Genomic DNA, 72,089 nt, shown 5'->3' on the forward strand with positions numbered 1-72,089 from the left:
CAAGACTAGGACTACTGTACATCAACTAGGAGAGGCTTTCTGGGGTTTTTGGTTTTCCCCAGCTTTATCTACAGAAGCTACAGATTAAATCTGGCTCCTTCTATATGCAAAGCTGAGAGTCTAGCATTAACCTGCGAGCCTTCCTCTTGGAAATGTGTGAGAAATGTCTTTTGTTACAAAGCTAGGGAAAAATGCACATACCTCATTGAGATTTAGAGTTCCCTATTGTCAGCTGATTTTAAAAAGCAACTAATATAGTTTTTGCATTGATTGAATTTTATATTACACCAATGTTTTTGGAATGTTATGTTCCTGGAACAGCAGATTTTTCAATAACAACAACAACAATAATAATAGTATCCCAAAACAACTGGAGCATCACTTGAACACCATAGACATTGACAAATTTGCCATCAGTCAATTTCAGAAGATGGATTTACTTGGAACAGCTTCCATCCTGAGACGATATCCGTAACACTGTCAAACATCCAGATTTGCCTATGCCAGGTCTTTGGTAAGGACTCGATAGATAGACAAAAATGCCAAACTCATCTGAACATCTGGCTGACTGTGCGATGATTAATAACAACAACAACATCCAATCATTTCAGAAAACATGTAAAATCTCCAGTACTTCTGTTGGCTGGGTGTCTATTGTGAAACATGGACCTGACCTTGAGAAACTGATATTCTTGGTTTACTGCTTTTTCAGTGAATAATTCTAAGATCTAGACAATGTTTTTCTACCATGTCCTCAGGGACTGAAATTCAATGAAGCCTAGATGAAGAAAAAAACTGTTTCTTTTCTTTTATTTATAAAAAATGAAATATAAGGATTACAGTTTCAGAAGTAAGCTGTAAAAACTCATGAATTCTGATTACACTTACAAAAGCCTCTTCAGATTTCTTGATGAACATGTTACAGTGTCTAAGTAGGAACATAGATGATAGAGCATTTCCATGTATCCAGCTCCCTTTCCATTATAAGCTTTGGTGGATAAAACTAGTTAGGCAAGAACTCAATAAATTTAGAACTACAATATATTTTTCAGTTGTTTGGTTAACCAAAGGAAAAATCAATCTCCTGGCTTTTAAATCAATGTAGGACAATTACTGCTATAAAAGTAAATGCCACATAGTACAGTGCGTACTGCAGATATTATTAAGACTATATTTTTGTAGAAGAAATATTGGGGAAAAGAATTAGATTCTGAACTTCTGCATGACTTGGCACAGGAAACAATCCATCATACTGTTTTGCAGTGTGGTATTTGGCACTTATTCCCATAGTGTACATTGGATCCATTGAGGTGATCCCACTGAAATCAATGAGAGTTACATTAATTTCATTTGTTCTGGCCTGGGTATGGCTAGTTTGAACTCAGTCCAATATTGTTAAGGTTATAGTCTAAAATAAGAGCACTTGTCCAACTTTTATTCACTATTATGACTTTTTAGATGTACATTAATGTACATATTAATTGATTCATCCAGACAATTTAAAACATTCTTATTTCACTTAGTTTTTGGCACCTACAAACTGTCCGATTGATATTGATTCTAATATATACTCATGAAGAAATAGGTAGTCAGACTGGTAAGTTCTGGGAGCTTTAGATTTCAACTCTCATCAGCCCTGGCTTGCATGGCAAATTGTATTGGATGAATAGCATTTTGGGCTCACAGTCCAAAATTTCTGACTGCAAACTCAGGTAGCAAAGTGATTTGATATTTAATTGTTTAAGGTAATCTACACTGAGAAATATTTGTTATATTTATAAACCAACTCACCGTAGCATGCTGTTGAATAAAGTCAAACACAGTACAAAGAACAGTACACAGTACAATACATTTTTTAGAAAAGGAAGAGAAAAAGAAGTTTATATAGCAAATCTTAAACTACAAGCCTTACCAAATCTGGCACACAACTGCTTTTCATGATAAAATCAATACAAAGTTGGCCCTTCTAGGTGAATTTTGTGGAAATCTACTATAAGGATTTTTCAGTCATTAATATAGCTTGACTTTTATTTTGCTCTGTCCTTCATTCTCTATTTAGATTGTTGTTTTTATTATTGTTTATTATTGTTGTATATATTATTGTTATACTATTTAAATTGTTTTGTGTTTTATATTTTAGAAGCCACCCTACATCCTTTGGGTTGGGAGCAACTAAAAATATTATAAACAATTATTTTCTTTGTCTTCCTTTAGTTCCTATGAATTTTCTAAATATTAACACAATAATTTTAAAGCAGTTTTACATCAAAACCTATTACAGTTTATGTGGAAATCATGGTATTTAATAAGAATGAGTAAATATATATAGGATTGTGCTTGCTATTAGTTCCCAATAGAGTAGACAAATAGTAGGGTATGGCGGTGGCAGGGGCGTTGTGTGTAATTTCATTATCATTGCAGCTAAATGTAGGCTATATATGCAAATGCTTGTGAATTCTCCATTTCCAAAACTATACAAAATTCCTGTTATAATCTTAGACTAAGTTGGCTTTGCCAAGGCAGAACAGCCCTAAGGATGATCTTTTTTGGTGTTTTAGCCAGTGGCATAGTTTTTAATATTTTAATTTCTGACAGGAGAGTATCTGATAAGCAATGAATATTTTTATTTGTAAATACATGTCATCAGAATCGTGGCATTGTCAGCTTGCATTTATTTTCTATAGAAACTTCCTCTAGCGGTTTGCTATAATGGATCATTATTTCTTGGCCAGTATCAGATTTAAATGCAGTCCAAGTGCCATTCTTCAGTCACAGCTTTAAAGGATTAAAAACAATTTCACTGGCATTTGTCATCGTGCCTGATACAGAAGCTCATGTCATTATTATCTCCCAAACTGACATCCAGTTTCATCTTTGAGGTGAGAGAATAAACTGTTGACTAAATGGATTAGCTATAATGCAATTATACATTATAATAATGTGTTTTATTCAGCAAGTTTTCTTTGAGTGCATGTACTAAGATATAAGTAAAAAGGGCTTAGAAAAAAAGATACTTTTAAAAATTGCTTTGTTGGGAATTTTACATTCATCTTGTTTTGCACAGAGATAAACCTGTTTAGTAAAGGGAAACTTGACCAAAATAAAGTCATAGTGTCATGAGCCATTAAAAACAGTTTTCTGCTTCAAAAAGCTTCAGGTAAATATAAATACAGATGGAACCCAATCCACCAAGAACTGCAAACTTCTCCCCCGTCCTTGCAACGTGCTTTTAAAGAACTGCTGCTTAAACTACTTGAGAACTACATGCAAAAAGATGAACAAGTTTATTACTGTAATATTTATGGATAAAAAGTGGATTAATCAAAGATGAACTCATGTGCCGCCAGCTGGTGCCTCATTTTCCATCATTACTTCAACTAACACCATTGCCAAGTTAAGCAGGTGTAACAAGAAATATAACATAGACCATGGTTTAAATGTCAATTTGCATGGACCGACTGAATAATGTTTCTCAAACTGAGGAATCCCAGAAATTAATTTGCTTTATACCTTGAAGTTTCTAGTCCCCCTGATTTGCTTCAGGTAGTTGGCATAGCCTTCAGAGCAAATTAGGGAGGAATCTGTGCACATGTAGTGTGTGTGTGTGTGTGTGTGTGTAAATACATACATACATACATACATGCATATGCATATGCATATATAGGAACAATGTTGTGGTTTGTAGGGGGGGCTTCAAAAATTTTAGCAAGGGGTTCTCTGCCTGGTTGCTGGATGGGTGTGGCCTAGTCAGCCTTTTGCATCACAGCGGGGGGTGGGGTGGGGTGTTTTGCCCTCCCCAGACTCCAGAGATATTCCTTGAGTCTCCGAGAGGGGGAAAATGGCCTCCGCAGCCTCTACAGCAGTGGTGGGTTCCTCCCGGTTCGGTCCGGTTCGGCCGAGCTGGTAGCGGTGACGATACGACGTCACCGAACCAGTTCTCCCCCCCACCCTCCCCCATCATTCTTACCTTTTATTTGGTCCCACCCCCAATCTATTGCTGCCTCCTGAGTCCCAGCTGATGACTAGAGGGAAAAAAACTGTTTAAACTCTTGCTGCAGGGCTTCAAAAGGCCATCCTACAGCTGATCAGTGTTAAAAGCAAACAAATGAGTCGGGTTATAAGTGCGAGGACTGATCGTAAGTGCGAGGACTGGTCGTAAGTGTGAGGACCTTCCAGAAATGACTGACCAGCTAGCCACGCCCACCTAGTCACATGACCTCCAAGCCACACCCACAAAATAAGCCACATCCACAGAATCGGTAGTAAAAAAATTTAGAACCCAGCCCTGCTCCAGAGGCCCTCTGGAACCCTATTGAATGTCCGGTAGAGCAAGTTTTAGCCCTCCCTGAGCATCCGTGCACGCCCTGCACTTACCTGCATCCAAAACAGGCCTCATGGGGACTCCTGGGTGGTGCGGGGTGGGCAGGGCCAGCCAGGAGTGGGATTTGGGGTTCTCTGAACTGCACAGAATCTTAGATAGAGGTTCTCCTGAACCCCTGCGAACCTCCAGCAGCCCACCCCTGGTGGTTTGTTTCATTTAGATTCATGCTCATAGGGCAAACAAGGCTGGGGAATAACAGTATTTTCTTTATATGTGTGAAATTGAAAAAAAGGGGGGAGGTTTATAACAACCCAATTTCTATTAATTTGATTTTTGTACTGAAAAATACTGCAATCAAAGGATGAGTGTTGGACAAACTCAGGCTTTTTGATTAGTTCACAAAGGCATGGCACAGTGTCTTGTGTGCGAAAAATATTCTCCACAAATATTGATATTTTTGAAGCTTTCTACATAAGGAAGTTCCTAGGAAAGGTGAAAGCTGTAATTCTGTAACTGACAGTACAAGATTATAATCAAATTATATAGACCTTTGAGAGAAATAATATATAGGTTCATGGTGCCCTTTTCTAGTCTAGTCTGCAAGGAATGGGAATTTTAAAGAAACATAAAATCTGCAAGATCTAGATAGTAATAGTTTTGCTTGCTTGCTTTGAAAACCCTAAAAGTATCCATCCCTTTCCTCGACCTGTTTCTGTTTTTATGACATTGTCTTCAATTCATTAGAACAAAAGAAATTTCTCATTGTTTTTCATTCATCATTGGTCCCTAGCCAATGCATCTATCCTTCTAAAATCCTTTAGGTTTTTTCATTTTGCAGATCTTTGAAACTGAATACTATGAGAGCTTCATTTGAGTCTTATAGATATGTAGAGAATCTGAGTGAATAAATAACACCAAAGTTATCAAAAATGTGATGTGACACTGTGAACAAGGAATTTTTCTACTAATTAAGGAGTAACTAGGGCAGTTGTGGGGGGCGGGGTTTGCATGTTATAGGGTGAGCTGGATTGACCGTTCCTCATATTACACAATGTTTGCTTCCCTCATCACTGTGAAATTCTTACCAGAAAGATTCTAGAGATACATCACGCTCCCCTGGAAAGAAATTTGGGTGCAGGAGGAAGAGGAGGAGGAGGAGGAGGAGAAAGGGAAGGAGGAGGAGGAGGAGGAGGAGGAGGAGGAGGAGGAGGAGGAGGAGGAGAAGAAGAAGAAGAAGAAGAAGAAGAAGAAGAAGAAGAAGAAGAAGAAGAAGAAGAAGAAGAAGAAGAACTGATGCCTAAAAATCTGAAAACACTATTTTTTAAAGCTCTAGGGCTCCACCCATTCTCATTCAGAAATATAGTCTTGCAATAGTGACAATAGTGAAACTCTCCAGTATGGACTTGCTGTCTAAAGTATAGCAAAGAGCAGCATAAAATCATCCAGATAATCACAAAGATCTTCAAAACAACACCCAGTGATCTTCAGGGCTTTCTCATATTGGCTGAAGTAAAAATGTGATATAAAACATTCATGCAAGTCCACAGCAGAATGACATTCACTTGGACAATGCCCTGAGTCATTCTGTGAGGAGATGGGTGATTTCTAAATGTGACAAACAAACAAATTTTCATTGTTTTGTAATGGCAAAGTCAATGTCCATCCCTAAGTAAAATGATGTGGCAATAACTGAAAGGAGCAGTTTATGGTAAAGATTCTCAGATTTTATTAAGCTGAAGGAGGAACTGGAATCTATTCAGCAACAGAACTGGTAAAAAGTGATAACTGGTCCTAGGCTGTTCCATTGTAGTTTGACAGTTAAAGATCGCATAACCAGTTAACTTTTCACATTTCAAACGTACACGTGCTGGATGACTTTGTTTATGAAATAAACAAATAATTCAACCTGAATGTTGTTTGTTCATTCTATATATATCAGTAGGATTCACGTAAAACTTCATAACATTCAGTACGAAAATTGAAAAGGAGTGAATACCTTTTCACAGAAATGCATATATCATTTTCATAGTAATTGCTATGAAAAAAAGGGGGAGGGGGAGAATGGAGGGAAAATAAACTGTTTAAAAATTGGAGATTCTCTTTTTACAAAAATAACCATATCTGGCCTTCTGGAATCTTGCAGTTTTCTTAGCTCTATTCTATGTGCGCCATTTTCAACAAACAATTGTCCATATCAGAATACAGGATAAGAATGTCCTGACTCTCAAACATCTAAGTTTGTGCAACTTCTGTACTACTGCTGAACCTATTGATAGGAAATTGGTTATAATCCAGTTATGAAAACAATTGGACAGTTTCCTTTAAAAAAGGCTGTTACAAGCAGTTATAAATCTCTGTATTGGGTCAGAACCTGATTTTGTCATCTGTGCATTTCTCCAATTTATACCAGTCTAATTTAGATATAATGAGGCAACTCTGGTTAATTTACTAATAATGGAAACAAAAGTGTCTGATTTTCTTCTCTTGGCCCTGGTGATGGAAAGAGATGTGTGGAAATATCTCAGTGTGGAGGTTGCAAAGGATCACTGATATAAAACTGATTTGTAATTTATAATCAGAAAAGAAACACACACTCACACAAAACAGTTTTGCATATATCTGCATTACATTTTCTTCATGTAACTAATTATAGTAATAGTTAATATTTAAACACATGAATTTATTTAATTGCAATTCTGTGCAAATGTTTATGGTAGATATCAAAGCTCTTCAAATTTTAATTCAAACAAGCAAGCTTTTGGTTGAGTTTTCATAGATTCATAGATGCATAAGAGCTTCATGCATCAACTATCATTAGGGACACTTTGACTACCAAAATACTTTACATTATACACCTGGCAGTAATATATGGCCAAAGTGGCTCACAGGTCACACCATACATTTGGGTGCTTACCAGAATTGTTTATTTAAAAAATGTTTCCAAGAATAGCAATAGCACTTAGACTTATATACCGCTTCACAGCACTTTTACAGTCCTCTCTAAGCGGTTTACAGAGTCAGCCTATTGCCTCCAATAATCTGGGTCCTCATTTTACCCCCCTCAGAAGGATGGAAGGCTGAGTCAACTGTGAGCCTGGTGAGATTCAATCTGCCAAATTGCAATCAACCGGCAGTCAGCAGAAGTAACCTGCAGTACTGCATTCTAACCACTGCGCCACTGCGGCTCTTATGGACATAAAACACAAATGATAGGTTGTGGTAGCCCATGTTTTGTTTAAAAGTATGATCACTTGGCTAGAAATAATGATCAACTACAACTGAGGGTGAATAGGGAACATCCAGTATTACTAGAGGAGGTTGCACAGATCTTCTAACTGGCTTCATTTTCAACAAATTAGCTTTTCAAGTAGTTACTGCTTCTGGTTAGCCATTTTGTTAAACAACAAGTCTCTCCCTCCCATTGATGCAAGTTTCTAAGAATGACCATGATGTGCTTCCCAAATTCCAAACACGGCAACTGAACAGAAGACTCGAGACCTCTGCTTAATGATCTGCACTCCGCATTTAACAATGAGCAATGAGGACTAAGGGGATCAATGCTGCTAGGAAATGCAGTCATGCAACATCACACTTTATGACCTCACTACTTAGTGATGGAAATTCCAGTCCCAATTATTTTAAGACTACCTATAATCACTTTCATCAAGATTGCCATATCCTCCCAGTGCTTCATAATAGAGATCAGGAAACAACTTTCCTAGATATGTTCATAATCAATTGAGGGAAAGGGGGAGAATGGAATATCTGTTTAATTTAAAGTAGTGAAAATCCCAAAAGGAAGCAACAAAATTACTACGCCCTGAATGTTAGTCTCAGTAAAACAGTACACTTAACTTGATGGACTATTAGGCCAAGATAGTCTCTAATCACTACTAGCCATTGTTTTTACTTCCTCAGATCAGAGGAACAGATCTGGAGAGTAATTTCCTTGACAGATCTGGAGAGTAATTTTCCATGCTACAGATGCTCTTTATCCAGAAGTCCAGACTTACTATTAGTGCGAAGGTTCTAGAACCTGTTTGAAGGTTGATAGAAAAAGAGCTGTTCTCAATAAGCTTATTCTCTCCCCACCCCCAACCTGGTTTTCTTCTCTTTCTGGGGGTGATTCTTGCATTGTCCTTCCTCAAGAGTTTTCTGTGTCCTATCCAGGAATTCTTTATCTACCCTGATAAGCTGAAGGGTAAACAATTTTGTCTCTAGCCCCTTTATCTTCTCTTCCAAGAGGGCAATCAGTCTGCACTTACAGAACTGGGAGCAGTAACTTAAATAAAATTGTTTCCATATGGAATCATGGTTTTAAGAGTTGGGGCTTTTGCTCAGTGGGGGAATCTGTGATTATATGACAGTAATCCATCTCAATGAGGACCAAATGGGTAGTTTATTCTTCGGAAGTATTGTTTGTGTTTTTGATATGTATTTACTATAAGTAAATATTAAGTAATTCAATTCAGCTGACAGGCATATTAAGACACACATCTTTGTTGCTCTATTCAAAGTCCAAATCCTGGCATGAACAAAATATATCAACGTGGTAAGGCAGATTCATTCTGAAATTAAATCTGTTAAGCCTTGTTTTCAAGGAAGCATTTAAACAAAGGGCCGCTATGATAGGGAACTCCCAGCCAAGATTGTGCTATTTGTATCAAAATAAAGCAAAGGTTTCTCTAATTTTATACCTCAGGTTTTTTTTTTCCCATTATATTCTCCAGGTTTTCTGGAGGAGTACAGCTACCAAAATTTCCAGTCTTGGGGAAATCTAACCAGTTCCTAGCTTAAACTTATTTCAGAAGGTGTGGTATTGATCAGAATAATTTGGACCTGTCTGACAGAAGATACACAATACATACAGTACCTATCAAGGTCAACTCACTTTCTGTTTAGAATAGAACAGAACAGAACAGAACAGAACAGAACAGAACAGAACAGAATAGAATAGAATAGAATTCTTTATTGGCCAAGTGTGATTGGATACACAAGGAATTTGTCTTGGTGCATACGAGACTGACTTGGTGCATATACATATGGTGTATACATACAAGAAAAGATATATTCGTCAAGAATCATAAGGTACAACACTTAATGATAGTCATAGGGAAACAGTCAATATAAATCTTAAGAATACCAGCAACAAGCTTACAGTCATACAGTCATAAGTGGGAGGAGATGGGTGATAGGAACGATGAGAAGATTAATAGTAGTGCAGACTTAGTGAATAGTTTGATAGTGTTGAGGGAATTATTTGTTTAGGAGAGTGATGGCGTTTGGGAAAAAGCTGTTCTTGTGTCTAGTTGTTCTGATGTGCAGTGCTCTATAGCAGGGGTCCCCAACCTTTTGGACCTCAGGGACCATTAAATTCATAATTTTAAATCCCGTGGACGACTAATATGATCTGCCTAATGACTGGCTGGGCAGGCATGGATAAGTGGTCATGTGACTGGGTAGGCGTGGCCAACTTGATGTCACTCATGTTGAGGGGCACCTCGCCGGCCTCTACTCACCCCTCCCCTCCTAACCACTGCTCGCTTGCTCACCCAGGCTCCTTAGGGCCCCAACAGGAAGCAGTTGTTGGAGCTAAGTAGCCACCACAAGAAAGAGTTGGCAAAACAGCTGGCTCAGTTCAAATTGGATCTGACCGAGAAGGAGGCTCAGCTCCTTCACTGAGGACTACGAGCATAGGCTTTCCAAGCAGAGGGAAGACCTGCGGGAGTGCAAGGCCAGGTACCAGCACCTGGAGTCTCAGCGGGCTGAGAGGATCAGCCAGTTCCAGGCCATGATGCAGTCCCACTGGAACAAGACCCTCCGGCTCTTTGCCACCAGTGGTGCTTCCCTCCAGCCTTTGCCCAAAGCCCCACACCAGGAGGCTGAAGCAGACCCCGAGTCAAAATTTCTGCCCCCCTCCGACCGGCACAAAAAGACCCCGAAGGGGGAGACTTTCTGCAGTAATACAAGCATTAATTGCAGGGGCTGTAGTTTGAGGACCCTTGATTTAGTGCAATATAAAAAATGCAAATAATTTTTCTGCAGACCATCAAAATTTTCTCATGGACCACCAGTGGTCCATGGACCACCAGTTGGTGACCACTGTTCTATAGGGTCATTTTGAGGGTAGGAGTTGAAACAGTTTATGTCCAGGATGCGAGGGGTCTGTAAATATTTTCACAGCCCTCTTTTTGACTCAGTTGATCAAAATAATTTGGACCTGTCTGACAGAAGATACAGAATACATACCTGTCAAGGTCAACTCACTTTCTGTTTAAAAACCAGTTGTAAATATGGGTGGGGATCTGGTCAGCTCAGTCTGGTAAAAAAGTGTTACAAGAGATATACCTAAGGAAAAAAAAATTTTTTTGTCCCTGCTTTGCCTGGAAATGGAATGGGACAACTCACCGCAGCCAAGTTGCCACGTCCAACTCACTATGGCTAATTCACTGTGGGACAACTTGACATGGCCAACTCACAATGGGACAACTCGCTGTGGGACGATTCAACAATTCAATTTAAGTATTTAAAATAATTTTAAAAAATATTTTAATTTTTGTCATTCACATTTCCTTTTGTCATTCCTTTGTCATCCTTTCTTTAATGATTCTATTCCACTATTTCTTCTATATTGGTGTAATCTTCTTCCAGGGTGTCGAGCTGCATACGCTGCTCAACACAAAAGCTGCTAATAAATGCCCGACGGCATGCGGCAAACCTGATGGCAATGGCACGGGGGGAGACATTGATAACAGCAACAGATTTCGGCGACACAGATTTTGGAAACAAATATTATTGACCAACTCAGACCATACCTTATCTATATCTTTACCCTCTTATTCTGAAGCAAACTGAATGATGTGGAAGTAGAGGGATAATTCATATACAAATATGTTGGGACACAACTAATGATTTGATCTATCACAGGAGAGAGAAACCAACTTCTTGAGAAGGAAGAACCTGACATCGCTATACGTTGACAACTCTACCCTGAACAATATACAGGAAAATCAAACTGAATTGCAAAGCCTGATGGCAGTTATATATTAGGCAAAGGGATATAAAAGGGATGTTTTTTCCTTTGAAAAATAACAAGTTGTGTACCTCCATTAGGCGTAGAACTGAAGGCATTACAGAGATAGCTTTGAGAGAGCTTCTATGGTAATTACCCTGACACAACCTGTAGTGAAATTCATTTGTGCTCTTCAGTGTGTGCCACTGCATTTTCTCATCTTACTAACATTTACTAAAGCTGGCTCTCCATACGCTTTGTTTAGCTTTGAAATAGAAGTAGCAGGGATTTCTCTTTGGATCAACCGATTCTCAGTTTGACAGAACAGCGGGAGAAAACGATTGCAGACTGTTGTAGTTCAGGCTTTTGAGAGTCATGATCCCAGAACATAGACAGGCCTTTTCCTTCTCTCCCTTTCTTTTTAATCAAATGGAACAAGGTGTATTTGTGCTGTGGGAAAAAAAAAGCCAATTGAATCCCAGAAAGCCTGTTCTGTTTGTACATAAGGAGATATCCTCCTTCTCTGGGAAATGATCAGTAAAACAGAGAACAAACAATTGTTTTCTTTGACGATAAAGAAACAATATGTGATAAAGAACTAAAGATGTTTGTCTTAGTCTAGTATGTGAATTCAAGAAGGTTTTGGTTGACCATCATCATAACAGCTCAGAGAAGAGCAACAAAGATGATTAGGCTAAAACATATGAAAAATGGTTGCAGGAATTGGGTTTGTCTAGTATAATGAAAAGAAGGACAATGGGTGACATGATAGCAATATTCCAATATTTGAAGGCCACCACAAAGAAAAGGGGGTCAACCTATTCTCCAAAGCACCTGAAAGCAGGACAAGAAGCAACAGAGGAAACTAATCAAAGAGAGAACCAACCTAGAACTAAGGAGAAATTTCCTATCAGAAAGAACAATTAATCAGTGGAACGACTTGCCTCCAGAAGTTGTAGGTGCTCCAACACTGGAAGTTTTTAAGAAGAGATTGGACAACTATCTGAAATGGTATAGTTTCCTGCTTGAGCAGGGAGTTTGGCTAGAAGACCTTCCAACTCTGTTATTCTGTTATCATGTTGCCCTGCTAAGACATTATGGCATATTACTATGTATGAGATAAATCATATATTTCATTATTCAATCTTAACATTCTGATAGTTCAAGATACATAGAGATCTCCCTGCTTTTATTCCCCCATCAAAATTTTTGTGAACTACTTTGCAGATGAGGCTCCTGAGTATTGAATGGTCACATGGTGACTTCCCATCTCAGTCCAACCTTAATTATGCCATACACTAATTGACTACTGAGCTTTCATTATTATTCTGGTTAGAGCAGAAGACTGGCAAATTCTGAGATTAGGCCTATGTTTGACCATTGACCTAGTTCAGTCAATATCCAATAATCTTTGCTATTTCACAAACTCATTGGAACAATCAAATAGTGCTGAGGTCATTACAATGAGTGTGCAAAACTATTTTGTCCACCATATTTATAAAAATGTGAGACTATTTTTCTTTCAACTAGATTTGGGATTTTCTCAGGATAGGAAATAAAATATTAAGGAATATTTAACATTTTCAATCCTACCTGTTAACATATCATCAGTTACAGGTCCTTTGCTACATAGATTAGAAAATTATTTTTGAGAAAGAGAATAAATGTTAAATTAAATGCAAGGTCATTGGGCCACATGAATAACATATTTTCTAGCCTGTTTTACCAATATTTGGCTGTTGGACAGAAAATCAACAGAAGGAGGATTCTTCAGTGATGCATTATTGATATGATCTTGGATTAAATGTGGCAAATTTTAATTTACTAGATATTTAACTCTATAGCTATATTTTGATGGAAAGGTTTGGTGTTTACTTGAATGAAGGAAAGGATGTTAACAGGTTGCCTTGAGACTTCCAGAGGCTTTCAAATACTTTTATATTTATATTTTGATATTGTATGTAGGAAGGCAGCTGATTTTTTTTAGAAGAGAAAGAACTCTTAAAAACTGAGAGCACAATATATGGGGTGTGAGAAAAATAATAGGATTTCTATAAGTGAAGCAATTCAAAGTCAAACAAACCTTCAGATATATAATTAGGAAAATTCAGATGTGATATCTTGACATAAAGCTAATGCTTTATATTAAACTTTTGGATGCATTTGAATGAAACTAATCCCATATCTAGATAAGAAATATTCTAATTTAAAAGAAATAAATAAGGAAAAAACCAATGCATTCAGGTAAACTGCAAATAAGAAAATATTTATTTTCCAATATCTAAGGGGCTGCTACAAAGAAGAGGGGGTTAACCTATTCTCCAAAACACCTGAAGGCAGAACAAGAAGCAATGGATGGAAACCAATTAAGGAGATAATCAACCTAGAACTGATGAGAAATTTCCTGACAGTTTGAACAATTAATCAGTCAAATGACTTGCCTCCAGAAGTTGTGGGTGCTCCACTGGAGGTTTTTAAAAAGAGATTGGACAACCATTTGTCTGAAATGGTACAAGATTTCTGCTTGAACAGTGAGTTGGGTTAGAAGACCTCCAAGGTCCCTTCCAATTCTGTTATTCTATTATTTATTTGGATTGTTTGCCTAGATAAAAATCAAAAACTACATAAATGATCTAATAACAACCACAAAAGATAACAACAAAAGCATTAAAACCCTAAAAACATAATTGTGGGATTATGACAATCATTTTACAAACTGTTAAACCATTTACAGGATCCATAGTGTCATTGGATCTCCAGGCATAATGGCAAAGTCATATCTACAGGGACTTCCAGAAGGCCAATAGGATCAGAGCCAGTCTAACCTCAGGAGGAATACCTACAACTGATACTCAGATCTGAAGCTGAGTTTCCCTAATCCTAGATCAACTTTTTCATTAATACCACATTGGTTTTCCTAAAGAAAGAGCAGAGTTTTGTTCTTTTGTATGTTTTGGCAGATGTGGGATCTGTCTGTTTTGTACTACTCTCGGCACTGAATTGTGTATGACAATTGTCATTCATGTCTAGTTATTTCATAGAAGTCCTGCCTTATCTCGTGGAGCTTACAGAATCTGTTCCAGGTGGGCCATTTCATCTAAGATTTGGAATTTGGCCCAATTCAGCTCATACCACTAATGGCTGGTTTTGCATGTTCAGCTGAGTGATTGACAGCACCCTATTCAGGAAGCATGGCCTTAATTTTAGTCTTCTTCTGATAAGTTAATAAGCCCTTTTATCCATATGAAAAATAATTTCCAAGCCTGTCTCAGAAAATAACCTTATAAGCACCAAATAAATGTCAAAAAGCAATGAATGGGGCTGGCAGTGGCTTCAGATGATAGGTGCTAGAGAATGAAGTACTAAAAAACTGTAGACAGAATAGACTGAAGAGAGAAAGAAAAAACTGATCCAAAACCACCCATTGAGGTTTTATGGCTCAGGATGGACTTGAAGGACATTATTGAAGGGTAGTTGTCCAGCTTGTGCAAATTTATTTAAACCATATATCCATGATGGCGAACCTATGGTATGCATGCCACATGTAGCACGTGGAGCCATATCTGTGGGTACATGAGCGTTGCCCTAGCTCAGCTCCAGCATGCATGCACGTGCCGGCCACCTGATTTTTGGGCCTTCCGGGCCCACCGGAAGTCAGGAAATGGGCTGTTTCTGGCCTCCGGAGGGCCTCCGGGGTGGTGGAGAAGGCAGTTTTCACCTTTCCCAGGCTCCTAGAAAGCCTCTGGAGCCTGGGGAGGGCAAAAAAACAGGCCTACCGTGCCCACTGTGCCATCACATGCCAAAAGCGAGGGGAGCACGGGGGGGGGGTCATGCGCGCATGCGCAGGGAGGGTGGGGCACATAGAATTATGGGTGTGGGCACGCACGCACGCAACCCCCCTGCATGACCCTCACTTTTGACATGCGACGGCAAAAAGGTTAGCCATCACTGCCATATATGCTTATATTTTTAATGGAGGCAAATATTGCACATGAAACTGCATTATGCTGAAACAAACCATTGGTGCATCTAGTTCAGTATTGCTTCCGATAACTGTCAACGGATAAATCTCCATATAAGTCTTTGCTAGCTCTGTTACATAATTGTTCAATTGGATGCACCGGTTGCTGATTGAATCCGGAACCTTGTACATGAAAGAAAATATTTTATATATGAGTGATGGGCTTTCTCAAATGCATGTTGATTTTGATTCCTACAAATGACTCTACAGACATATCTCATATCTTGATAGTTGCTTAACTGCTATAGCTGTTCTGCAGACGACTTGAGCAGAGCATTCTGGGAACTTTCTGCTCTATGAGCTGTATTCTAAAAGGCAGTTTTCTAAGGACAAGCAAATGATTTATGTCGCTGTATGACATTTTGTATCTAATTCTTGAAAACTCTGTGATTATAGAAGGAGAAAGTGACAGTTAAGTAGGAGGTGGGTGGGATTTATTTTCATATTATGTACTTTACGGCACATTTGGTTCACAATAAATCCCACTAAACTGACCAGAATAGAGACATACAGGTGATGAACTACCAATGGAGCTAGATGAAACAGATTATGTAGACTGAGTAGTTTTAAAAACTGTTGCTCATCCCTCACATCTAGCCCTGAACATTTAATGAGATCAAAAGAAGTCTATTCAACAGAATAGTTTTTGCTAATTCTTTCTTTTTCCTTCCATCTCTAATATTCACAAATATTCATTAATGCCCCATAAATATATTGGATATAAAAATAGAGGATATAGGATAGCAGATATCTTAATGTTGCAACAAAGCTACCACCTGTTACTAGCAATTAATATTCCATGTAATTTATTCTACAACTGAGTTTGTGCAAGTAAAATGTCAATACAATCTTACACTGTCATATAGCACTATAGTACTAACACTTAGACTTATATACCACTTCACAGTGCTTTACAGTCCTCTCTCAGCGGTTTACAGAGTCATCATATTGCCCCCAACATTTTGGATCCTCATTTTACCCACCTTGGAAGGATGGAAGGCTGAGTCAACTTTGAGCCTGGTGAGATGTGAACTGCCAAATTGCAGTCAGCTGGCAGTCAGCAGAAATAGCCTGCAGTACTGCATTCTAACCACTGCGCCACCGTGGCTCATATAATCATCAATTCCCCCATTGAGCAAAAGCCCCAACTCTTAAAACCATGATTCCATAGGGAAATGATTTTATTCAAGGTACTGCTGCCAGTTCTCACACAGGTATGAGTAGAACCAAGCTGAATTCATCACCACCATGGTCTGGTCCTGCTAACTTTAATTCCACTCCGTGAAAACAGAAAGTACAGCAGAAAATGCTGCAGTATGGGCTTTCACCATGATTGCTAAAGGGAATGGGATATGTCTGACCTAGAGATATGCTGAACAGAGCTATTGAGATAACAATCTTTTAGGACCACAAGGATATAGTCTCTGTTGTGTAATAGATGGGAGTTGGTTGTCTGATTCTCTAGGTAGTCAGATATCTTGAATTGCTTCTTCCTTCAGAGTACTGGGCTTTTAATATCTTTCCTTCACTAATCCTTGAAGGCAGATATAAAAACACAAAGACTTAGCCCATATGGAGCTATGTTTAGAAACACTGCCCATGTTCTACTCTACCATCTTCTTTATAGGGATAATAACAGAATTTTGATATTCCCCGATATAAAAACTCTCATTTGCTACAGATGAATTCTGTGAAAGTTATCCACCTGCAAATACAACTCTAATATTTCACAGTAGCAGAAAAATTGTGTCTGGCAGCATGTTGAACATGACAGATACAAGGAAGAGCACAAAATATAGTAAGGTGGGACTTATGGGAATTTATATTATTTTCTGCAATATTGTATTGGCCTGTGATTGTAATAAAGTGACTGATCATATAACTGATAACCAGGTTTATATCTTAAGCATTCTGATATTTTTATATCTTATAAATTCAGTATTTTATAACATTTTTATTACAAGTTTTAATTACAATAATAAAAGTTAATTCCCATTAACAGAAAAGAAAAATAGAAAGAGAGAATAAAACATACAAGAACGCAAATTGGAAAAAAAAGAGAAAAGAGCCCCCCCCCCAAGAAAACAACTTTCTAGACTCTTGATCAGTGTAAACAATTTTACGATCTCTTCCTGTCTTTACTACCACTTCATAATGGCAAATATTAAAAAAAAAACCTCTTCATTCCATAACTCAACTCTTAATTATGGGCAAGTCCAATAAGCAACATCTTTTCCAACCTAGGATCAGTAGAAAGTCTAAATAGAGCAAAAATAACTTATTAAGAGATTTAAAACTCACAATTCCATATCTTGACTCAGAACCACCAACAAAACCAGTACACGGTGTCTTTTCAATTTAGATGTCAGCAAGTCTAGAAAGAAACCCCTCAGAACACAATCTATCCCATTTTATCCCTGATCAAATAATCCAACTTCATGTTCCTTCTTTTTACAAAAAAACCCACCAACCTTGCTCTTAATCCATTCAAATAATCTTTATCACTTGTCTCAAATTTCTTCAAAACTTTAACAAACCTCTTTTGTAATTTCAACCCTGAACTACATATATTCTCCTTTATTGGTACCTCTTCTGTAAGTCCAACAGGAAGAATTATTCTAATAATTGAATAATAATAATAATAATAATAATAATAATAATAAAAATAAAAATTATAATAAATAATAATAATAATTTTTATTATTAATAATAATAAAAATTGAATAATTATTAATACTTGAATCTTGAATTGGCACATTTATTTCCTTCTTAACTTTTAGAGCCTCATCTGTTTTTTATGTATATTCAGTGATGAATTCTTGTTATTCTCCATAATCATGTCAGACAGGTTTTGTTCTAAATTGTTTTCTGTAACAACACCTTCTGTAACAACACCTATGTAACAGGTTCTTCTGGGAAAAGAATATTCATAAAAACACACAACATAACTGATATTGTTGATTCAAAGTCCCATTGCCATTCCTCCACAATATCTCTGAATGCTATTATATGTTATTTATCTTGTTATGTCTCCAATATCAAAAATATTTTTTCTTTCCCTGAAAATGCACTTATTCTTAAAAATTAGTTTCAGAATCTTAATATTCAAAATCAAATTTTCTGAGCCCTTAATCGGTTTAAAACTTTCTATAGCCAAATCCTTGTCTTACTTTTTGCTCTTTGAGTTCTTAAAACTGGTAAAGGCACAGTTTTATTTTCTTATATTAAGAACTGAAGGCATTCACCTGGTATTTTTCTTTTGCGGTGTTTAACTTTTTAAAGCAGTTTATAGGCAATTTCTGAAGGTGCTAGCAAAAGAAGTGTGAACTGAGTGTCCATTAAAGGCTGTAACAATGGCTGGAGCAAAAAGGGCAAATTGCCTCATCTCCCAAGTATCTCACCCTCTGGAGATCGTTTCTCCTCATAAGGAACAACCTCTTCACCTTGTGGCATGTCACTACCCTGCACTGCAGTGTTATCCCTTGACAATCAGTTTTATTTTCACAACTTTGTCCTGAATTATGGATCCCCACCCTCAATATATTTGTTCAACAAACTGTTTTCTACTCAGTAAAATACAATGGTAGGTTGCTACCGGTTTGTCCCAGTTCAAATGAACTGGTAGCAACGGTGGCGCAAGGCTCCGCCTACCCACCTGGACGCTTCTGTGCACCCACGAGCAAACTAGTAGCGACGGGTTTTGAAGCCCGCTCCTGGTAAAATAGCATATTTTATCTCAAAAACCTTTCATTATTTTAAAAAAAAATATTGAAATGGAAGATTTTCCCCATGAAACATCACAATGAGTAACCAATCTTTCTGACTGTTGTCTGCTTTAATATTGTCGTGTATGTGTGCATGTGTGTGTGTGCTTGTGTGTGCAACAATAACATAACAGAATGTATTGTTGGAAGAAATGTCCATCTGGGTTCAGTTCCAAGTGGGGAAAAAGACACTGGAAACATGGTGGCTGCTTGGAAAGATGATTTTTAATGGTGGAGGTGGACAGAATCACATGGCTTGATGATGTTGGGTGAAAAAAAAAAGGAAGAGATGCTGAGTGTGCCTGAGTTTTATAACCTCTCTGGGCTTTTGAATTTGAGCTTGTATTCTGATCGGTTGTCAGACTCCCATGGGGCCATGCAGGGGCAACTCTGTAGGCTGTGTGTGTGTCCCTGGCTTGGTTGAGCCTTGCTGGGTGATACAATCTTCCCAGGTGCCATGTGGTGAGTACTGTTGCTAGATGGGTAGAGGGCTAATCCTATCTTTGTTGGATCTTGGGTGAGGGCAATTCCTGCTATGGCTGTGCCTGAGGAGGTAGATCTTTGTTATGTAGAATCAGACTGGCCCCAGATGGCCCATTGACAAAGGTGGGGGGGCTGAGTTTCTGCCTCCCTTTTAGGGGAAATATTCTGTCCTTTTAATATTTCCTAAAATATCTCATTTTCCTAGGAGAGGGGTGGGTGCAGGGGTGAAATGCTCCCGGTTCGGACCAGATCACCAGATCTGGTAGCGATCGCGGTGGGTGGTTCAAAGAACCGGTAGCAAAAATCCCTGCACGCCCTCCCTCCATGCCCAGCTGAGCCACGCAATCATCAGAGGCTTTTTTTTTACTTTTAAAAGCATTTTTTCTACAACCTCTTCAGCTGAAAAAAATGCTTTTAAAAGTAAAAAAAAAAAGCCTCTGATGATCGCGCAGCTCAGCTGGGATCGTCAGAGCCTTTTAAAAGCATTTTTAAGAGGTTGTAGAAAAAATGCTTTTAAAAGGCTCTGATGATCCCAGCTGTGTTGCCTGATCATCAGAGCCTTTTAAAAGCATTTTTTTACAACCTCTTTTGCCAAAGAGGTTGTAGAAAAAATGCTTTTAAAAGAAAAATAAAGCCTTTGGCGATCAGGCAATTCAGCTGGGATCGTCAGAGCCTTTTAAAAGCATTTTTTACAACCTATTCGGCCGAAGAGGTTGTAGAAAAAATGCTTTTAAAATTTTTTTAAAAAAATTGACCATGCTCACCCAATCACATTTCCCCTCACCAAGCCACGCCCACAGAACTAGTAGTAACAAATTTTACATTTCACCACTGGGTGGGTGCTAACTTCTTACAATATAAAGGGTTCTGTCAGCCACGCATGCACAGCTGCCCAGAGTCGTTCTGTGGTTGAGATGGGTGGCAAATACATTTAATAAATAAATAAAATCCGATCCACAGGATGGGCAAGAAGATGAAATGATAGAGGTATATAAGAAACGAAGCAAGAAAATTATCCAGCAATGTTCTAGAGATGGCCAGCAGTCTGGACTGAAGCTTTAACATTATTGGCAATGTTATTTTAGTTAAGGCAGATTTTTCTAAAATCGATTTAAGCTTAAGTTAGTATAGATGCACAGGACAGGTGCAACATAAGCTGCATGAACTGCAGATATAGTCAAAGGGAGGAACAAAGAAAAGCCTTATTTGTTATCACTACTCCTGGTGTCGTTGGTGGTCAGGATGATAAGAGACATAGAGATGATGCGTCTAGAGTTGCAATTCCAGATTTCCCTCAAGGGTAGGGCAACTAGGAGTTCATGGAGTTTGTTTCCCCAGAAGAATAGCTTTTAGGGTTATCAAAGCAATATAAAAATGTTTTGTTGCCATGATATTGTACATATATACTGTAATATACAAAAAGGTAGATTTACTTTTCTGAAAACATAGTTCAGTATAGGCTCATCAGATATCAACCAAATAAAATGTAGTCGCTACCTTCCCAATCCAAACAGTCTTATAATTCTATGAATTTAGGCCCAACATCTCAGGTGTAAGAAAACACTAGTTTGGGGGAAGAATACTTTATTAGCCTTAAATTAATTCTTCATGAAATATTTTGTTCCTTCAGTTTCTTTCTCAATGGATGCCCACATTTTTTTCAGATGTTGTATGGCTATTCCACAGTAATTTATCTTCTGCTTTCCCTCTCGTCTGAGATGGCAAACCTTTTCTTCATCCAGGTCCTAAATCCTTAAAGATACTGTCTTATGGGTTGCATGCCAGAAGTTCCCCAGCCTAATAAGGCTCTGGACTAGTTATAAATCAAATCTACTTACAATCATAGTTGCTTGTGAAGTCATAAATCAGACTATAATGTCTGAGTTGTGAAGAGTCAGGTAATGACAGTGTCTAAGACAATTTGAGAGCGAACTCCAATAAGCAGTCTAATGAAGTCAGGAAATTTTCACAAGTAAGCCTCTTATAATTGCTAGCTTCAGTCTAAGGATCCGCAAAGCCAGGTACAGAATAGAATAGAATAGAATAGAATAGAATAGAATAGAATAGAATAGAATAGAATAGAATAGAATAGAATAACAGAGTTGGAAGGAACCTTGGAAGTCTTCTAGTCCAACCCCCTGCTTAGACAGGAAACTCTACACCACTTCAGACAAATGGATATCCAACATCTTCTTAAAAACTTCCAATGTTGGAGCATTCACAACTTCTGGAGGCAAGTTGTTCCACTGATTAATTGTTCTAACTGTCAAGAAATTTCTCCTTAGTTCTCCGATGCTTCTCCTGTTGATTAGTTTCCACCCATTATTTCTTGTCCTGCCCTCAGGTGCTTTGGAGACTAGCTTCACTCCCTCTTCTTTGTGGCAGCTAGACCAGAACAGATATGCAGTCAGGCCAGGTGTGAACTGATTACAAATCTGAGCTGATCACTGATGGGAAAATGTAAAAATGGCTGCCAAGGACTTTAAATGATTAGGCTGAGGACATGCCTAATTGATTATTCACCTAGAAAACTGGTATCTAGTGTTTTTTTCATGAAGCTTGTTTCTCTTTGTTAGGCTTTGTTGAATCCTTATCCCATCTCAATCCAGAAGAAGAAAATAGCTGTTATTCTGTATCTCTGGATGCTGGTTTGTCTTATGTCATTTTGGGCATCAGTCAGATGTCCCACTGATTTTTATCTGTCCCATGACAGACTTGTAAACTTATTGGAACCCCTGAGTCAACAATGTTCATGAGTGTGTGACTCAGCATGTCTTACAATGTTAGGACTTAAATACAGATAATAGAAATATAGCATTTGGGAGCTCTGTGATGTGAATTAGTTTATCATGGTCCACTAATGAACTAAAATTAAATATATATGTAGTGAGGAAGAAATGTTTCCAATGCTTATGTAAAGTGAATTGAATGAAAATGATAATGTTCCATTATTGCAAATATAATACAATATTCTTTTTCCCCCGGTAGGTAAAGGAAAACAAGGTTTGATATTTTTACAGAGATAGAAGCAAAGTAATCTCATTTATTTTCAGACAGGAGGGCTTTCCCTCTAGAAAATGTATGAAAAGATAAAATTAAATGGTAATAAAGATTGTCATTCCTTAAGTACATTTTATCAGACTCTTTGCTCATTCTTTTTTTAAAAAGCCAGTGTCTTGATACAACAATGTTAAAATAAACACTTGCCAGTTTATGACAATTCCATACATTTTTTGTAGTTCTATCAGATATGAAAAGCCTCTTTCGGTCTAAATGCACTCGACGTTGGTGCTTTTATAAATAGAATTTCGTTTGGGTTTGATAAGTCTTCTTTGAACCATTCCCAGACTCTTGTCACACACACACATAGACACAGAAAGGGGCAAAATAAGAGGATAGTGTGTATGTGTGTGATTATGTACGTATGTATGTATGTATGTATGTATGTATGTATGTATGTATGTATGTATATGTCCTAACATAATACATTCACAGAGAGGGGGGGGAGAGGGAGTGCACTGAGGGCTCATTTAATTAATGTGTTTAATTAACCACATGAAAATTAATGTTATTTTGTAGCTGCTCCATTGGTTAACAATAGCAGAAGGAAATGTCAGCTGCATTACATATGAGCTATGACTACAGCTTTTCCAGAACAGAAGGTTATCTCAATCTTGTTTTAGAGGTACATGAAATTTGATGTCTCTGTCAATTTTGGGCCAGCAATCTATGTGATTCTATAATTACTTTTGCCACTTTGCTTTGGTGTAATCATTCATTATGAGGCCATGCTTATCTTGTCATACCTTTGTGTCATTAGCAATGCTCTAATGCATTAGTGACCAAACACAGGTTTCCCAGACAAGTGATTAGAGCCGCTGCATTGCCAGCTGAGTGAGTGATGCTTGAAATATCAGAATTGTTCTACTAATTTCCATCAAAATAATAACAGCGAGATGTCAGCATGAAAAACTGGCACAGATCAAGGAAGGTACAATGTCTGGATATGGTGTTGATATTGACATTGTAATGTCTCCCTTCTGGTTCAGCTTAAATGAATTAAGAGCTCATTGCCTGTTTCCTTCCATATATAACCTCACACCTTTGTTTTAAAATATAGTAGTGCTACACTGTTGTGGACAATATCTAAAATATATAATTACATTATAGTTTCCTGGGGTCAGGAGGAATTGACCAAACTGTTACATGCACCCGTGCGCACACAAACACTTACCTAATTGTTATCCAATGTTTTTATTATGCTGTTATCACTATGCTGCCCATGCATTTAGCCCCCAAAATGGCATTGGAGTAACAGATGGCACAACACTGATGAAGCTGAGCAAGTCTAGTCTCAGAATACCTCCAGATGGATGGCTGCCAATAAAATTATTTGTCCTGCCTTTCTTCTTTTCCTGCTTAATGAATTTTGTGCAGTGGGGAAAAAAAGAAGAAGAAATGATAGGAAAATCCAGGAAAGTTGCAAGTGGAATCTTATAATATAATAAAAGCTGGTCCTTGAGACACCAATAATGCACAATTGTGTTGATACTATTCTGAGCTGGGATAGATTTTACCAATATCTAGAACAGTCCTTCCATAATTGCATCTTGAAAAAGAAAAAATGGATGGTGCATATGGTCAGTTGTTGCCCTAATTTAGTCATTGCTAATGGTTAAAAAAGGGTTGATGTATGAGTAGAAGTAATAATAATTAACTCTTTCCTTCATTTTGTTTACTATCTGCTCTGTTGCTTTGTCATTAAGCATCCTCACTAATACCCTACCCTAGGCCCAGTAGGAACTGTGGTAAGTACCTGATGGCCATGAAGGAGTGGATGGTCCAGAAAGGCCAGCTGAATTCAAACAATATAGAGTTAATGTTAGGATATGGTGTAAATCTAACAAGTTGTCCAGGCAATATATGTGTTCTATCACTTTAAATGTATTCTGTAACTCTAAAATGTAATGCTGAGTAATTGTACTGATGAGTCATTGTAATGACTAATGACTGCTGACTAACTGCTGACTGCAATTATCATAATTGTACTGTTGAGTCATTGCACTGCTGACTTCACTTATCTAAGTGGATAATAACTAGTGTAAACTGTATATAAGAAGGAAGCCGAGCTATAGTCATTGTTGGACCTGCTCTCATCATTGCTTGACTTGCTGCTTGACTTGTTGGTTGGAACTGTTACCATCGTGTGTGAAGAAGTGGATGGATCTGCTACCATCGTGATTTGTTACCAGGGTTGAATTGCTGTTTATTACCAACTGCTGTTTGTATGGTAAGACGATTTCTGTAACTTCGGACTAATTTGAATGGCTAAAGACTTGGATTGATTAAAAGACTATGCAATTGTTTTTCACTACAAAGTAAAAGCTTTGTTAAACCAGTTTGTATGTATTGTATTCATTGCTCTCAGTACCGTTTCTCTGTGCACTTACTCTGCTGGTTGGTAACACAACAATATCCTTAATATCCTTCTAGGTTTCTTGGATATTCACGACATGTCATGTCATTTTTGGATAGGGTAATACTTGTAAAAGAAAAGCAGGCTGAACTGGATGGTGGGGTTAAATGTGTCATCAGTTTAGAGAGATTACATTGCAACCAGAGACCTAAGTGCACGCCCCCCCTGTGAATTCCATTGACCCTTATCTAGTGCCAATTTAGCCTTGACAGCTAGTTGACTAGATTCTTGTATATCACTAGTAATAATAAACTTTTATGTACTGTAAACTCAATGACAGTGCTCCCGAAGGATCATGTATTTTATTAGGGACTCATGCTTGTAGTACATTATTTCTGGAATATTTGTAATGCTGTTTATCATGGTAAATATCAAGCGCCAGAGAAATCAGAAGATCAGAAGTTCCAGAAAGTTCAAATTGGTATAAAGATTTATTATAAACATAAGCTCTCTACAAGAATCTGAACTACTAACAGTCAAATCAATTTGGAATTCAAGGTGGGCTGGACTTAGATTGAGGGCGCAAAGGAACTCATGATTGATGATGCATTTGACCCTTCTCTTTGGCTCAGCTTGGTCATCTCCTATACAAAACTGATGTTGTGAAATAATCCAGATATTAAAATTAATTTAAAAGCATGCATCTGGATAGCAAGATCCCCAGCAACATAACAGTGACACAATATCCTTAATTTCCCATGCTTGCAAAATAATGCTTAGGATCACTGAATGCAGACTAGAGCTATACATGGAAAAGGAAATTTCAAAAGTTCAAGTTGGTTTTAGAAAAGGCTGTGGAACAAGAGGCATTATTGCTGATGAATGCTGAATAATTAAGAAAGCCAAAAAAGGAACTCAATATGTGCTTCATTGACTTTAGAAAGGCCTTCAGTTGAGTCAATCATGTCCGCATTTAGAACGTATCTCCAAAAATGGAACTCTAAAACATCTCATTGTCCCCTTGTGAAACCTATATATAGGTTTGGAAACTTCTGGAACCTCTGAGGCGATTTTGTTTTTTAGCTCTTTATTGAAGTTTTATGTTGGCTTCTATATTCTCTACTCCTCAGATCTCTTAGCAGTTGTGCTTTTTAGCATATTCTTCTTCAGGAACTTCCACATATCCTGAGCTTCTCCGATTAAATCCTTGTGACTTCAGATTCTCATAATTGATTATGCTCAGTTTTAGTTTTCTTTACTCCAGAAGAGTGGAGATTACAGAGTTTCTCCTAACATTCCTCATAATCACCCTTTTCCAACAAGTCTTCCCCCTCTTATGCCAGAAAGTTGTGAATTTCTAACATTGTTAATTTCCATCCTGCATCTCTTTGCTGTGAAGAGAAATAACGCTATCTGTTTAAGCAAATTTCATGCAAGTTCTTCAGATCAGATAACTTAATATGACTCTTTTGCTGCTATACTAAGAATCCTCATCTAATCCTGCCTGTTTATGCCCTGAACCCCAAGAAAAAAAATGTCCATTAATTCTGACCAGCATTACAGAAATGAAAAGCAAAACAAAACTAACAAAACCCTTTTAAAATGCCATTTATCCAATGTGCATTTTCAACCTCCTACACAAAAATGAAGACAGAATAACTCAGAAATATATAAACCTAAATTGAAGACACACCAAGTTGCATAATTAAATAAATAAGGTGTGCATAATTTATACACCAGATAATTTTTTGCTGAATTGCATTATTTTCCCCTTAATGCATTTCCCTTATTGTTGTAATAGGAATTCAGTTGATGCAGTACAATATATGGATGCATAATTATGTTGCATAAGATTATTTTATGGGGATGTATTTTCATTGGTAAGCAATACATACAAAACACAATCGAATCCATTTACCATTATCTACATTTCAACTATGCTCGCCAATACCTGCACTTTCTTCCAAGACTCACTTTTCTAGCAGCATGATTATCTTATACTTTCTCCAGCCCATTGTTTCAGCACATGGCACATAACCCTTAAAGTCTTTTGTTAAAGAAGCAAATGTCAGTGAAATTATTCTAATTCTGTTACTCTGCTCTCAGGTAAGTGCAGGCGTCTGCTTTTACAACTACCTTTCTTACTACAGCTTGTAATATAATATCCACATTAGAAGTCCTGGATTCCTGTTTACCTCCCTTCCTTGTCCTTCACACCATCCATGTTCAGCTCTGTCCTACCAGTTCCCCAAAACAGACTTTCCCTCTTCTTTTCATTGCAGGCCAAAATGTCAGACCAGTGATAACAAGAAAACATCAAAAGAGGGCTTCTCAATCCATCATTGTGTTTTTTCTATCACACAGACTAAAAAGTGACTAAAGCATTGTTTTTTAAGTCTAAAATACAGATTAAAATAGAGTGTCATTTAATTTTTAAAAGGCTATAGAAAGGAACCCAGCTAGGTCTTGCAACATCTTATAAATAAAATGAACATGGAAGAGAGAATAGCTAGTTTTGCATGGTTATACCAGTGATGGGTTGCCCCCGGTTCGCACTGGTTCTATAGAACCGGTAGTAAAACCCGTGGGAGGCTCCACCCACCGATCCTGACGTCATCAAAATGCTTCTGTGCATGTGCGCGGCCCCGCTGCAAACCGGTAGTAAAGGTAAGTAGAACCCACCCCTGGGTTATACTACAATGTGAATACTGTAAACCCAAATTATCTGAGTTTATACAACGAGCTAACACTAGAAGTGTTACTTGTAAACCAAGTTGATCTGTTGCCTACTGTTTTCCTTCCTTCCTTCCTTCCTTCCTTCCTTCCTTCCTTCCTTCCTTCCTTCCTTCCTTCCTCCCTCCCTCCCTCCCTCCCTCCCTCCCTCCCTCCCTCCATATGACCACTATTCACCAGACAATTCTGGGTAGCAAATCAGCTTTAGAAAGTAACAGTAAAACGAAACAAAAAGCAGTTAAAACATATCAGATGCAGCTCATATAACCATAATCATGACTGCTGAAAACTAACAGTATATTTTTCTTCCATTTTGAGGTGGAGACAGATGAAAATTGTAGCTTGACTCTTATAATAAGTATGACAGCACTCAATATCTCACCAAAATATATTCTATCTATGCATGATGTGGCCCCACTCTTCTGTAGTTCTCCTAAAATTATATGGGATTGTTCATGCCCAAAAGACTGCTCACAATTTCCGTGTGCCATGACCTGCAACTACATAATGGCTGTGTTGCTTCAAAATGCTAAATCAGCCCCAGCCCTCAATCCTACACACTCTATGTTATAAGTTAATGCAAAGTGTTTGGGGGTGTGTATGACTGCAGCGGAAAAGCTTTGGGTGATGTGGGCATTTCCAAACAACAATTTATCTCTTTTTTTCCCCAAATGATTAAATAAATTTCTCTTAGCAGTTCAGAGTAATCCTGAATTATTCCCACAAGTGATTTAAAAGTCTTAACCATTCTCTGTTCAGGTAAGGATTATTGATGATGGGATCCACCCATAGCAGCCCAGTGTTTTGGTTTTCAAAATAAAGTAAGATTCAGGTGATCCAATGGGCACCAGAACCATTGTCACCATCCTTGTACATAACTAACTCTCTGGCTATTTGTGATATCATGCATACCTATTTATTGAAAATATTTCCCCTGAATAGCAAACTCAGCAGTCATTTATCAAACAAACATTAAAGATATGGAACAGTGAAGATCATATACAGGTAGTCCTCAATTTATAATAGTTCATTTAGTGATCATTCAACTGAAAAAAGTGATTTACGACCATTTTTCATCCTTATGACCATTGCAGCATCCCCATAGTCCTGCGACCAAACTTCAGATGCTTGGCAACTGACTCGTATTTATGACAGTTGCAGTGTCCTGGGTCATGTGATCAGTTTTAGCGACCTTCTGGCAAGCAATGTCAATGGGGAAGCCAGATTCACTTAACAAACATGTTGCTAACTTAACAACTGCAAGGATTCATTTAAGAACTGTGGCAATTGTGAAAGGGGGCAAAATTCACTTAACAAATATCTCATTTAGCAACGTAAGTTTTGGGCTCAATTGTGGTCATAAGTCAAGGACTACCTGTATGTATGTATGTATGTATGTATGTATGTATGTATGTATGTATATGGTATATATATATATACCATAACAGACACAGGTCATCGCAGACATGGGACACTTCATTCAATATCTTGATAAATATTTAGTTCATTTCATGAAATGAAAACAATATGTCTTCATTTTATTTTTTAATGACCACTAAAGAGCATCTTTGTTTGTTCAGTCTGCCTACCGAACGAAGATTCAGTGGCTTCATAAATGGTATAAAAAGACTAGGTTTTACAAGTAACAAGCAATTGCCTTTAAAGTCTATAATGTACAAGCACGAATGGAGAGAGGAAGGGAGATCCAATTTAGCCACTGTCCACAATCTACCTCTTGAAGCAGCTTCCCAGGGCAAACTCAGGGCAATGCCACAGCAGACGTCTCTTTTTGGAAGTGGGTCCTTGTGGGCAATTGGTACACTTCCAGATTCTAGCAAGAATGTAAATATGGAATGAATAAACTTTTTCCACATTTTGTTTTGCAGCCCTTTTATAAAGAACAGATTTTCCGTAGAGGAAATTAAAAAATATATAATACTGAGAAACTAGACACAGAGACAGCTTTCTCCCTCGTGCCATCACTCTGCTGAACACCTAATTTCCACAATACTGTCTGATGTATAAATATATTTACCCATGTAGTATGGCTGTATTATTATTATCCCTCTCATCTTCTCTACTACCTTCTCTTATTGGTATCGTTATTATGATTATTGTTACTCTGTACATGTTTTGCATGTACACTGAGAGCTTCTGCATCGGAGACAAATTCCTTGTATCTAATCACTCTTGGCCAAATAAAGTATTCTACTATTCTGCTAATGTTGCAACCGTTTTTACTATAAATAACTGGTATTTTTGCCCTGTAATGCAGTGCAACTTTTTTCCCCCAATTAGCTCTAGTTTTCTTTGAGAAACAATTATCACAGAGCCCTAAAATAACTTTTCCCCAAAGAGATGTGTATCATTATGATGAAAATCTTTTATGTCGGTTCCTGAAATTGTACTTCCTTGTAAAAAATGGCTAAGCATTGATTTAATAAATACACTTGATTTGTGTATATTGTTTAAATTAGAAAAAGGCACTGCATAACTCTGGTTTCCTGTAGGGACACTGTAAAATTGTGGATTTTTGTTTTTGTTTCATTTGCAGTCAGAATGATCTTTAACAAAATAGAAAGGGGGGTGGGAAAGTACATTAGCATTTGGTTCGCATTTCTTTTTTGGATGGCATTCTTTTGAGTGATTTCTAAAATAATCTTTCTTCTCAGGGCATCTGTAAACATCTAAAAACAATGATATTTGATTAAGACCAACTGCAATGGCTGGCTTTAAAAAAAAAAAAGAATCCCAAAACTTTAGGCAAAATGGTTGCTGCAATTGCCATCCAAACGTAAACCACATGGAAAGCAGATGTTGTAAATATGCATCGAGACAAACATCCATTGATAGTTTAGAACAGTAAAAACATTTCCTCCGGTTAATGGGCCTTTTCTACATTACACGCATTCAGATGTTCTTTCCCGTTTGCAATGTTGACACTGAGTATTTGTACAGATCCTTTCCTTTTCTGCCCTGATACCAAAGACAGAACCTTTTTATGATTAGTCTCTCTGCTGAATTTTCTAACACCAGATGAGTGGGGATTTATCGTAATAGCATGTGTTTTGTTTCCTTTATTTCTCCCTCAGGAGAAGCAGTTGTCAGGTCAGCTCCCATTTCGGAGCCCGAAGCCATGCAGAGAAGGGATATCGTGTTTGCCTTGTTCTGAAGGAAGCTTTTCCTGCCGACGGCAGTGATCACATAGATACCTGCAGGCCAGAGCTTCTGAGTCATCAGTGGGTGACCTCACTGACAATCCACGGCCGCAAAATGCAGCTTATCAAGTTCCCGCTAAAGCAGTCAGGCCAGATTGAAGCAGTGCAATGTCAATAAACAAAAATGGACACGGTCCAAGCTGAACATTTCCAGAAGAGCATGTAACTAATTTCAAAGAATAATGGTGGCATAAAGCTCCTCGAGGAATGTTCGGAACACCATTACCTGAAGCACTTTTCAATAAAATCCAAGGTACTTAATGGAATTTTCTCTTCAGGGCTCTTTCATCTTTTAATCTGTAATAATAATAATGGCTAGGAACAATGTAAAATTTAACAAGCAAATGCATTTTGTACTTTTTCATTGACAGCCGATATCCCAAGAGATGTTTTGAATACGTTTTTCTGTGTTTCTAAACAAAACCCAGAAAAGCAAGACTCAAGACTCTGAGCATTATTTTCTAGGGCCTTTTTTAAAAAAATTCTAAATCTCTCTGAATCCTTTTCATTTTAAAGGTAAATACTAGCAGGCATTTCTCTTATTTACGTGATATTTAAAATAGTACTGGAAGAATATTCAAGTATATGGACATGTACTGTATATTTCTGCGATAGTCAGAATATTTCTTGGAGCCAGCCAAGCAATTATACTGTCTTTAAAAGAATGTCAGGTTTTGCTAAAATATCAAAATAGATCAGAATTGCATTTTATTTTATTATTTCATATTTTTTAACATTAAGTGGACATTATTTGCTTATACCATGTCCCAGCCATGCTAATTACCTAGTAATACAATGCAATCTTAGATATTATTACTATTTTGTATTGCTTTTATCTCAAAATACCAAAAAGATGCACCAAAAGATGCATTTAAAAGACACTCTATATAGCATCTTGGTCTAAATAATTTAGTCCCTTCTGCCACTAAGATCTTCTTTTTTAACCTGATATCTTCCAGATGTATTAGGATCACAAATCCCAAAGCTTCCCTAAATTATAATTCAAGACTAGAAATTGAGAGCTCTAGGCACAACTAATACTAGATAAGTTGCTGGACACACTGAGCTGCTTATTTTTAACCTAGCAACAGTAAGGTTATTGAGAAAATATGATCATTGACATTTGCTATATCTACAGCCTGAACCCGGGAAAATGAAATTTACTTTATTACAGAAATTAGCCATCGAGCACACAGCCAGCCATGAGATGGATCATAGGACTTTCACTGTCACTTCAAATTTTTAATAGGACTCATTTTCCATGTGACATCAAATTGAGTAATAAACTCTTAAATGTGACAGAGAAAACTTGAAACTAAAAATGGAGGGAAGATTATTATTTAAACATTTTAAGAAATAGCATGGTAAGAAGAAGGTTCATATAACTCAATTTTTCTTGCACTAAGATTTTTCCTTCCCAATAAGTGTCAAAACAACGATGGAAGTGGTTTGTCATTTCCTTTTTCTATAATGTCTATGGAGATTCTCAGTCAGCCAGATCATGGTTGTCCCAAAGGTGCTTTTCCAAAAGGCAACTGGACTTTGTTTTTCCTTGAAGATATTTTACTTCCCATTCAAGAAACTTCTTCAGTTCTGATTGAATGGTGGTGGATGGAAGGGTTTATATTCCTTGCAGTCATCTGATTATTAGCACTCATTCAGAGAGTTGTTGGGGCCACGTGGAGATCACCTGAATAGTGCAAGTGGGTGTGGAACCTTCTTGGAACTGTTGAAAGAAGGTTCCACACCAGAGGTGGATTTCAGCAGGTTTTGGCCAGTCCTGGAGAACTGGTAGCAGAAATTTTGAGTAGTTCGGAGAACTGGTAAATACCACCTCTGACTGGCCCCTCCCCCATCTATTCTCTGCCTCCCGAGTTCCAGCTGATCGGGAGGAAATGGGAATTTTGCAGTAACCTTTCCCTGGAATGGGGAGGGAATGGAGATTTTACAGTATCCTTCCCCTGTCACACCCACCAAGCCACGCCCACCAAGCCATGCCACGCCCACCAAGCCACACCCACAGAAACGGTAGTAAAATTTTTTGAAACCCACCACTGTTCCACACCCATCTACACTATTCAGGTGACCCTGAGAGCACAGGTAGACCTCCAAGTGGCCCCAACAACTCTCAGAGAGAGTGCTAATGACCAGATGAATGCCAGGGATATCAACCCTTCCATCTACCGCCATTCAGTCAGACCTGAAAAAGCTTCTTGGATGAGAAGTGAAATGACTTCAAGGAAAAACAAAGTCCAGTTGCCTTTTGAAAAAGCACAGTTGGGACTTTTTCTATAATAATAAGTAATTTGGTGCTATTCCAAAAAAGTATTACCATTTCTATTTCAGATGACATCTCCAAGCCAAAATAAATAAATAAATAAATACAACAAAACCCAAGGGCCAGACTATGCACTGATTTAATGAATAGATTTGGTTTGTGCAGATTGACCCAGGGCAAACAGCTATTGTAAAATCTTACTCTCCACAAAGAGATTTAGCTTAAAGGACATATTCATATATATAGTACATTCTATATTTCTTTATCCTGTACAATTGGGAGGAGTTACATGATGGCTCACATATAATCCACGTTACTGCAACTTGCAATTCAAAATGCTCAGTATGCGTTTGTCTTTCTCTAATACAAAACAAAACCAAAATGCTGGGCCATATTCTAATGATTATGACGATTGAATATTTGCTGCTTTTGGGCTCAATGAAAGAGCAGACAAGTGCAATGATAATCAGCCCTTAACATGTCCTACTGAACAGCCCTGGTATTGAAAAATAAAACACACAGACGTTTAAAACTAATTATATGCAAGCTATGGTAACAGATTTATGTTACAAGCACTGAACTATGATCCTCATTTATAATAACATGCTTAAAGGAGGGGGGAACATCTTAACAAGACAGATAGCCTAGGACTACAAGAGGAAAAACAAGCTTTTGTTTTGAAATGCTGGTAACTGTTTAGTTATTTATAAATAGCTTGAACAAGAAGAAAAGGTCTGGAATTAAAGATTGATTGGCGCATCATATGAAAACCTCCATCCTCATTTAAGTTCTTTTGCTGACGTACATCTTAAAAGGGAAATTAGAAGCTACTTTAGGACCCAATTGTATATTTCTAGAATTTTATGGAGTTGTTTTCTTTATTGCTTATAATGATCCCGCTAATTTAGTTCTGAGACTGTAGTCATTCTGGAAATGACTACATACATTTAAGCATTCATTCATATAGAAACAAAATATTTTTCTGGTGCATCTTCCCAATCTGTGACCTCTAAAAAACTCCAATTCTGGGAAGTATTCTCAAAACATATATAGAACACCAGGTTGGACAATGATGGTTTAGCATATTAGAACATAAACCCTGACAGCCACAAAAACATCTTCACTGCCTCTTCTCTGTCCAACTGCTTCATACTCCTATTCTACAGGCAAATCTTCATTGTTGAGTTCTATAGAGATATAGAAATCACTTACAGGAATTAATAAATATTACTTTGATTTTTCTATAGGTGAGAATGGGCTCTCTTATATAAACTGAAGATGTGTGAAATTAATAACTCACAATGGGCAATTGTAAACATTCCAGAATTTCTAATGTTTTTGTAGTCTTAAGACTACATCAACAGAAAGGTTGGTGCAAGTCTACAAGGAGCTGAAGATGAGATCAAGCATTTTGTACAACAAAGCTACATAGACATCCTATCCATAGAGATGTGGGGCACCAGATTTTGTTGGAAGACAACTGCTTCATCCCTAGCCATAGGCTACACTGCTGGTTGCTGATAGGAATTAAAGTCCAACAATATGAAAAGATCTGAAGGTCCCTATGAACTCTATTTTTTCCTGTTTCTGTCATGCTATATTTTTGAATTCTGAATTTCTTTTCCTAGTTTCTCAGCCCCATCATTTCTCCTGCTCTCTTTCTACATCTCAGATCATTTGCTGGGATGTCTTTAGGGAGCTAACCATATGGCTTGGCTTCATCTCACATTTAGATTACTCAACCTATGGGGACAGTCATGAGATAGCTCATTGCATATTTAATATATATAGAAGCAGCAAGTAAGAGAGACATGCAATTTATGAGATCCTCCAGTGTTCAGAAAAGGAAGCTACAGGGAAGAAAAACAGTTTTCTGACAGCCTTTTGCACACAGTTAAGTAAATTAAATTAACTAATTAAGTATCCTTTGGGAACAATCCAGTTAACGAATGCTTGTCTTAATAATTATTTCTGAATACAGTTAGACCAGACACAAAAGTAAACAAAATGTGATTCTGTCTCCTTATTAATCTAATGAGTGATTTACTAAGCATGTCTGTTAAAATATCACTGAAATTACATTGTATTGGTGATAAAACCATAAAATACTGTTATGTTTTCTGACAGATGGACAAATGTTAATATCAGAATATGGCAGCTGGGAAGAAATGGATGAAGTTGTGAATCAAAGCCAAACCAGCAGTGCTCCATGAACTCCTTATAAATTCACTGACACTGGCTTGGCTTGTCCTCCTCAGGCATGTTTTGGATTCAGCAATATTTGCAGCAAGACTCACCCATACAAAAATGATAATATGTGGACACTAATATCATGATACACTTACATTTTGATCTCTGGCACAAGTACTCCTTGCCTCTGCACAGATGTCCAAACATAGGTTGTCTTGGTTTGGATGGTGACAAACATGGTGGGCAGAATTACTACTTGCTAAGAACCATTTGGCTCGTAATAATTAAGCTAGAAAGTGTAGTGAACAACTTTTCAGTAACAGAGAAATTGCCTGGGGCCAGGGGTGTGAGCAGCAAGCTGACATTTTGTTACAAGGAACACATATTGTGATGCCAATATAAGCTCTTCCCTGTAAGTATCGGAATGCAGCAGCGATGAAATCCAATTTTTTTTTACTACCAGTTCTGTGGGCGTGGCTTAGGTGTGGCTTGATGGGCATGGCAGGGGAAGGATACTGCAAAATCCCCTTTCCCACGCCACTCCGGGAGAAGGATACTGCAAAATCCCCATTCTCTCCCCACTCCTGGGGGAAGGATATTTGCAAAATCTCCATTCCCACCCCACTCTGGGACAGCCAGAGGTAGTATTTGCTGGTTCTCCAAACTATTCAAAATTTCCGCTACCGGTTCTCCAGAACCCATCAGAACCTGCTGGATTTCACCCCTGGAATGCAGGTACAAAAGAGAGAGGAGATGAGTTGTGGTATCACAATGTACATTTCATTATTTGTCTCCCTTGTTCTCCCTCACTAGCAGATGCATAGGGCAGGGGCAATTCCCCCCCCCCTTTTTTTTCAGAACAAGAAGGCCTAGGATCCTCCGATCCCACAGCAACTCATGACATCTGTCAGTGGGCACTCTCAGATCAACTGAAATAAACATTTATTTATACTACTTATGTCTATGTTAGTGTGGGAAGTTCCCTCCCCCCGAAGAATGAAATATTTTGAAGTCTATTAAAAAAAGGCGGAATATTATATTTCCCTAAATGAGAAATGGAGAAACATGGTTTTTTAGAAGCAGGAAGCAGACTCAGTCTTTCTTAACAGGCCCCCAGCAGATATTTTGTGCCCATTAAGAAAGATTGGGCTAGCCTATTCAGAAACCAGACCCAGTTTCCCTGCCCCAAGCAGAAACTGAGAAAGTCAACTTTTAGTAATGCAGGTTTGGTAATCCATTCAAGACCAAAGTCACTAGGCACAATAGGAATTGCCCAACACCATTTCAGAACACAAGCCTCTTCATTGAACCATCCCAGAGCAGTCCAAACTTCACCTCAAATACAAAGCCCAAAAGAAGGTATAACCCACCCCAAACTCTATTTTGTCAGCTGGCCAGAACCACAATCTCATGTGATTCTGCTTCATCATTAAACCATCTTTCCAATCAGCCTCCATGTTTCCAGTGTCTTTGTCCCAGCTCTGAAATGAACCAGATGGATATTGCTTTCCAACATTAGTTCAAGCAGGTAAACCTAAGTGGCTTATTGGTTCAACAAATTCTTCATCACACCTTTACAATGATAATAAAACCCTAACGCCATAGTACTGCTCATTAACACATTGGAGTTCTCCTTGTCTCTTCAGTCCCCAAAGGCTCCATGAAACAACCCGGTCATTACTAATTTATGGAATATTAAAAGAGAGGGAGCTGCTCTCGACTCAGGAGACCCAATATTCCACAAGGGAGAAGACCATTCAGAAACTGCCCACTTCTGAATTCCATCCCTCTGCACCTCATTGAGGATGGAGATGGAGCATCCATGTTTTGCATGAAAAATCTCACGTGCACATATTTTACTTGGGCTAGACAAGCTCGAGGAAAAGAGCCATACACCACCCAACACTACAAAAGTTAAAAGGAGGAGAAATTACTACTGTTTGTAACATTTTAAAATATAACATGTTGTCATATGGAGCATATGCTGGAGGTGGTTGATAATGATAGAGCTGATGTCCTCCCTGCTCATCCTATTCCCTCCTTCCCCATCTTTTAATTATAGCTGGTAATTTTTATTTTTATAGTATTTTTATAGTATTTTAATTTTATTATATGCATGTTTCTGCATTCTTTTATATTTATATTATAGGCTGCCCAGGGTCACTTCTTGGTGAGAGAGGGGGGCAAACAAATTTAATACATAAATATCCTGAGATGTAATATGCAGTTCAAGGGTCAAAATACATACTAGAAAGAATATACAGTCTTGGTCCCAAACCAGAAGAAAATCAATTGATCCCCACCCCAAAATTTATATGCCACTATATCTTTTCCAATTAAATTCTCCAGTTTTTCCTCATCATTTTGTGATCAACCCCTCTTGATCTGCTTCTTCGTTGTGCATTACTTATAGAAAGCATTGGTGAAGCATTAAAAGTAGGATTAAGAGAAAAAAAAGGTGAAAATGCAATCCATCCAGTAGAACAGCAGCAGCAATTAAGCAAATGAGGAAACCTACTCCCACACTCTGAATCTCTTCTGTGGGATCCCACAATCTCCTTAACCACTAATTTTGCATCCATCTTTAAATTACATTTGAGGCACAAAATGTCAATTTTCCTTTTCTTATCATCCCTGGATGGTTGTGTGGCATAGTATTTGGCAAGTGAAAATGAGCCTTCAAGCCATAAGAAGATGGCCTTGTGGTTAGACAAGTAAGATTCCCATAAATATTTGAGGCAGGGTTTTAATCCCTTTTACTTTTGTAAAGACAAGCATAAGGTTGTAAGGGGTTGTCTATGACACTACATTTCAACCTTTTGTTTAAGAGTGTAAATTCAGGTTCTCCTTAATTCATCCAGCTGTTTCTTACCATCCCTGCACACACACATATATATATTTAAAATTAAATTTGAATTATTGATTAAAGGATAAAAAAAATCATAGAAGGCCAATGGCGTGAGTGGAATTAAACTGTCCTCAGATACGCTTGGGATTAAAATGTGGCAACCCCCTTTTTTTACTTCAAAAGAGGGAGGGGGGAGAGAACAGGCAAGGGATTCTGGGTAACTTTGAATTATTTCAAACCTCAGTCAATCATTTCCAGTTCTCTGTACAATGGGGAAATTGTAAAAAAAAGAAGAAGAAAGAAATCAATTAGAAAACTCTCCCCAAATGCTAAAATGAAGCCTTTGTCCAATTTCAAGAAACAGGGAATTGGTAGAGTTGTGCTTTTATGAAACGGATTTTGAATTAAATATTGTCTCATGTTCAAGAGTTTGAATCGTTTAAATTCATTTACCCTCCCCAACCCACTGCTTTTTGCTTCCTTAGCTCCTATCCAGCACTAGATGGAACCCAGACTATAATTATCATGCAAAACAGTATCTCCCAGGCTCATTAATGCATTTCAGACTTTAAGTTCCTTGAAGTTCTGACGATTTTAAAATATTGATACTCGTTCATGGAATGACTTCCTATGACATAATGGTATTTATGGACTTGAACATGGTTGAAACAGCTAAAAAAAGAAGGACCATGTCATAAGTGTTTACTCTTGTGAAAAACTATACCATGTTAATATATGCCAATTTCTTAAATTCTGTTAGCAGTTGTAAGGCAGTCAGATACCACCCATGGGATTGTGTGCCCTCATGAAACACAATTACAATGAGAATATCTCATTATCTCATTGGCTTTAGCTTACTGTTCTGTTACCATGGTTTCAAATACACTGAGGAGTCTGAAACTAAGAGTGCTGCTAACAAAGAACATATCCTTGTACAATGACATCAGATCATGTTAGACAGAATAGACTTAATTAAATACCCCCTGATGTAGCCCAAAATATAGAAGTTATGTATACCTTTTTTCCCCCAAAAAAGAAACATGCTATTAAATGCAGCTGGGAAATACATACATACACAGAGACAGAGAGAGACCCACCCAAATAAATAGAAAAAGAAAACTCTTGTGGTTATTGAAAGTTAAATGTATTGCAACCATTTATCGCAAGAAATCTATCACAAGCAAGGAAATGGAAACATAATGGAGGGATCAGATAAAGTGAATGATATATATTTCCTTGGTGAACGTAACTTGCTGTGGATGAAACATGCACCATTTTTATTCTGGTAATTTAGACACTGGCATTCAAAATGGAAGTATAGGGACATGCCTGATTCATTATAATGTAGCCTAACTTAAGAAGTCATATTTCTTGGACTATAAATAAAAAGTGTATATATAACCTATTTAAGGAAGAGTGTAGTCCTTTGTCTTTACATTCATCTCTTATAACTGTGCACTTTTAAAAAACCCATTGAAATCAGCAGTACATAAGTACATGTACCAAAGTATTTGATCATGGCCATGTTTTTTTTTTCCTTCTTAATTTGGAAAACAAGAACCCAATTATGGGTGAATGTGTGTCATTCCCAGTGGTGGGTTGCTACCAGTTCGGTTCGGATCTTGCGAACTGATAGTAGCGGTGGCAGGAGGCTCCACCCACCCACCCAAATGTCATCATGGATGCTCTGTGCATGCCCAGAAGCGCCACGTGCGAGCGCTCCTGTTGCAAACCGGTAGTGAAGGTAAGTGGAACCCACCCCTGGTCATTCCATATGATTCATCTTATATGTCAGCTTTCCCTTGTCTTGTGCTCCACCACATGTACTTGGCATGATGGTTTGAAATTCTAGTAGCCCTTATTGGTTCATAACCCTGAAAGGAGTGGTGCTTTGATTTATCTGTCTAATCTGGTGAGTTACTTCTGCATTGTTTTAAATAAGACCCATAATATTGTTTAAAAATTAGACTGTGTAAATGGATTGGGAAAAATGCAAATGCAAAGCTGCCATGTAAGTCTGGAAAAAGATGGGGGGTGCTTTAATGTTTCCAAAAGAGGTGCTTTGAAAAGAAGTCCATATCTTCCAAAGTATCTTTTTTGAAGGACTTGCATTAGCTTATGAAGTTTTTACTAAAAAAAATTTTTGGGGAGGGGTGTCATTTCTGGAGGCAGAACAACTCATGGATATTTATTTCTTGCACAAATTAGATTGTCTCAAGACTAAAACAGGGGTAGGTTGCCCAGAATCTATGATACATCATCTTCATCATCAGGAAACAGACACAGAGAGAATGCAACATGCATAATTCAGCCAAATTTCCCATGTTTTTGTTTCAGAGTCATGGCATTAAAAATTCCACAAATCATTTATTTACCCTGGAGGATATCATGTGACATAATGTGACAATAATGACTTCCCTTGTGGTGTTAATTGATTTTGTCCTGGTAGAGAAGGCAATTTGGCATCCATAGCAGTTTCCAGATCATGGACTTACTGATTGTCTGTCTAGGTAGTATTACTGTTAATGAAGAGAAAACACACTTTCCCCTTTAAACACAGTATGCTAATTAAGACAGACAATAGTGAGCCAGAGGTCGTTTATTATTTTTAAAGTGAGAGTTAATTATAAACGATGGGCACAGAAATGCAAAATGATTGTAAATTAGTAAGTGTGATTCTGAACTCATAAAATCCAGTGTCATATTCTAACCATCTTAACATTTTAACATGTGAATAATTAACAGTCTGAAGTTGAACAATTGCCAGCTTGTAAAAGGTCTGATTGAAAGCAGCATTTATCATCTGCCGAATGAACACAGCTCATTAGGTCAACAATTTTTAATTAATGGCTTTCTGGTAATCTAACATATTTTTAGCATCATGGCTTTAAGTTGTTGGTTTTATATTTAATCTGCACAATAATTAAAAACTGTGCCTAAGCTTAAAGGATTTTCATAGCATTTGAATAACTGTTAGAAGGGATATGTCATTCCATTCAATTTAATTTTGGTACATTTAGAAATTTTGTCCCTGCTCTCTCAGCAACCATGGCAGTGAACATGCATGGGGGAGAGATTTATTTAAGTGGCCCTTTCCAAATCAAAAGCTTCCTTCCCATCAAAAAGCAGATAAAAACATTCTAGTCTAGTTTTCTAATTGCACAGTCATCTTATTTGGTGTTATTATTATTGTTCATGAAAATTGTAGATTGTTGAATGTGAGTATCTGCCCTATGAGGTAGATCATGGAGAAAACATGACGAGACAAGCTAATTCTACTTGATTGTAAAGTTAGGTTAAGCAGAATCTTGCAAGTCTGAAAGTATATTTCTACTCTTCCCTCCACCGTCACCCCCAGTCTTCTTTTCAACCTAAGACAGTAAGGAGGGTCTCTTCTACCTGTAAATCTCTTTCACATTCTTGCTGCAGACTAAGCTGCCATTTTCCTGCCAATTCCCTTTTTGCTCCATCTCCCAAGGTCATCCCCACACACCATTATGTTCAGAAAATTCCCCATCAAGCTGTCCGAATACAGATGGGGGGGGGGGGGAAGTTTCAATTAGATCTTTATGAATTCTGGGAATTGGAGCTTCAGTACAACTGGGGGACTTTAGAAAAACATAAAAACAAGGCAGATAAAACACATGTGATTAAGATATCCAGAAAAACGTTAAAACATTCACATCAAGAGTTGGTCAAAATCTTGCCTGATAAAAAGAATCTTTACCAAAGTTAGTGAGTGTAAAAAAGACATTATTATACATATTTTTATGGAATCTGTTGTGAGAGTAGGAGTGGGCTTCTGATGTCCTCCAAGCTTGTCTTCCAGCAATAATCTTCTGAATTATAGTCATGCTAATAAATCTATTGCAAAATTTATTATAGCAAGAATCCAACCAAAGCAACCCCACACAAAAATAATTGCAACAGATCATAAGGAAAGACTTCAATTAAAAATAAATGGATGATCGGTATGTGTAAATCATCACAGATCTGATGAAACAACACAGAGAATGCTAGACGTTTCAAACCATAATCAAAACTAGTGTCCTCCAAAGGAATAATTTTTTAATAGTTTCCTTCTTTTCAAATTTATAATCTGTGATGTTATAACTATTATATTGATGAGTCAATATTGAGCTGGACTGGGATTTTGATACTTAAGTATAGGTTTGCTGCAGACAGAATGAGGCATATGTACCCATGCAGCTTTTGTCATGGTGTGTGTGTGTGTATGTGTGTGTGTGTGTGTGTGTGTGATGGAAATGTGGAGGTGGGGCTAGGCTTTAATGATGCAGATTCATAATTTATCAATAGAGTGTGTAAGTGATCATTTGCAATTTTAGGTGCACAGTTTCCTTTTGAAGCTCCCACATTAATGTTAATAGGAACAGTGCTTACATTAAAAGGAGACCATCCCCCTTAGGTGTTTAACAACTGATTTATCGAGGCCTTAAACTGCATTGTGAATGTGAACTTCTTTCACTTATCAAGATGACTTTTTTTATGCTTCTGTTATTTCAGCTGCAGAGCAAAAAGAGAAAACGGAAGAGGAGAAGCAAATACTTAATAATCTGAGAAGACACCATGATTTAAATGTAGTTTTGGATTAAACTAAAAATAGGTCAGTAACTAAACCATCCAGTATATAGAGCCTTATAGCCACAGAAGGAGTAACTCAGGGATGGTATTCACTTATCTTCGCTACTGGTTCGTAAATGTGAGCGCGCGCACAAAGCGTCAAAAATGGGACGTGATGACATCCGGGCAGGTGGGCAGAACCTCCTGCAACCGCCACTACTGGTTTTCTCGAACCGGATAGAACCAGCTGAATACCATCACTGGAGTAACTTCTCAGATTACTGTTTTTCCATCTTTAGCTTCGAAATCTACCTCCTCCCCATGGTCTATTGAAATGAATTTTGAATCTCTTCTCAATTCCATATTTTCAGTCAAATACATTTTAAAATTACTGTTCAATAAAAACAAATTTCCTGACCCTGGAATTCATGGCTTTAACTTCATTATTTGCAACATTATATATGGCCTTCCGTATTGCAATAGCAGATATGAAGCAGAACGGGAGCTCAAAATGCTGCTCTCCACCCTTACCCAAGAGATATTTTAGCCAGCAATTCAAATGTCAAAATCCACTAGGCAAAATTGTTTTTGTAATAACACTATTAAAAGAGGGTGCGATGTTCAGTGGTTAAAGACGCTGAACTTGTCAGCTGAAAAGCTGACAGCCCAGGTTTGAGACCCAAGCACTGGGCAACAGGGTGAGCTACCTGCCCCACCTCTTGCCCACCTAGCAGTTCGAAAGCATGCAAATGTGAGTAGATAAATAGGTACCACTTTGGTGGGAAGGCAACAGTGTTCCATGTGCCTTGGTATATAGTCATGCTGGCCACATGACCATACAAGTATCTTCAGACAATGCTGGCTCCCTTGGCTAAAATGAGCACTGCCCCTAAAGTGGGACACAACTGACAGGAGAAACCTTCACCTTTACCTTAATAACAATTAGGACCCAGATTGTTGGGGGCAATACAGTATGTTGATTCTGTAAATTGCTTAGAGAGGGCTGTAAAAGCACTATGAAGTGGCATATAAATCTAAGTGCTATTGCTATTGCTATTAGATCCAACCAAGGTTGAGCTTTTTAAGAAGACTGCACAACTAAGACCTAGATGAAAGCTACAGAAATGGATGTAATGAAGCATTGTTTCAATCCTGCATGGTGCTGAATCTAAGATGTTCTTAGTGTCCACAAAATACTTCTGAATAGACTTACCTGTACAGGTGCTTCCCAATGTAAACATGCAGTTGTTTATCTTCTCGCCCTCCTTTTCTCACTAAAAAAGAAATCTCAGATCTCAATAATTCTCCCTAGAGAAATAGATTCCACAGATTTTAAACTGGATTACCTAAATCCTTTGAAGGATTACTTCAAGAAATATTGAAACTTTTCAGGAATTCTTCCATTGTGTAACTACATTGCATATTTTTTGTCACTTTGACTGTAACTGTCCCTTCAGTTGAACGTATCTTCAGCTTTGAAGCACACAAAGAACTCACACCACTCAGCAATGGAAAAGAGCTGATAAATGTCTTGCTATGATTTATGTTGTGACACCATAGCAAGGGTAGAATATCTTTCCTTGATAATGAGTTCATTTTAGTTGCCACTGATATTGGAGGCTGTGATCCGAACCCTCCTCCCCAAAAGTCTACCTAGAAAATAAACCAAATACAGTATCAAATGTATTTAAAAGAAAAGCAATGGAAAGAAAATGTTGAAAAACAGGTACCTACCCAATTCAAATGTTTCATTACAACAAGTCCACGGCTCCTCCTTTTCTTGATGGAATAATATCTTTGCAGATAGTCCTTGACTTATGACCATAATTGAATCCAACATTTCTGCTGTTAAGCGAGGCAGATGTTAAGTGAGATTTGGCCCATTTTATGAAATTTTTGCCACTGTTGTTAAGTGAATCACTGCAGTTGTTGAGTTAATAACACAGTTGTTAACTGGATCTGGCTTTGCCATTGATCTCCTTATTAGAAGTTTGCACAAGGTTGCACATGACCCCAGGAACTGCATAAATATGAGTCAGTTGCCAGACATTTGAATTTTGATCATGTGACCATGGTGGTAATGCTGCAGCAATTGTAAATATGAAAAATGGTCATTTTCAGTGATGCTGTAACTTAGAACAGTCACTAAGTAAGTTGAGGACTATCTGTACTGCTCTCCTCAAAGGAAAAGTGAATTTGGCTGGAATGAGACACCATCTTCTATGATGAAGGACAGAATGCCATCCAGATAGTAAGAAAAAGAACAGACTGGATCATTGGGAATTAGATAGGATATTTTTTCAAGGGGGGGGGGATGGGAATTGCAGAGAATGAGAACTATTCAGTTGTTGTTAGCTGCGAAGTTGTGTCCGACCCTATTCACTATTCAGTAAGCATAACTAAATTAAAATAACTAAATATAACTAAATAACTAAACATAAAATAAAGCATAACTAAATTAAAATAACCCGTTCTTCTGAACCAGTGAGTAGATAAAATCTCTGTCTTGGTAAGTTAGGAAGCTCAGCAAAAAAGGACAAAGATAATGTCATAAAAATCTATAGGACAGACTTCTTAAGACACTTTCAAGGAATAACCAGAATACTGGGACATCTGGAAAACCAGATTTAACTATAGGCTACGTAAGAAATTGTGCAAATAAGTTAAGAGTTTATTTTGGCTAATGATGTGTAACTCTTACTAAGAAAAATGAAGGTCACTTCTGTTTTCAAATTTTACAGTTGATATATCTATTAGATATAAAAAATAAATGGATTTTTTAGACATTAAGGTAAGAATCAGATTAGGGATTGGGGGAGGGGAGGCTCTATGAGGGAGTTTAAAAGTGGTGGCCAACAGACAATACTGGTTTCTCCTATTTTTCCTATAGCAGCCCTTCACCACCAGCCATTCTCCCCACACAGGATAAGAAAGGTTAAGTCCAGGACACAAAGTTATAGAGAGGAATAGTCAGTGGTAGATGTATTCATATTTCCTATACTTTTTCTTATCTCATGCCTTTAACTTCATTCTCTTACTATTTCTTAATCCTTTTCTATACTTTTCTATATAATATGTTGTTAGTCATGAAGTTGTGTCTGACCCATCACGACTCCACGGACAACGTTCCTCCAAGCCTTTCTGTCCTCTACCATCCTCTGGAGTCCATTTAAGCTCATGCTGACTGCTTCAGTGACTCCATCCAGCCACCTCATTCTCTGTCATCCCCTTCTGCTTTTGCCCTCAGTCTTTCCCAACATTAGGCTCTTCTCCAGTGAGTCCTTCCTTCTCATTAGGTGGCTAAAGTATTTGAGTTTCATTTTCAGGATCTGGCCTTCTAAAGAGCAGTCAGGGTTGATCTCCTCTAGTCCTGACTGGTTTGACATAGCTTCTCCAAAAAGAGGATTTCATGATGGGTACTTTAAACTGAATTTGAAAACAGATGAATTGTCATATTATGATAGTAGTAGTCTAAAGGGGCAGTATTAAAGTCCCAATTAATAATTTCAAACTACTTGCAGTTTCTGGGACATTTCAAAGGCAGGGCCTTATATCCCACACTCTAGTAATCCACAGCAGCATGCCACCTAGGGTATTAAGTATTATTATTGATTTTTTTAAAATTGCTCCAAGTGCACATCAATGTTTGGTTCAGTTGCAAGCTAAATCTTTTCCCCCAGAGAATGTTGAAGAAGATCGAGCTTAACATTCCGTGATAAAAACCTTCACAAAACTGCATTTTTTTTTTTTGTCTGAAATGTATACTGGAGAAGCCAAATTAGCTAAATTAACATTAGCCCGATATAACTTTGCAATATAAGTATGCTCTTATATCGGGGGGGTATTCACTTACCTTTGCTACAGGTTCGCAAATGTGAGGGCACGTATATGCGTGCTTGCTTCGCTCACATGTGCCACCTCTGCGCATGCGCAGAGGGTAAAAAACGGGACGTGATGACATCTGGGCAGGTGGGCAGAGCCTCCCATAGCCGGCGCTACCAGTTTGCCCAAACTGGATAGAACTGATTGAATTCCACCACTGTCCTCTACTCAATTAGGGAATTATATGTTCGAAGCTCTGGACAATGTCTTGTCATTACAGAATGTCACTAGTTTGGTGGATCCCTCTAACTCTTTTTATTTATTTTATTTTTATTTATTATTTTATTTATCAAAAGGTATGCTGCCAATCTCTCCAAGACGACTCTTTTCCTCCAGCCAAAGAAATAACCAGTGCATTTGAAAAATATATACTCTTACTGGAAAAGCTTGCACAATCCATTAGGTACCAGTTTCTCTAATTTTTCCTTGCTAAATGCAAGCTATAAAGCCTTAACCTTCTCTTGTTCATGTGTACCAAAGACAACAATATGTGCAGTGTGGTTGAGATAAGTATACTGTGGAGGCCTGACCCAGGCTCATTCAATCTCACCATCACAATATTGCCTTAATGATAACGTTTGGAAGTGGCAGAGGTGGCTGGGTGTCGGAAGATAGCCTTCCAAAAAGCTGTGTAATTTCCTACAACACATCTGAGCATTTGGCATTCATCTCTGTAAGTTTCTGTGCTAGTTCCGACATTCCCAGCAAGAGAGAAATGTATTCTTTCCATGTTAATCATGCAAGAGGCAGAGTGGTCAGAATGCTGCTGTACAATGAATTATGCATTTCAGCCCACCTGGGAGTTGATATTTACCATATCACATTGAAATCCATTATGTAGAACAAACATTCTATTTATACAACAAGTTGCAAGAACTATTCATTTGACCAGCTCCGGGTTGGAAGACAAGGTAATGGCACATCCATTATTTGGCTGTACACCATCCTGAGTCCTCAGGGAGAAGGGCAGTATATAAATTTGATATAAAATAAAATAAAATAAATCCCCCCCCAAAAAATATTACATTGCAGCCTCATTTTCTCAGAGCATAGGACAGCGTAGTTATTTCAAACAACAAATAGGCATGTTCTAATTACAGACGGTGGCTGACAGAACACTGTTTTCCTGGGAAAGTGCATATTAAACTGGGAGTGCTCCAGTGGTGGGTTTCAAATTTTTTACTATCAGTTCTGTGGGTGTGGCTTGGTGGGCATGGCATGGCTTGGTGGGCGTGGCAGGGGAAGGACACTGTAAAATCTCCATTCCTTCTCCAATCCAGGGGAAGGTTATTGCAAAATCCCCATTTCTTCCTGATCAGGTGGGACTCAAGAGGCAGAGAATAGATGGGGCAGGGCCGATCAGAGGTGGTATTTACCGGTTCTCCGAACTACTCGAAATTTCTGCTACCGGTTCTCCAGAACTGGTCAGAACCTGCTGAAACCCACCCTTAGAGTGTTCAGTCCATCATTTTCATGGCTGACAGAAAGGTGGGGTATAAATCTGACAAACAAATAAAGTGATGGTAGAAAGAAGTTAGCAGAAGGCCACAATGCAATGACTGTGTTACCAAAGTTCTTTTTTTCAGTAGCATTACATTGCTGTAATAATCACAATTCCCATTTTTCTTATCAATGGAATAACATTAGTATGAAAAAAAATTGTCATTTATAAAGCTAACAGGCAGCAGAAGGGAGATAGAGAAGAGAAATCTGAAACCCCATTAGCTCCTGGTTTATTGCTGCCAATAAGCCTAGAATTTAATTAATTTGTTAATCACTGAATAATCTGAATAGTTTGAAAATGTCATCGTTTTGGGAGCAGGGCACTAAGCACATGCAGAAAAATATATTCTTGGCTGTTTTGGAAGGAAATATCATTGTGTCTGAGGTTCTCAATTTCTATAATTGACAGATACTTTCTCATGGGGGGGGGATTTGAGGGGGGGGGAATCAGGAAATGGTAGGGATTGCTCATTATCACCCAAAATGATTTGTTGCTTTTTAAGGATTTCGAGAGTTCTTCATTTTTTTTCTTAACAGTTTATTGGCAATAGAAAGCAAACCAAACATGTCATGTTCAAAGGTGTAAAAGAATCAAATTCACAATAAAGAAGTCTAGTTTAATGCACAATAGGATTGATTAATGTTAATTCTCAGTATGAAAAATAATCTTAAATTTATTTAAAAGTTTATAGTACAGATTTGTCCAAAGAAAATATGATGTTATTTGAGCTCCAGAGGAACAGGATAGCTATGCATATCTATAGCCCATTGCTGATTTGCCTTAGACAATGGCAGTCTTTACCCAATGAAAATATTCACTGGGGTAGACTGGATCAACTAGGTATTTCCCACTTGCTTTCACTCATTTTGTATGTTATTGCTCACTGCAGATACTTTATGGTTTTCATTAATAAAATCCATGATACTTTCAGCCTTCATATCACCTTTCCAGTGTGTGGAATACAAACTGTACAGAATGTCAGATCCCCAGTTCTGTGTTCAATAGATACCATAGATAGATGAGAGAGAGAGATAAGAGAGAGAGAGGGAGAGAGAGAGGGACGGAGGGAGGGAGGGAGAGAGAGAGACGGAGGAAGGGAAGGAGGAAGGGAGGGAGAGAGATGAGTGTGGGTGTGTGAGAGAGATATGATAGATAGATAGATAGATAGATAGATAGATAGATAGATAGATAGATAGATAGATGATAGACACAGACAGACGGATACATAGATACATAGATAGATGGAAGGATTCAATAGAGGGATAAAAATGCTAACTTGTCTAAATATTTGGATGACTGTGCAAATAATAATAATAATAATAATAATAATAATAATAATAATAATAATAATAATAATAATAATAGGAGCCCTTGGAGCAATACCCAAAGGGCTACCCCGCTATTTAGAAATTCTAAATTTGCCGGACTTGAACATTTTGACTCTACAAAAAACCACCTTACTCGGAACAGCTTACATCCTCCGACGATACCTTAACAGTTCCTAGGTCCTTGGTTAGGACTCGAGCTGCTGAGCTATTAACCAGCCTCAAAGGCTGTGAATCTCACTAAAGATTAAATAATAATAATGATGATGATGATGATGATGATGATGATGATGATGATGATGTCTGGATAATGAACATGCCAATACCTGGAGATAGCAAAATAGAAGAAAAAGAACTGGAGAAAGTATAAAGAATAGCAAATAGAAATAGAACAATTGTGGCAAAAGAAAGCAAAGGTAGTACCAATAATAATAGTCTCCTTGGATACAATCCACAAACAGCAGAGCATCACTTGAATTCTATCAGCATTGACAAAATAACCGTGAATCAAATGTAGAAGGCAGTTTTACTTGGAATACTTTATATCCTGTGACAATACCTTTAACACCATCAAACATCTACATCTTCCTATCCCAGGTCCTTGGGGAAGGACTTGATAGGTGGATAAAAAAGCCAAATCCAGTTTGAACATCTGGCTGACTACGCAATGAACCATAACTCAGATGTTACCTCAATATCAGATGTTACCTTAGATCCTTGATTACAACTTGAATTATTAGGCTTCTACCAGACTATGAATTTAATTGTAGATTACCGATAATAATAACAACAATAATCCAATAGCAGCCAGAGACTAATTTCATGAAGTGTAAAATCAATCAACAAGGCAATCAAGTGATAGACAAGTGGATAATACTGATTTAATAAATATGATCTCTGCCCTCTATAAATGCCTATTAATGTAGATTTGGTTCAGCTAGCTTCAAGCAGGTGCATTCATGATGAAGAGTGACAGCCAGGGCAAAATGGATGGAAGCGTTTGGAAAACAAATGCTATTCTTGGCATATTCACAAAACACTAATTGGTTAACAAGCTGGAGCTAATGCATTGCCAGCAACAGGGCTTTATTTTCCAGAAGTAGTATGTTTAGGACATGTAAGTCCCAGCAGCAGTAATAAGCTGAGAAGTTCACTCACCTATGACGACAGTATTCCCCCAAATGCTCATGTTCTTTTTCCAGTTAATATTTGACAAGATTATGAGCAAAAATGCATTCCATTCATAAGGTGCTTTATAGTAGGTCTTTCACTTGGTTGATAATTTAAATTTTCTCTCAAATAACATTCTCTCTCCCTCTCTCTCTTTCTCTGTATGCAATGTGTGTGTGGATTTAACTCAAGAGAGATATTTAAGTGCAAATTCCTAATTTATATTCCCATTAACAGAAATTTTCAATCTTCAAAATATACAAGTGCTTTGGGGATTATGTTCACAATGTAATTTTTGCTAAAACAGACATACCGACTCAACCTCAGTCAAACAGCAATTCCCAACTCAATTTTCAGACAGTTCTTGCTATAAAAGAGATGACATACTGAGTAATGTGGATCAACTGTACACCTAACGAACACTTGCCCACATGCTACAAGATGAAATTTAGCTCTTTCAGGCTTATGTAACTCTAGCAGGTAAATTAGTACAGGTAATCCTCAATTTACAATCACAATTGTGGCCAGAATTCCTATTGCTAAGCAAGATGCTCAATTTTGCAACCTTTTTGCCATGGTTATTAAGTAAATTGTTGTTAAAAGAATCCGGCTTCCCCCACTGACTTCACATTGGAAGATGACTGGGATGACCACATATGATGATCACATGATCCCAGGATGCTGCAACCATCATAAATGCATACCAATTGGCAATGATTGTCAGTCAATGTCTACTTGTACTTAAAGAGAATTTCTTCCATGTAATTCTGCAATACTAGGACTGTATACCAACTGTTATAGATACATGCCAACGTCAATACAAAGTGATATTCAATATATTATATTCAAGCTAAATCTTGAAAGCAAAATATTAGGAAATGAATTCTATAAAGTTTGGGTGCTTTCTATACTCAATGAAGTGAAGGTCTGCCATACCAGAGGGATTTTGTGGGTTCCAAGGTCATTATACAATTTGTAGGACATAATCTTGTGAATTTTGTTTTTCCTTTATTAGCCCAGAAGAATTTCATTTCCAGACATGGAGAAAGTACTAAAATCCCTCTTCCCCAACTTTTTTTTAAAAGAAAAGCTGTAGGGCACGGCTGTCAAACTCCCGCCCCGTGGGCTGGATGCGTCACATGCTGGCCACACCCACGCCCAGTTTAGCGAAAGGGAAAAAAGTCCCTATATGTCACATGACGCCACCATGATGACGTGAGTTTGACACCTGTGCTGTAGGGTAAGCAATAGAAATGCTTGATTTATGTGCATTTAGCCAATCGTTTAAAAGTTAACTCTCCTATTGGCTATGTGAGTAAGTTACAATTGTGGCTCAAGTTATACGTATGCATTGATATTTCTATAGTTCATATTCTTATGCCATATTTTGTATCTTTCTTTTTCAAACTTCCTTCACAAAAAGGGGAAAGAAGCAATTACTCTTGCTAGGGGTCTAAATGACTTCTTGCAAAAGACTTTGAAAGTAGGCCAAGAGCTGAATGAATTTAGGTTAGGGCTTCAGACTGCAATCCCTAATGTTGAACAAATGAGTTTCCTAGAAAGTTGGTCTTCCAAATCTGACTGTAAATCCATTGTACTTATCCAAATCCATTGTACTTATCCACGTTTCGTCCTTTCTTCCCATTGCTTAAATTTCCTGGGTCACCTTGCGAAGGTCTTTACATTAGTTTCAGCATGCAAGAATTACAGAATGAGAATTTTTACAGCAAACAGTTCTGTTGAAAGGTAGATATAACATCATATAATAGCCATTTTGTAAGGTGGGCACTAGGAATGTTTTTGAAGAGTTTCTCTCTTTCTTTTAGAATTTATACCAATTAGAAGTCATCTAAATTTAATTATGACATTGCTATTAACATGGAAGCACCTTAAATGCTACCAAAAGAAGAGAATATTTGTAGCTCAGGGTTGAACTGTGGAATCCTTGATGCACTCTGAGCTTGATGGTTTTCTTGCAGATGTTTCATTATCCAGCTAGGTAACATAATCAGTGCTCACACCTTAAATGTATTTATGAACAGAATAAAAACATTTTGGAAGTTCATTAAAATATTTTTAAAATACCTCTCTCTCTCTCTCTCTCTCTCTCTCTCTCTCTCTCTCTCTCTCTCTCTCTCTCTCTCTCTCTCTCTCTCTCTCTCTCTCTCTCTCTCCCTCCCTCCCTCTCTCCCTCCCTCCCTCCCTCCCTCCCTCCCACCTTCTTCTGGAGGCTTTCTATGGAAGATCATACAGACTGTGTTATATGTAAAAAAAACAAAGGGAAACAAAACAGAAAAGATTTTTACACTATACATGCCAAACTGATTTATTTGTTCACAAGGATTATGAATCAGTCATACTTCCCTATTTAGGGTACTTTTAGCAAGCAAAAATTAAGTGCAAGAAGACCAGCTGATGAAAATGCTTCTCATTTCAAATGAACTGTAAAATATTTGCATATACTAAAAAAAAACATTTAAAAATCCCTGGTCATACTTGGACTTGAGATCTCGCAGGATTTGAACTTATCTTGGTGTTTTCATTGTGTAATGTACAACATGCAGAGGTTCAGTTTTGGGTAAAGACTAAAATGTTTAAAATATCCTTTCCTACCAGTGTAAAAAGACCTCTATTACAGGGGAAAAAATAGATAGGAATACAAGATGTTTACATTATTTAAAAATGGATACAATCACAAATGAAAAATTACATTTATCTAATTTCTCCCCTGAAAAATTGCCATTACAAAATTGTACAGATAATATAGATTCCATTATCTGAATGAAATCTGAATGAAATAACTGTTATTACAGCTGACTATCAAAAACAACTCCTTCATTTGAACAGGACTTTGTAGTTCTTATGTTGGAAAGCCTCTCATTCAGTCTGAGATCTTTACCTGGAGAGCAGGGGCTAAGACAAATGAATGGAAAATTCATTTTCCTAATAAAGTGATGCCCCGTAAATTTATTCATATAATCTAATGATGATCAATAGTTTAGTGTGATGTCAAATTTCTCTCACTCCTTGGGTTACATCCCAAATAGAAAACTCTGCAAGGTACATAAAGGAAGAAGGAACAACTGTTAAAAAACCACTCCCTAAATCTTCCCGCTTTACTTTGCTAATATCATATGATCTCTCTTTCCCTCTCTTTTTTTCTTTTTCCTTCCCTAGAGCAGACCTTATTTCTTATAATAGGAACAGGCTCCAATGCTTTGTTTTATACGATATTTAAAAGGTCTCCGTAAGAAATAGCAGTCTTATGAGAGATTCCTTGCTGGAAATATCTTTCTAGGCCTTATAGCCAATTCCCATCATTACACTTGTCTCCAAGCTAGGAAGCATTAACAAAGTTATTCTCTTTCATTCTTTATTTCACTGAAGTGCTGGTAAATGGAAGTGGCACGTGGCATGTGTGAATACTGACTTAGTATAAAATTTAAGTAAATGTCAGGTCGAGTCAGACTAAAAAAAAAAATCTCTTGGGCTACAAATTAGTGATGAACCAGAATAAAAGATGCCCCAGATGCTTAGAACTGTTGATATCTGTGAACTTCTCATTGTATCAAAAGTTGAGCAGAAACTTTGGGCTGTGTGGAACATAGTTGAACTTTTCAGCTATCTCCTTAAAATGTTAGAGATAATTATAGAAGAGAGCAATACATGTTTAAAGATGTTAATGTGACTGTATCAAACTTGAGAAAAGAAATGCTCTAGTCAGTGTAGCATTCAATGGCAAAAATTCTTCATAGATAGAAATGGCCTTACATCTGTGGTACCAGGGCTTTTAAGTCTCACGCCTTCTGAAGCTGTCAGGGAAAGTAATCCTTCAGTTTTGGATTAGATATCATTAATATACTGATGATATCTAGTTGTACATCTTGATCCCATTCCGATCCCTGTTGATGATGGTCTTGTCCCAGCATCTGGAGTCTGGGATGATCTGTATGGGGAGGAGCAAGCTCAAGTTTACTCCTGATAAGTGGTGTGGAGTTTTTTTTGACAATCTGGGTTTGGTTTAATCTTTGGTGGGATTGCATTTTCCACCTAGGACTGATATGCAATTTGGAGACCTTCCTAGAAGCCCAGCTCCTTCTGTGGTAGCTATGGCCAACGAGATCCCTACACAATCTACTGTACCAATTTTCTCCTTGTCTAGACCAAGATGTCCTTAAGACAGTGCAACTTACAAAGTATCCACCAATACTCCCCAGTGCCCATCTGTGTCACTCGCCCGTATCTCTATACTCTTTATCTAGGATTCCCATCTCTGGTCACCTAACTCTTCTAACTCCAGTTAGAACTGAAGAAGCTTCTTGGATGAGAAGTGAGACATTTTCAAAGAAAAAAAACCAAGAAAGTCCAGTTACCTTTTGGAAAAAACACCTTTGGGATATGCAGGGAACCCTGCTATTGTTTAATTGTTGAAAGTTTTGCCTTCTCGTTTGCTCCCAAATGTTTCTGGCTATCTTTTCTTCTTGAGGACACTCAGCAAGAAATCTTCTTCTGTCCTTCTTGGTTGCATCCCTCAAAGGATGTCATGATGGATCTTTACTTGGATTATCCAGATCAATTTATGGTTACTGTGAATTTTTTTTTTACTTTATTATATTGCCTTTTCGCACAACATTCTGAGACAATCCTTTGCTTGAATTTCCTTTTAGTCATGGTTTCTTACCTATAGGTTGGTCTGTCATTGCAAAGAAAGTTATGGTATCTGTTCAGGCTTTATTGCTTTTGATGGATTAATTTTGATTTGTCTATGAACTGATCGGTCATTTCCAGGAGCCTGGTGTTTGTTTCTGTAGGCCTTACATACTTGTTCCTATTATTTTCTTGTCTCTGCCAATTATTCTCCACTGACCTTTCTTTTTCAGACTCTTGTCAGCCTTATTCTGGCCTTGTTTCATCTTATTGCAAACTTTTCACTCATTGTTTCTGTTACACACTAAATCAGGACTATACAGGTAGTCCTGGACTTACTACAGTTCATTTACTGACCATTCAAGGTTAAAACAGCATTGAAAAAAGTGACGCATGACCAGTGGTGGGTTGCTACCGATTCACCCTGGATTGGGCAAACTGGTAGCAGTGGTGGCTGGAGGCTCCGCCCACCCCCCCGGATGCATCTGCCCATGTGCAGACACTTCTGCCCATGCGTAGGAGTGCACACATGCCCACGAGCGAACCGGTAGCGATGGGATTTGGAACCCACTACTGCTCATGACAATTTTTCACACTTACAAGCACTGCAGCATCTTTTTTTTTTAATTTGATTTATATGCCGCCCTTCTCCGAAGACTCAGGGCGGCTTACAATGCGCTAAGCAATAGCCTTCATTCTTTTGTATATTTATACAAAGTCAGCTTATTGCCCCCACAACTGGGTCCTCAATTTACCTACCTTAGAAAGGATGGAAGGCTGAGTCAACCTTGAGCCTTGGTGAGATTCGAACCTGCAGTAATTGCAGGCATCTGGTCTTAATACCCAGCTTAATAACAGGGTGCCTTAGACCACTGTACTACCAAGGCTCTTCATGATCATCTTCATCATCATGTGATCAAAATTCAGATGTTTGGCAACTGGTTCATATTTATGACAGTTGCCGTGTCCCAGGGTCATTTGCAATCTTCTGACAAGCCAAGTCAATGGGGAAGCCAGATTCACTTAACAACCTTCTTACTAACTTAACAACTACATGATTTACTTAAGAACTGTGGCAAGAAAGGTCATAAAATGGAGCAAAACTCAGTTAACAAATGTCTCGCTTGTCAACAGAAATTTTGGGCTCAGTTGTGGTTGTAAGTCAAGGACTACCTGTTGCTTAAAACCATAGTTAACCTCAATTTCCATATTATACAGAGCTTAATCTAAATTAAATGCAACATATGCTACTTCAAGACTGTGCAATACAGTATGCAGAATAGGTTAAAAGCACCACATCAATACAGTTTGTCCTAATATGTCAGTTATCTAGTTAATGAATTACAAACCCTTGAGTTAAGAACAGCCACTGGTTGGTAAACACCAATAAATGTTTACCAACTTGAGCTACCTCTGTATTTCTTCCAAGGACATTCTTACCTGATCATTCTACTTCAGCAACCTGGCCAAGCACAATTATTGCTTGAAATCAAATATTGCTCCCTGGGCAATGGGGAAATCTCATGAAACAACACCCCAGATGTTAGCCCTCTACAATCAAGTGAAATGATCTAAGGACTTCTAATGCGGCTAAAACAGAAAATCTGCATCTCCTGTGTCTTAGAAAGACACAATCTTTTCACATGACATAATCCCAGATGCTAACATTGTATTTGAGACATGAAGAGGAACAATAAATATATCTGAACAGAACATTTCACACTTTGGTGCCTTTAACACCATGAAGATGCTACCCAGAACATAATAAATATGGAGCTAAGATACTACTGTATCAACTTGGTGATGATGTGCACTGCAAAGATAAAATCTATATACTATTAAAACTCTTGCGTCTGTTTGTTTGTACCTTCAGCTGGACAAAATTGGAACATATAGGGGAGCAATTATTGAACCAAAGTAATTCAAATGGGCAAGTTTGTAGTATGCTGGGCCCCATGACTCCTATGGGAATGAAATACGGGGAAGCTGTGGCTGTTTTAGTATCACCACGCTTTCCAATTACACTTCCCAAAAACCCATAGTTTGCATGGTGCAAGGGAATATGGGAGTGGGTGTATTTCCACCTATCTCTTTCCCCCCTCCTTCTTTCCCTCCTCCCTCTGACCACTGCATCCAATCGGTTAGTACTAAGGCCCAATGGTTGAGTGGCTATTGGATGCTTGAAACCAAGGGTGAAATTTGAAATCTCTTAACAGTGGTGGCTTGTGAGGGAAGGACAAGGGAGTGACTTGAATGCCTATTGTTGAGATAGGGCTGACTGAGGGGCATCAGAAGTCCACAGGTGAGCCTTCTTCCTTCTTCCTAGACAGAGGGGGCCTTTGGGGACATGCTGGAATGGGGAGTGAGGGTGCAATTTGACTTCCAATTTGGGAGTCCCTTTGTTTCTCCTCCCCCTAGTAAAGTGGCAAGCAGTTCCACAGGGCAGCAAAGGAGGAGGTGGTTTCATTGCAGCTCTCCTGAGGGTCATGAGTGGAAGGTAAATAGTGCAAGTCTACATTATATGTAGAAAGGAAAATGACCCAATCAATCATGGGTTCTTTGGTAAATAATAATATGGAAGAATGTTTAGATGTTTTTGGAGGTACAACTCATGTTTGATAATTCCCTTTCTTTGTATTAATAAAGAGTTATGATCTTTTACTAAAAGATTGCACTGAGTTCTCCTGTAGTTAAATTTTCCTTGTGCCTCATTTCCCCTTAAGGTCAGTCTATGTTTTTATTTTAAAGTCTTTTTACTTGGAATGACGTGCTTTCAAAAGTAGGGGGGGGGGAGAGAAAACTGGCTATTTGTATCTGTTCATTATTCAGCGACATTACTTATCAAACACATTAACCTATTTAGTACTTTTTTTGATTGATCCTGTAATTACGAAAATTTGTTTAAAGTTGTTATACTACCTCCTTATTTGACACAATATGGCACAATTTTGTTAAAATATTGAAAACCAAATAAGACAACTGCAGCTGGTAACATTTCAAAGAGATACCCCCTTTAAGATGAAATCAATCCTGTTTCAAGTTTATTCCCCTGCTTTATGATGGAGGCTCTAGGGGTATATTTTGCTGGGAAAAAAAATGTCTTTTTGATTTTTTTGAGAAAGTCTTTCGATTAATATGCAGCTGTCATGGCCAGGCAAATCTAGATCTTCTTTCATGTGGCTCCCCTTTCCTGAGGCTGCAGCTACTGTATAGCTCTGCTGGAGAAGCACCCATTCATTTGCAACCGTAGCCCTTCCGAACAGGTCATCATCACGAAAGGATTCATCAACTCATATTCATTTGAAATGTGTCGCCCGAGCCCTATTTACGTTAACTGAATCCACCGCATTTGCTTACAAGGTTCAGCATTAATCCTTTAGCAGGGACTTCAGCTCATTTTAAATGCAATGTTATGCCTAGGCAGGAAAGCAAATGCAAAGTATATTTTATCCCTTTTATCCTTTGTATTATTGTTATTTCAAACATATCTTTTGAAAACACATTTAACTTGCAGACCATATACAGTTTTCTTTCTAGGGGCATACCGCTGAATAAATAAGCACGGGTGGCTGTATGTGGTGTTTACATTTATATACTCTATCGATTTTTCCTATAATTTGGAAACATGTACATATACACTGAGGCTGAGGAAAAAGGTGAGCTCCCCAAATTGTGAGAATCAGGGCAAAGCAACGTGGGTTTCTTTTCTTTGGGAGAAGAAGGCATCAAATATGCTCTATTATGATCATTTTGTAATATTTATTTCCTAGATTCAGTATCCGTAGTACAGTTCGGCAATTTCAGAAACTTAACAGAGGATTATTTTATTTATTATATGAAGTCATACATCAGCTCTGTTGTGCTTAAGACCCCTGCAATTCTTCCACTGAGTGAGTTTCAGGAAGGATGTTTAGGAAGTGGTCAGGATATTATTACAGATTATTTTATTTGAGAGCAGGAGAGGGGTGGGTACTTTGGTGCATTGGTTATAGAACCTGGGAGACTGAGTTCAAGTCTTGCCTTAGACAGAAAGCCAGCTGCGTGACTATTTTCTATCAGGAAGCAAGGGCAAACCACTTCTGAAAAACCTTGCCAAGAAAATTGCAGGGATTTGTCCTGGCAGCTGCCAAAAAAATCAACACTGATTTGAAGACGTGTGCATGTGGGCACACACACATATCTATGTGTACAATATATATATTTGTGGAAATGTCTTTGTGTACATATACATACATGTACACATGCACAAAAACATATATATATATATTGTATACATAGCAGTGGTGGGTTGCCCCCGGTTCGAACCGGTTCACAAGAACTGGTAGTAAAACTGGCAGGAGACCCCACCCACTGGCCCGGATGTCGTCATCTGCGATCTACGCATGCGCAGAAGCAAGGCTTCACACCAGTGAAGCGAGAGCACGCGCGATCCCATTCCGAACTGGTAGTAAAGGTAAGTAGAACCCACCCCTGATACCTACATATACTGCACATACCTATACTGTACATCTATGTATATGCATTCACACACCCACATGCACACATATAGTACCTATATATGCAAACATATTTGTATGTAACAGAACAGCATAAGCAGAACAATGTAAAAAAAATACACTCAAGCTGAATCACAGTGCCCTAGTATTTATTCAAACTCTTTCCTTAACACTTCTAGGCATTTCTAGCAATAAAGATTATTCTTTGAACTAAGGTACTATGCTAAATTAGGTCTTAGTTAGGAACATGTAATTTTCCAACAATACTCCTTACTATTAGTGAAAATTCTAGGAATTGTAGCTCAGAAAACATCTGGAGGACATAGATGTCCTCATTTCAACTCAGAGTGGGATTCAAATGAATAAATAAATGAGGAAATAACTGAGAAAAAAACACACCTGTTTTTCAGGGGTATACAAGAATTTGCAGGTTTACTCTGATGATCAAGTGCATGTAGATGTCATTCACAGGATATGCAATGCTTTTCTGCCCCTATATAGTGGAAGGATACAATCTCTTCATAAAGTTCAAGATCATCATTGCATTAGTACTAGTTAATATGTGATTCGTTTTATATTTCTTATCAAATGAACTATCCTGTTTTCAAAGATGATTTTGAACTGGTCTCTGAAATGCTTATTTAACATTGATTTTTTAAAAAGATTAAAAACCCCATGTTCCTCTAGATATTTCTAAATGAAAGTTCTCTTGTGCAAATATTATTCTTTCATGAAATTTTAAGGGCAAGGGGATATGATCTTTTCTGTCCTCCATTTCAATTTGCTAATGTTTTACTACTTCTGTCTTCTTTTAATCCAGATCCATCATAGGGGAAACCATGGCAGAATTTCATTGTTTTGATGGGCAATGCTGCCTTTCTCTTTCACATGTTTGTTAAATAAACTCTCTGAATTTTAAGTACAGGCAGAGATTGTTCCGCCTGGAATCTTACTCAAGACATTGGGAGGGGATTCCCAATTTTATTTCCCGTTCTAGACAGTCAACAATCTCTTTTTAAACTGTTAGGACAAATATGATTTCTAAGGTATTATAAATTATGGTTTGTTTGTTTTTTTAAAAAAAGGCCAGATTCAAGTCTCAGTTTACTTTATTGAAATAAAAGAAGTAAAGTCTGGGATTCAGGTCTTGAATTGATAGTCATACCCTCATTCCTCAAAGATATGGAAATTAATATTTAAATATTAATTAAATATATTTATATTATAATATACATACAATATAAATATGTTAATAGCAAACTTCACAGAGGGGAAGTATGGAGGATTGCTGCAATGCAGGGTAATGTGTTCTGTCCAAGGTTGGGTTAGTCAGACTTGGGAATAGGCCAAAATTACCTGGCAGCCAATGTCAATGAGCCTCTACAATATCTTTGCCCTCTCAAAAAGATACACAAAAGGTTGTCCATTCAGTTGGCTGGTATAAATAAAACAAGATACATGAATTAGTGACTCTACTGTAACTGATGCAAAGAAGAGAGTCAGACTAACTGAGACAAAGAAAAGGCATACATTCTCAAGCATTCATCATAAATTGAGAGGAAAATTGAGAGAAATATTGATAATTGGTAAATTTGTATCTTCATTTACCTTGCATAGCAGGTATTCTTACCTGGGCATCATTCTTACACACAGCTAATTAGACTGGGTTCTTATAAAGGCAATAAATGGATGCTTAAAATTTATTATCAAACATAATGTTGCGTCTGTATAGATGCACCATAGCAGGGTAACAAAGCCATTATAAATAAACTTGTTCTCCAAGTGGAATCAGTCTCAAGTTGAGATGAAGCTTAAAGAAGTTTACATCAGTAATAAAAAATGAATTACTCTGATACTAAGTGGGCAATCTATGTTTTCTAGCAACATCTGAGCCAGTTCCATTAAAAGTCCAAATACCAGAGGTATGCATAATTGGAACATCTGAATTTCTGCACTGCAAAGTGATTTCCAAAGTGTGTTTTCATCCAGATGGGCATATTATTCCAATATATCTCCACTGCTTGAATGAGTGATATTATTTGAATTTAACTGGATAACATATATAAATAATTAAAACTGAATAGGAAGGTAGCATTAGGACACTTGAGTTGCTGATACATCTGATTACAAAGCAGTGGGAACAGGAGTTACTTCTGACCTCCTATTGGCTTCTCCATTGAGTTTCCTTGTGGGAAGCTGGCAGGAAATGTCAGAAACCTTCCTTCTTTCCTTCCTTCCTTCCTTCCTTCCTTCCTTCCTTCCTTCCTTCCTTCCTTCCTTCCTTCCTTCCTTCCTAGCAGGCAAGTAAATGGCTGTTGCTGGGTTGGGTTGGGGAGGGAGCAAAATTGGCTTTGAAACTGTCATAGAATGTTGAAAATAAAGGTCATGTGACCTCAGCAGCAGCCCAGCAGTGAAGCAACTTCGCCAAGTTTCATTCCCTTTTGAGTCATGGATCCTGGATTTGGGACAAGTTCTGTAAGTTAGCCCATACCTTGATTCAAAAGATGTTTATTTATTCATTTATTTATTAGTTCAATTTATATGCTGCCCTCCTCTGAAGACTCAGGATGGCTTACAATGCACTTATAGCAATAGCCTTCATTCTTTTGTATATACCTGCTTATTAGGGCTTTTGGACCCCCATAAGCGGTGTTTCTACAAAGTCATCTTATTGCCCCCACAATCTGGGTCCTCAATTTACCTACCTCGGAAGGATGGAAGGCTGAGTCAATCTTGAGCCTGGTGAGATTTGAACTCGCACTAATTGCAGGCAGCTGGCAGCTAAGTGCTACATAACAGCACTTAGTCCGCTGCACCACCAAGGCATGTTGCCCTATGATGCATTGTATTGCCCAGTTAAAGATCATAAACACAAAAGTTTAAGTAGCATATAGATTTAAAGTATATTTAAGCCATGATTAGTTTTAATTTAAAGTATGTTTAAGCCATGATTAGGGGATACAGTGGCTCAATGGCTTAGATGCTGAGCTTGTTGATCGAATGGTCGGCAGTTCAGCAGTTCGAATCCCTAGTGCCGCGTAATGGGGTGAGCTCCCGTTACTTGTCCCAGCTTCTGCCAACCTAACACTTCGAAAGCACGTAAAAAAACACAAATAGAAAAATAGGGATCACCTTTGGTGGGAAGGTAACAGTGTTCCCTGCACCTTTGACATTTAGTCATGCCAGCCAGATGACCACGGAGACGTCTTTGGATGGCACTGGCTCTTCGGCTTTGAAATGGAGATGAGCACTGCCCCCCTAGAGTTGGGAACGACTAGCACATATGTGCAAGGGGAACCTTTACATTTACCTTTAAACCATGATTTAACTTAAAATTAATCCTTTATCCGATTCCAAAACATATAATAAAGCAAATCAATAACAAAATTATTAAAGCATTCAAGCAGGCACCATCACCAAAATGGCAAGATATTGAACTGCACAACAGCCTACATTCAACCATTAGCTGAAATAATATTCTAGGATGAAATCTTATAAATAATCTGAGAAGGAGTTCCACAATTGGAATCCTTGCACGGACAATGCATCTTTTGGCTTACTGTAAAAATTTAGATCATGTATTTTAGGGACATATTTTAAAGTAGCTATTTATGGTACCATTTGCTGAAAAGTATTTCCTCTGTTGCCAAATGGCATGTACCATTAGTCCTTACTATAGGTAGAAAGAGCTTGGATTGTATGCAGACTCCTTTCTGCATAAAGAATTAAGCCATGGCTTTTACTATTACTTTGGTCTCATTCTTTGCTCTTTTTCTGATATGGAGAATATCCCTGAAAACAAATAAGGAGAATGTCTTTAAATATATTAACATAATAGAAAAGAGAAGTATTTATTGTTACTGCCAGTAATTGCATTTATTTATCTGTATAGCTGTCCCTCTTACCCAAGTGATTCAATGAGTCAAGAGATTTGGCTCAGCCCAGTTAATGACCTAAAAGTAATAATTTGTCATCTATTTGTCTATGTTGCATATATTAACAGTCATATAGTTATCATTACCATTTATAAATGTTATCCTTGGCTGTGGTTAGGGCTGTCAGCTTTTTGTAATGTAATGTGTGAATTTTGATCTCTGACATGTGGCTGGATGAAGTACTAATCACATGCAAGTAGTGTTTATAATGTTGGGCATTAATACATATTATGAGTTTGTCATGCTGCTTATTAAGACAGAAGGAATTATATTACTTTACTGTTATCAAGGAGTTAAAGAGATTCCTGAGGGCTTCAAAGAGCATGTTCCAGCAATATCAAGCACATTGTTCTCCAATATTCCTTTGAAAAGATTGCACTTCCTAATAGCTCTAAACAATGTACAATGTAAAATGATTCCCATTTATTTCATACAATAGATAACTGTGTCATTTAATTAATTTAAACTAAAGAGGAATGATCAGCATTCACTAACCACCTTTCCTTTGGGGATGGGCATGAAAAATCCTTGTTTTATTCAACAAGCAGAGAAAGAAAAAGACTTAGTAAGATATCACTTGCCTGGAGAGAAAAATATTTCAGTTTGCATAAGTTGTTCATGGGCTACAGTATTTAAAGACATGAAGGAAGAGGAGGTTCAAAGCCAAAGTGGCATAGTAATTAGAGTGTTGAACTAAGATTAAAAGAAAGCAATGTAGTCATTGCTAAGAATTTTGGAAGCCGAAGTCCACAAATCTAGACAGTACTATGTCCAGATTTGTGGACTTCAGCTTCCAGAATTTTTAGCAATGACTACATTGTTTTCTTCTAATCTTAGTTCAACACCCTAATTACTCTGCCACTTTGGCTTTGGGGGAAATTGATTAGAGAATCTTGATTCCAATTTCTTTAGGTAACCTCTATCCGGAGCCCAATTTTTATTCTAATTTATACCCTTTGTACAAGATTCCTGCCATTTTTTAACATTTTGATTTTTATTCAAACTAATACAATGCTACTAAAGGATGTCTTGAATCTTATCTTTGCTCTAGCAGTTATACGTTTTATGGACCTTGCTTTAGGTTTCAGTATAATGTAAAAACAGCATATATAGAAGGACAGACAGTTTCAGATTAAGAATGAGTTTTTTTTTTTAATTTGATTTATATGCCGCCCTTCTCCGGAGACTCAGGGCGGCTTACAATGCGTTAAGCAATACCTTCATACTTTTGTATATTTATACAAAGTCAGCTTATTGCCCCCACAAACTGGGTCCTCATTTCACCTACCTTAGAAAGGAAGGAAGGCTGAGTCAACCTTGAGCCTTGGAGAGATTCGAACCAGCAGTAAATTGCAGGCAGCTGTGTTAATAACAGGGTGCGTAGACCACTGTACTATCAAGGCTCTTGTTCTGTTCCTAAATCTGTCTTTAATTTGAATTTGTATGTTAAGTCAGAACTTATACACTACTTACAAACCAGGATGCCTATTACTAAAAATCCTTGCTGGAATTGATGAACTGCTGAAGCTGTGTAATGTTTTCATGAACCACTAAAAAGTGGCTGTTTTAAAATTGAGTGGCTTCAGCCGTTCATTAGTCCTGGTGGCACAGTGGTTACAATGCAGTATTGCAGACAAACTCTTCCCACAGCCTGGAGTTCAATCCTGACAGGATTCCAGGTTGACTGAGCCTTCCATCCTTCCAAGGTCAGTAAAATGAGGACCCAAATTGTTGGGGGCAATATGCTGACATCATAAACCTCCCAGACAGTGCTATATAGTCTTTTGGGGTGGTATATACAGTAAATCTAAGTGTTGTTGCTATTGCTGTTGAGGAAGGACAATACTGTCCGCCATTTTTAGCAATAGATAGTATAGTATAAATTGCTCATAATTTGAACATTCTTAACCTGGGCATTGTCTGTAATTGAACGAGAAAATTTCTAAATACTGAAGATATTATTTACTTGGTGTAGATGTGGATGTAGCGATAGAGATGATAGAGATAGAGAAAATGGAGATATTTGTTTACATGTACCTATCAAGAGATTTTATTTCCCTTTATCCTACTAGTACTAAATAGACCGTATTTCCCATCTGCATTTCAATAGGGTAAAGAAAACAGTTCAAATGAGAAATTCCTGAGTATATACTGTTTTTTCTGAACACATGTTTAAGTTTGAAAATCTATTGCAAAGAAATTATATTTAAGTGAAGAACTCTGGAGAATTCTGCATTATAACAAAACATGCAGCTTCACTGAAACATTTCCTCCTATACTACAAGCAACCCAATGTATTGCAATGTTTATATACATACATAAATAAATCCATATTACACTGAATAATAAACTAAACAAACACATTTGGGTTTCTATAATCTGTTAAAGTATAAAACAATGACAATGAAGATTAGCATTTATCAAAGTAGATAAATAAAAGAGTTTACCTGCCCAGGTTTAATGTATGTGTGAATCCAATTCCCACTGAAAAGGATCCAACTTCTTCTGGGATAACTGGTTCTACTGGAAAACAATCTTCAGTTAAGATTTTTTCCCCCCCCAAATATTCAGCCGGCATCTTCTTTCCAGTAACTTTTTTTTTTTAATTTGATTTATATGCCGCCCTTCTCCGGAGACTCAGGGCGGCAATAGCCTTCATACTTTTGTATATTTATACAAAGTCAACTTTAAACCATTATTCTATATCCTTCATAGTGGAATGAAAGACAGCAGGATCTAACCTTATGTTTGTGACATTCTTTTGGGTTTTTAAAGAATGCTCTAATATTCCTCTGAATCTTCTCGTCTGAAGACTAAACATACCCAGCATCTTCAATCTTTCTTCATGGGATTTAATTTCTAGTGCTTTGATCAAAGACATCTGAATGATTCCACTCTGAATTCTTCTTAAATTGTGGTACTCAGACTGAGCTCAACATAGGGTTTGGCCAATTCAAATTAATGTCAATCTATTAGCTCTGTGATTTGGAATTTATATTTCTGTCATGCAACCTATAATTGTATTTGTGTTTTTATAGCCATGCTAGACTGCTGACTCACCTTCAGTTTGCAATCAACTACTATTCCAAAATATTTTTTACAAGTGCTATTGCCAAAGCAAGTGTCCCCTAACCTATAACCATGCATTTAATTTCTGTTTTCCAAATGCCTAATTTTGCATTTATATCAGTTAAATCACATTGTTTTTAACCTATTCCAAAAGCAAATTATAATTCTGTCTTAGAAGATAGATGTTCCTACTTCATCTTACTTAAACTACTATGAATATCAATTTCTTCTAACGGCTAATAAATAGCAAACATTTTGCTTATTAGAAAACTGCAAATTGTAGCAAATTCAAATTCTAAGGTGTTCTGTCTTTTAAGCTTGGATCAAGGAATGGATCTGCCACAAACAGTATCTCTCTTTCTCCACGGGTACATGAATATTTTATTCAATAAGAACAAATCAATCATGCAATTGTATTTTTTAAAACAAAAAACAACAAAACAAAACCATACACAATTATATACAGTACTGGAACAAGCCAAAAGGTAAAACTATAGTTCCCAATAACACATTCCTTTTTACAATATAATAACACAATTGTGCAAATTCATTGAAAGACAACAGTGTTCCTAGTTGGATAATATGAATGATGGGAAAGGAAGAAGTGTCTCTATCATTCATCCAAATGATCTGAAATTGCTGTGGGTTTCGTTTTGAAAGGTGATTTTAAATTTTTCTTTCTTTTTACTTTTTCTCCTTTTTGAGTGGGTTAAATATAAAAATGAGAGCAGGAATCCTTTGAGAGGCAAATCATTCCCATCCCCACATTTCCATTCAGCCCCCCCACCCCCGCCCAAAATACAGGGATTGCAGACCACGAGGGAGAACATTGGAATAAGCATTTTGTTCCCAGTATCCTGTTCTGATTTCTATGCTTAAAATCTTCTAGGACAGAAAAAAGCAGATCAAAATATTTCAATCCCACGTCTTCCAAGTAATGTCATAATGTTAGCAGATGGCCTCTTACAGTTTTCTGGAGGGTTTAGAGCCATGATTTTGGCCCCAAATCCCTCAAATGCAGGTAATTTTCACTTAGCAATTATTGAAAATTATGACAGTCCCCCCCAATTAAGTACTTATATTTTGTTCGGCTCAAAGTTGACTCAGCCTTCCATCCTTCCAAGGCCAGTAAAATCAGGAGCCAGATGCTGACTCGGTAAACCACTTAGAGAGGGCTGCAAAGCACTGTAAAGTGGTATATACAGTAAGTCTAAGTGCTATTGCTATTGCTACATCCTGGTTCTGGAGTTCCGCCAGCTGCATACCCCTGCAGTCACATGACCACAATTTGGGCACTTAGCAATTGACTCACCTTTACAGTCAATTGCAGCATTCTGTGGTCATATGACCATGATTTTTATTTATTATTCATTTATTTGTCGAGTACATATTAGATAATATACTGTATATAAATATAAGCATGAATTGAATACATAAAATTAATACAAATAATCTGTCAAAACCTGGCAGGAACATTAGGACAGGGATGGTAGGCACGCTGGTGCTCTTATGCACACCCCTTATAGACTTCTTAGGAATGGGGTGAGGTCAACACTAGCCAGTTTAAGGTTAAAATTTTGGGGATTTTGGGATGAAACCACAGAGTCAGGTAGTGCATTCCAGACATTGACCACTCTGTTGCTGAAGTCGTATTTTCTACAATCGAGTTTGGAGCGGTTCACTTTAAGTTTGTATCTGTTGTGTACTCATGTATCATTGTGGTTGAAGCTGAAGTAGTCATTGACAGTTAGGACATTGTAACAGATGATTTTATGAGCTATGCTTAGGTCATACCGAAGGTGGTGTAGTTCTAAATTTTCTAAGCCCCAAATTTCAAGTCTGGTGGCATCAGGTATTTTGTTGTGAGCAAAATTACAATTTCTTTGCCAGTTTCTGCCCTTTTCAGCCATTTTCTGAGAAAAGAACACCCATAGAAATAGAATAGAATAGAATAACAGAGTTGGAAGGGACCCTGTAGGTCTTCTAGTCCAACCCCCTGCTTAGGCAGGAAACCCTACACCACTTCAGACAAATGGTTATCCAACATCTTCTTAAAAATTTCCAGTGTTGGAGCATTCACAAGTTCTGCAGGCAAGTTGTTCCACTGATTAATTGTTCTAACTGTCAAGAAATTTCTCCTTAGTTCTAAGTTGCTTCTCTCTTTGATTAGTTTTCACCCATTGCTTCTTGTTCTACCCTCAGGTGCTTTGGAGAATAGTTTGACTCCCTCTTCTTTGTGGCAACCCCTGAGATATTGGAACAGTGCTATCATGTCTCCCCTAGTCCTTCTTTTCATTAAACTAGACATACCCAGTTCCTGCAACTGTTCTTCATATGTTTTAGCAGTCAGTCCCCTAATCATCTTTGTTGCTCTTCTCTGCACTCTTTCTAGAGTCTCCACATCTTCTTTACATCGTGGCGACCAAAACTGAATTCAGTATTCCAGTATTGACTAACTACCGTCCAGTCTCCAACTTTCGCTTTATTGCGAAGGTTGTTGAGAGTGTGGTGGCGCAACAGCTTCCCCAGTACCTGGATGAAGCTGTCTATCTGGATCCACTCCAGTCCGGCTTCAGACCTGGGTACAGCACGGAAACGGCATTGGTCGCGTTGGTGGATGATCTCTGGAGGGCCCGGGATAGGGCTTATTCCTCTATCCTGGTCCTATTAGACCTCTCAGCGGCTTTTGATACCATCGACCATGGTATCATGTTGCGCCGGCTGGAGGGACTGGGAGTGGGGGGCACCGTTTTGCGGTGGTTCTCCTCCTATCTCTCCAACCGGTCGCAATCCGTGTTGACAGGGGGGCAGCGGTCGACCCCAAGGTGCCTTGTTTGTGGGGTGCCGCAAGGGTCGGTCCTCTCGCCCCTCCTGTTCAACATTTATGTGAAGCCGCTGGGTGAGATCATCCGTGGTTTTGGGGTGGAGTTCCATCAGTACGCTGATGATACTCAGCTGTACATTTCCACCCCAGACCATCCCAATGATGCCTTGGAAGTGATGTCCCAGTGCCTGGAGGCCGTGCGGGTCTGGATGGGGAGAAACAGGCTTCGACTCAACCCTTCCAAGACCGAGTGGCTGTGGCTGCCGGCGTCCCGGTATAGCCAGCTGACGCCATCACTGATTATTGGGGGTGAATCATTGGCCCCCACGGAGAGGGCCCGCAACTTGGGCGTCCTCCTGGATGCGCGGCTGTCTTTAGAAGGGCATATGACAGCCGTGGCCAGGGGGGCTTTTTGTCAGGTTCGCCTGATATGCCAGTTGCGCCCCTTTCTGGACCGGGACTCCCTACGCATGGTCACTCAAGCACTCGTCACTTCTCGTCTGGACTATTGTAACGCTCTCTACATGGGGCTCCCCTTGGGGTACACCCGGAGGCTCCAACTGGTGCAGAATGCGGCTGCGCGGGGGATTATGGGAGCGATGGGGCGCTCCCATGTGACTCCTCTCCTGCGTGAGCTGCATTGGCTTCCGGTGGACTTCCGGGTGCGCTTCAAGGTGTTGGTGATCACCTTTAAAGCGCTCCATGGCTTAGGGCCAGGGTACTTACGGGACCGCCTTCTGCCACCAATAGCCTCCCACCGGCCGGTTCGCTCCCACAGAGAGGGCCTCCTCAGGGTGCCGTCGGCCAGACAATGCCAGCTGACGACCCCCAGGAGGAGAGCCTTCTCTGTGGTGGCACCTACCCTATGGAACAATCTACCCACAGAGATACGAGTGATTTCCGACCTCCGGATTTTTCGTCGGGCCCTAAAAACTTATTTTTTTCAGTTAGCCGGTCTGTCTTGATTTTAGGATTAGTTTTAAAATTTTAATATTGATTTTAATTGACAAGTTTTAAATTATGGGCCAAATTTATAAATTATTTTAACTTTATTTTTAACTGTGATGTTTGTATAGATGTTTTTATCTTGGCTGTTCACCGCCCTGAGTCCGAAAGGAGAAGGGCGGTATAGAAATTTGAATAATAAATAATAAATAATTTGAATAATAAATAAATGAGATACATGGTGAGATTGCCAAGACCATTAGGGTATCTTCCTATATCCATTAAATTTCTCCTATTTAGACCTCCAATAATATTACCAATGCATAAATGCTGTTATTCATATTATTCATTTTTCATTATCAGGAATTATTCATCCCTGATAATGAAAGATATCAAACAAGTTAGAATGTTAGTCCTAATAGAGCATTCTAATAAATTAGAGCAGGTAAAATATTGAAAGAAACAATCTTTGTAGGTTAAACAGTGTTAGCATAACAGTGGCAACAAAGGGAAGGTAGAAGTATACTTGCCCTGAACCTTATATTGTAGAAAGTCCACCCTGAGGAATAGTGACAATTGATGTCTTTTATTAGAAATCCAGTTTTCCCATGTGCATCTTCTTGAATCCAGGTGTCTTCTGATGATTCCCTTGGAGTTAAGATGGGTTATGACCAAGATAAATCTTTCCACAAAGGTCTTGCATTGCTAACTTTGCTATCCTTTTCATACTCTCAGCCTTTTACTCACCATTGGTACAAGATGTGTTTTTATCTCATTCATGCTGGCTTTATGAGATTTTAATATACATCCTTGTTAAAATGAATGGTTTTAAATAGATTGTTAACCATTTAGGATTTGGCCCCACTTCTCAGGCCTGAAAATAATAATATATAATGTCTAGAAATACATAAGTCAAAGATAGGCATTAGGAATTTAATTCTGTTTATATAAAATCTGAGGCTTTTCTCACGTTAAATCTTGAAATAGTGCTTTAATGTCTATTGTACTGTTATTTCTAACGAGTATATTATATGTAAACTTCATAGCTGTCTTCCAGCATGCAACTCTATTCTCTGGTAAAAATGTCCAGTTTTATAGCTGAAGTTTTATGTAAAGACTTTGTTGTAATAAAGATTGTGTTTATTTTTCCTCTAAGAAAATCCTCTTTTGAAAAAAAGACAATCCTTAGCAGCACACATGGCAACCTAATACCCAGCAGCCTGGAGGAATCTGTAGCTTGGCTTACTCGTCCCAGTAGAATCCATTTTTATATTATGGAAATTTCTGCAGACCTTAGGCTATGAGTATTGAACAACTTTCACCTTTTGTGGCTTCTCACTGACCTACAGAGCAATATAGGGGATTGTGAACATAAAAGAATAATTGACAACCATTATATTATTCTATGAGATTGCTTACCCATGTGG

The sequence above is a fragment of the Pantherophis guttatus genome, chromosome 6 (genome assembly GCF_059756535.1).
Source record: "Pantherophis guttatus breed Tessera chromosome 6, ASM5975653v1, whole genome shotgun sequence".
NCBI classification, from domain to species: domain Eukaryota; kingdom Metazoa; phylum Chordata; class Lepidosauria; order Squamata; family Colubridae; genus Pantherophis; species Pantherophis guttatus.